At 37.4% G+C, this 72,089-nt stretch overlaps 2 protein-coding genes across 3 annotated transcripts in view; one reads left to right on the top strand and one right to left on the bottom strand.

Moving 5' to 3' along the window:
• PCCA (propionyl-CoA carboxylase subunit alpha) overlaps positions 1-790 on the top strand; it is an 863,696-nt gene extending 862,906 nt beyond the window's left edge. The window contains exon 18 of the mRNA XM_053707812.1: positions 527-790. Within this exon, the coding sequence (XP_053563787.1) occupies positions 527-595 (69 nt within the window). The 3' untranslated portion in view covers positions 596-790. The remainder of the gene's footprint in view (positions 1-526) is intronic.
• Positions 791-24,639: 23,849 nt separating this feature from the next.
• On the bottom strand, positions 24,640-64,012 carry GGACT (gamma-glutamylamine cyclotransferase). 2 transcript variants are annotated; one of them, XM_053704914.1, is made up of 2 exons: positions 63,952-64,012; positions 24,640-25,499 (listed from the first exon to the last, which is right to left on the bottom strand). In XM_053704914.1, the coding sequence occupies exon 2, from the start codon at positions 25,490-25,492 to the stop codon at positions 25,022-25,024; it is 471 nt and encodes a 156-aa protein (XP_053560889.1). In that variant the 5' UTR covers positions 25,493-25,499; positions 63,952-64,012; the 3' UTR covers positions 24,640-25,021. The 2 variants fall into 2 exon arrangements, with proteins under 2 accessions (XP_053560889.1, XP_053560888.1); XM_053704913.1 differs by lacking the exon at positions 63,952-64,012 and adding an exon at positions 47,252-47,428.
• Positions 64,013-72,089: the final 8,077 nt, after the last annotated feature.

Genomic DNA, 72,089 nt, shown 5'->3' with positions numbered 1-72,089 from the left:
GTTAGGGTGTTAGGTGTAGACATAAAATGTGTTTCCCCATAGGAATCAATGGGGTTGCGTTACTGAGTTTTACGCTGCTTTTTTTGCAGGTGTTAGACTTTTTCTCAGCCGGCTCTCCCCGTTGATTCCTATGGGGAAATCATGCACGAGCACGTTACACCAGCTGACTTAAGCAGCGCTGGTATTGGAGTGCGGTAATGAGCAAAATTTTGCTCAACGCTCACTTCTAGTCTTTTAACGACGGGTTTCTGAAAACTCGTAATACCAGCGCTGTAGGTAAGTGAGCAGTGAGTGAAAACTGCTCGTTGGCACCGCACAGCCTCTAACGCATCTCGTAATCTAGGTGAGAGCGATTTGTGTCATCATTATCATTATTTATTTGTATAGCACAGCCAAATGTAGCAGAACTGGCATATAACGTTGGTTGTTTTTCCTCAGCTAAATGGAAGTATTAGATTCACAGAGTAATTTTGCTTGTTTGTATTAGAATGTGATATATGAAGCACTTATCTTTTTCTCTTACTAGGTAAAATCTGTGCACTGCAAGGCTGGAGAGACTGTGGGCGAAGGTGATCTACTGGTGCAACTTGAATAAACTTTATTCACTAATGTTATGTCAATCAGCATTTTTTTTAAATGATTTCATATTCTAAAGGGAGCTATCCTAAAACATTTTTAGATAACATTCCTACAAAAGTGATTGTATACAATTATATTTATTGCAAGCTGCTATGTGATTGATATCTCACAAAATAAGCAACTGAACATTAAACTCTCTTCTAAAGAACAAGTATGTTGATTTTTTTCAAAGTCCATTTGAGGTGTCATGAAATGAATTATATGAGATATTCTTTTTAAATATCATTCACCCCACTTCACTTACATATGTCTGATACAAAAGCATTAGGGGTTTTTGTTTTTGCATGCAGTGTTTTGCTATACTGTTATTGACTACAAAGTACAATGGTTGTTAATCATTTGTTTTAGCATTGGCAGACAAAACAGCAGCACCTCCACAATATATATATTTATAGTATGTATGTATGTGTGTGTATATATATATATATATATATATATATATATATATATATATATATATATATATATATATATATATATATACATAGTACTTTATTTAGTCCCCAAAAACAGCATAAATAAAAACAAGCAATGTTTCTGTCCTCAGACCATAAAAGTGCTGAACATTACTGATTAATGAATTTGTTTTAGCTTGATTTTTGCCCGTTTAGTCAATCACATCTATTTTCCATGACTGCAGCGCCATTTTAGTTTAATATTATATATGTAGTTATACTATTTTAAATATTACTGTTTGAAATATAATGGTGAAAGGAAAAAAATAATTTAAAGTACATTTTAAAAGTGTCAAACTCCTTAACTTTAATTACAAAATAAACATTATTTACAACCTTTGTGACCCAGTATAAAAAGGAAAACAGCAATATGTAGGATAGACCAACTCCATCATAGACAAATAAACTACGAGCCAAGAGTGATTATTGATAACATTTGTAATAAAAGTTAAGCTTTACATTTTATTGTAACATTAAAGTGACATTAAACACTAAATAAATGTTAGATAGAATGATGCATTCAAAGAAAAGATTAGTCTCAGAATAACATGTAGATGTATTTTTTCTTTTAAGTTTCATTAGCTGTTTAAATATTTATAATGTAAGTGTAAAGTTTTAGTGCCTATAAAACAATGGGAGCTGCCATGTTGTAACTTTGGTTACCTTCTCTGCTGTGGCCAATTAGAGACAGTTATAAATAAGTCACTAGAGTGTGCAGCGAATGGCTGTGTGCAATATAACAGTGTTCTGACTTCCATTTCTAACAGGAACTGAAAAGCTCACAATTTCAGAAGGGAATTACAGGAAAAAGGGACAAAATAAATAATGAAAGTATATTGCAGAGTTATTTATATATACGATTTATCGTTTTATATTACCATTTAAAAGCGTTTAATGTCCCTTTAAACACTACATCCCCCCTTTTGTAGGAATTGAGTATTTATTTACAAATGGTTAATGTATCTGTTAATATTTTGCCATCATTTAATTTGCTGTACCAAAACCATCAAGCCGCCAATAAAATTATATATTTTACATATATTTATTTATTCCTTTCATTTCTAAAAGTCTCAACTGGTTTTTGAACCATAGAGATTACTTTCTGGGTTGTTTGTTTTTATCTTTTATTTGTAATGTTTTTCAAAGTGTACTAAAGATAGAAAAGTTATTATTGCAGTGGTGAATAAAATAGCACAACATATAATTTTTTAGTAAAATAATGTGTGGAGAGAAAACCCATAAAGAAGAGTGAGCAGAAGAACAATTTGAAGACATTTCCTTTCTCTCTTTTTATTGATAACATATGATGCTAATTATGTTCATAGTAGAAAACATTAAAAAAAAATACAAGATAGACTAGGATAGAAAGTAGATACATTTAAATCCTGTTATGAAGAAGGTGGTAAGAATAGATCCCATAGTTTGAACAGAAATATGTAGTCTGAGTATCTTTGGATCACAAGCGTAGACGTGGGTATCTACATGAGTATTGTCATATACATAGCTTTCCATATGTATCTGGACCTGCCCACCTGCTAATTACTACCTCGAAAAAATACACCTGATGCTGTTCCAACATTGAGATGCAAGAGGTATAATTCTTCATTATGAGTAGTGTCTCCTGTTAACCCCATGCCGGAAACAACAAACTGATAGCTGACAACTATTTATGGAAAGTTTACAATACAGTTGGCGCCATTTGGCAAGGTATCACTAGAGTGAGCATTGTAGTTTGCTAACATTAACTATATCACTACTGCACATGTGATTAAAGGGACATTAAACACTAAATAAATGCTGGATAGAATGATGCATTCAAAGAAAATATTAGTCTGAGAATAACATGTAGATGTATTTTTTTTAAATTTAATTAGCTGTTTAAATATTGACAAAATAAGTGTAAAGCTTTAGTGTCTATAAAACAATGAGAGCGGCCATGTTGTAACTTAGGTTACCTTCACTGCTGTGTCCAATTAGGGACAGTTATAAATAAGTCACTATAGTGTGCAGCCAATGGCTGTGTGGAATATAACAGTGTTCTGCACTTCCATTTCTAACAGGAACTGAAAAGTTCACAAATTCAGAATGGAATTACAGGAAAAGAGGATAAAATAAATAATGATAGTATCATATAGTTTTTAATTACCCTTTAATATACATCAACGTTACCTATATTTACTAATTCCTTATTTGATCTACAATCTATAAATGAGACCTAAGAACCACCTGTAAAACTGATGTTGCAGAATGACTCAATCACTGATGCTGCAGCCTGGCTGACTGACATTTTATTAGCTACAGTGCAGTTCCCAAGTTATCTCAACCTTATGAACATGTCGGATACCACTCCACAAAATGCTACCCTCAGTCTGAGAGAGAATGAACATATATTGAAGGTATGACTGGTGCCGGGTCCTTTAGGTATGTGTGCGGGTTCTGCACTGCTCTCTATAATGTGAGGACTTCTGCCATTTTGTACTGATCATGTGATAACCATAGGTTTAAAAAAATTAGCTTAGACCCTACACTTAGTATAAATACAGAGGGCAAATAACAGGAAATGTTTAATTATTTGTGTAATAAAATGAAACTGCTATATATTCTCATTATTTATTTTGATGTCTGCAAGTTGTCGGTTCACAGAATTCAAAGTACAAACTGTAGATTTCACAAACCTGCCCTTGCCATATATTTGTCCCTCATTGGCTTCAGCAGAGATAAGGAACTGCTGAACAATATATATTTAGCTTACAAAGTGACTACTCTAATAATGGGGTCTGGATTAACTCTTCCAAAGAAAGTGACGGTGAGAGTTAGCAGCTATAGAAAAAGATCAGCAATAAAGGTGTAAATGTATTACCTAGTTTAAGTTATTGCAAAACTGCAGACACATCTTGAAATCATAATACATTTAGTGTCCCTTTAGACATATATAGGTTACTAATAAGTTATTTACAGTATGTATTATATAGTACCAATTCTGTCAGCTTATTTATAAAGTTTGATTTCTGGTTCTTCAATGGAGAAGAAAAAAAACAAGGGCTGATCATGTTAAATAATTTCAAACCCCTTAAATATACTACTTACAACATTGAAAATAGATGGTTGAAATATTTTTTAGGAATTTTAAAATCTCTTTCAATGGAGGTAGTTTAGTACAAAGCTATTGAATTGTTAGAGAATGATACATAGTCATTTTATTGTAAGAACTGCATCGTCTCACATGCTTGATGCCAGCAATAATTTATAGAAATAAATGTCAAGAAAAAAAAACTAAAAAAGAAAAAATCAGCTCTCAAATAATTTGCAATAATACCAAGCATAAGTGGTTATGCAAAGAATAATAATATGTTCCTGTCACCAGTAACCTGAAAATGGAGATATCCAGCTGAGATTTTGTATTTGTGCACAGTATGATTCACTTTTTACATTAAAGTGGTCATCAAGAAAATGGCATCAATCAAAAAGGAGAGATTGCAATACAAGTTATGCAGTATCATTTGTATCAGCCAAGGAATCTATAATTACTTTATATTTGTTACTCATTTGATTTATACGTGCTATTGCAAAGTTTTTGCAGTGTTTATTAGGGTTTTGTTTTCTTTACTTTTGATAAATTGTGTAAAAAGTCTTGTTGCAGCTTCCATTTCTTATTTTTCTCATTTTTTCTTTATATTGCGACGGAACATGGAGTAAGTCATTACTGGTGGAATATCTAATAGGTGTGACATGTAAGATTTGCTCAGTTGTCTTATCACAATTGATTCTAAGGGAACTATTGTCACAGCTTAAAGTTAGTGTTTCAAAACTTATTCATGCTTTTTATTTTGAAGACACAAAGATGGGCATTTGACACGAGTAAGTCTTGCTAATAGCACTAAATCTTGAATACAGCACAAAACATGATTCAGTCTATGAATGCAACGTGTGACGCTACTTTATGAAAAAGAAATGTCCTTTAAACTGTTACAGAAAAAGGTTTATTGCTGCATTGGTCCAACATAGACCAATTCTTCATCTAAAGACTTGTGTGGTCTTTAACCCCTTCACTGCTAAGCCAGTTTTGAGTTTTTTTGCTACCTACATTTAAACACTATTGTAAGTAAAATTTCAGTGAGTGACCCACACAAATTATATACAGGTGGCCCTCGTTTTACAATGGTTCAATTTACACCGTTTCAGAATAACAACCTTTTTTTCCAATCATGTGAATGCTATTGAAAAGCATTGAGAAGCAGTGCATTTATTAAAATAGCCAGTAGATGGAGCTGTCCACTGGTGTTGCAGCAAAGCCAAGCAAGCTGAAATTAATCAGTTTAACCAAACCTGAACTATCGAGCAGATTTCAAAGGAACAAGATCTTCCTGTCTTTAAAACAGTCCAGATTGGAATGCATAGAAAGAACTGTTTGCAGAAAAATGCAAGTGAAGTCTGTGTTGTGTGATTATTTTGTTAGGTTTATAATGCTGTTTAGCAAATCTTTTTGTTCATTTAAATTAGTTTAATTATATATTCTGTGTTGTGTGATTATTTTATTAGGTTTATAATGTTGTTAAGCATTTAAAGTCTTCATTTCAAAGCTTTAAAAATAATGTATTAGGTGTTACTTATGACAATTTTGAGAGGGGCCTGGTACCTATCTCCCTCACTTCCCATTGACTTACATTATAAACTGGGTTTCAATTTATAACGGTTTTGATTTACAACCATTCCTTCTGGAACCTAAACCCGGCGTAAACTGAGGGCTACCTGTATATTTTTTCCCGCAGGCCCTGCAGATTCAAAATATACCATTTTATCTTTATATTTCATGACAGATGAGATGGCTGTGGCAAAAACTGTAAAATAAATAAATGTATTTTTTCTGTTAAAACTTTAGTAAATAATACTAAAAATGGTACCACTGCTGTTACTGTGATCACCTTACTAAATTGTCATTAGAGTAGCCACATGTGAAATAGGGGCCCATATGGGCTTTGGGGGTCTATAATATAGATTAGAAAAACTGTATGCAGTACAGAAATAAAACCACGAGAGGGACTTGTCTATTAAAAATATATATACTTTATTAGAGGTCTCTAGACAGATTTTTTGTATAGAGCATTCTCAACCAAACCCCCAAGTATTGTGTTTGAACTTTATAAAGATCTGCTTTCTTGTGGCTTTCCAAGACCACCATCATTTGAAAGAGCAAGCAATACTCTTTCGCATGAGGGGTCTTTGAGGTCTGTGGCTAGTAAGGGAGCTGAGAAGAGTTTGAACAGGAACCCTGCCCCACCCAGCTCCCTTGCCTGCCTGTTATTTTGCTGTCCATTCCCGCTCTCTGTGATGTCACCACATACATTTGTGGTGACTTCACTGGCACTCCCATGTAGCTCTGGGAGTGCCGCCCACTTCCACCATCGATCAGGCCTGCAGTGCTGGGGAATTGCTGACCCGGTGCTGTTATCAGCGATTCACCTTCATGACGAGGTCAGGACGTCATGGGCTCACAGGCAACAGTTTACACAAATACCAATTCTCATCATGCCCAAGCAAGAGGTTAAAGCTTATGCAATGCAAACCTTTATTTTTTTATTTCAATGTATATTTCTTTCATGTAATTGGCAAGAGTCCATGAGCTAGTGACGTATGGGATATACAATCCTACCAGGAGGGGCAAAGTTCCCCAAACCTCATAATGCCTATAAATATACCCCTCACCACACCCACAATTCAGTTTTACAAACTTTGCCTCCTATGGAGGTGGTGAAGTAACTTTGTGCTTGTTTTTTTGCTTTCTTCTATGATAAGCGCTTCTAAGCATTCTGAAGCCCAATTCCTCTCAGTGCAGTACAGTGTTTGTCAGAGGGATGTGAAGAGAGTATCGCCTATTGATTTTTTAGAAATCTTTTCAAGGGTTCTCTGTTATCGGTCGTAGGGATTCATCTCTTATCTCCCTTTTCAGATTGACGATATACTCTTATACCATTACCTCTGCTGATAGTTTTCAGTACTGGTTTGGCTATCTGCTATATGTGGATGGGTGTCTTTCGGTAAGTATGTATCATTATTTTAAGACACTTTCAGCTATGGTTGGCGCATTATGTATTTATATAAAGTTCTAAATATATGTATTATATTTGCCATGAGTCAGTTCTATGTATATTTCCCTTTGCAGTCTGGCAGTTTCTATATGGGAATCTTGTTTTAGGAAGTTTTTGTCTTACCTGGGGTATAGTCTTTTTTTCAATTTGACTTGTTTTTCTTTTAAAAACTTGTGGGCAAATTAGGCTCACGAGGGCGCAAAATGTTTGCTATTTATTGCGTCATTCTTGGCACAAGAATTTTTTGGCCCGAATGTGCATCTATGATGACGCAAGTTCGTAATTTCCTGCGTCTTATTTGAAGCCAGGTTGTGTGGCGCGAAGTTGTGTTTGTTAAGACGCGAGTTGTCATTTACGGATATTAGTTGGCACCAAAAAATTAATATACTTCCTTTTGTGTTGAGCGTCATACTTGGCGCCAAAAAAAAAACAGTTTTATTTTACCTCACTTCTTATATGCTCCTTGCCCTTTTTATGCTCAGAGGGCTATGCTATTTGCTTTTTTGTTAATTTTAGCATTTGCATTTTTTTTCCCATTCCTGAAACTTTTATATGTGAAAATAAGATATTTTTGTTTAAATGTTATTTTTTTCTTTTACATTTTACAAGATGTCTCAATCAGATCCTGTCTCAGAAGCTGCTGTAGGGACCATGCTGCCTGAACACAGTTCTACTAAAGCTAAGTGTATCTGTTGTAAGCTAGTGGATATTATATCTCTAGCTGTAGTATGTAACAGTTGTCATGATAAGCTTTTGCATGCAGAAAAAGTTTATATTAGTGCTAGTACAGTATATGTTGTTCCCTCAACATCTAATGTACATGATATCCCTGTTGATAGGAAAAGTTATATTGCTGATGCAATACAGAAGGCTATGGCTGCTCTTCTGCATTCAAATAAACGTAAAAGGTCTTTTAAAACTTCTCATAATACTGATGAAATTTGTAATGACTGACAACATACTGATATATCCACCTCTGATGAGGATCTCTCTGATTCGGAAGATCCTACTTCAGACATTGACACTGATAAATCAACTTATCTTTTTAAGATTGAGTATATTCGTTCTTTGTTAAAAGAAGTGTTGATAACTTTGGATATTGAGGAGTCTGGTCCTCTTGATATTAAATCCAGTAAATGTTTAAATTCTGTCTATAAACCTCCTGTGATTTAATCCTGACGTTTTTCCTGTTCCTGATGCTATTTCTGATGTGATTGCTAAGGAACGGTCTAAGCCTGGTACTACTTTTGTTCCTTCTTCAAGGTTTAAAAAGTTGTATCCTTTGCCAGTGGCTAAGTTAGAGTTTTGGGAAAAAGTCCCTATGGTTGATAGGGCTATTTCTACTCTTGCTAAATGTACTACTATTCTTATGGAAGATAGTACCTCTTTTAAGGATCCTTTAGATAGGAAAAAGCTAATAAGAAAAGCTTATTTACATTCTGGCTATATTGTCAGACCTGCCATTTCTATGGCTGATGTTGCGGCTGCATCAACTTTTTGGTTGGATAGCTTAGAACAACGAGAAAAAGATTCTGATTTGCATAGCATTGTTCGTTTGCTTCAACATGCTAATCATTTTATCTGTTTTATATCAAAATTGATGCTAAATCTATGTCTTTTGATATTTTAGCTAGCTTTATGGCTCAAATCATGGAATGCTGATATGGTATCTAAATCTAGGTTACTATCTCTATCATTCCAGGGTAATAATTTGTTTGGTTCCCAGTTGGATTCTATTATTTCCACTTTTACTAGGGGGAAGGGAGTTTTTTTGCCCCAAGATAAAAAGTCTAAGGGTTCATCTAAAGCTTCTAATCGGTTTTGTTCCTTTCCTCAGAATAGAGAACAGAAAACCACTCCTTCCCCTAAGGACTCTGGCTCCAATCGGAAGCCGTCTTCGAGTTGGAATAAATCCAAACCTTATATGAAACCAAAGCCAGCCCCCAAGACTGCATGAAGGTGCGGCCCTCAATCCAGTTCTACTGATGGGTGGCAGATTGAAATTATTTCAAGACGTTTGGACAGGTTCCCTTCAGAATCATTGGATTCAGAATATTGTCTCTCAAGGGTATCGAATAGGTTTCCTGTGAAAAGGTTTTTTCTTTCTCACGTTCCAACAAATCCTGTGAAAGCTCAGGCTTTTCTAAAATGTGTTTCAGATCTGGAGCTTTCAGGGGTAATTGTACCGGTTCCACTTCTGGAGCAGGGTTTGGGTTTTTATTCAAATTTATTCACTGTCCCTGAGAAGGAAATTTTATTCAGACCAGTTCTGGATCTAAAATTTTTGAATCACTTTGTAAGGGTCCCAACTTTCAAGTTGGTGACTATAAGGACTATTCTCCCTTTTGTTCAGCAAGGTCATTATATGTCTACAATAGACTTAAAGGATGCATATCTTCACATTTCAATTCATCCAGACCACTATCGGTTTCTGAGATTCTCTTTTCTAGACAAGCATTACCAATTTGTCGCTCTTCCATTTGGCCTAGCGACAGCTCCAAGAATCTTTTCCAAGGTTCTAGGTGCCCTTCTATTTGTAATCAGAGAGCAGGGTATTGCAGTGTTTCCTTATTTGGACGATATCTTGGTACTGGCTCAAGCTTTTCATTTAGCAGAATCTCATACAAATCAACTTGTGTTGTTTCTTCAAAGACATTGTTGGAGGATCAATTTTCCAAAGAGTTTCTTGATTCCTAAGACAAGGGTCACCTTTTTAAGTTTCCAGATAGATTCAGTGTCCATGATTCTGTCTTTAACAGACAAGAGACAAATTAAATTGGTTTCTGCCTGTCAAAACCTTCAGTCTCGATCATTCCCTTCAGTGGCTATGTGCATGGAAGTTTTAGGTCTCATGACTGCAGCATCGGACGCGATACCCTTTGCTCGTTTTCATATGAGACCTCTGCAGCTTAGCATGCTAAATCAATGGTGCAGGGATTATATTTAGATATCAGAATTGATATTCTTAAATCGCATCACTCAACTCTCTCTGACTTGGTGGTTAAACCATCACCTTATTGTTCAAGGTGCCTCCTTTCTTCTGGACTGTGATTTCAACAGGTGCAAGTCTCACAGGTTGGGGAGCTGTCTGGGGGTCTCTGAAAGCACAAGGGGTTTGGAATCCTCAAGATGCAAGGTTACCAATCAATATTTTAGAACTCTGTGCTATTTTCAGGGCTCTTCAGGCTTGGCCTCTACTAAAGAGAGAATCATTCTTTCATTTTCAGCCAGACAATATCACAACTGTGGCATATGTCAATCATCAGGGTGGGACTCGCAGTCCTTTAGCGATGAAAGAAGTATCTCAAATACTTTCTTGAGCAGAATTCAACTCCTGTCTAATTTCTGCAATACATATCCCGGGTGTAGACAATTGGGAAGCGGATTATCTCAGCCGTCAGACTTTACATCCAGGGGAGTGGTCTCTCCATCCAGATGTATTTTGTCAGATTGTACAGATGTCTTCCAGAAATAGATCTCATGGCATCCCATCTAAACAAGAAACTTCCCAGGTATCTTTAAAGGTCCAGGGATCCTCAGTCGGAGATGGTAGATGCTTTAGCAGTTCCTTGGCCATACCAACCTGCTTACATCTTTCCGCTTCTAGTTCTTCTTCCAAGGGTGATCTCCAAGATCATAATGGAACAATCGCATGTGTTTCTGATAGCACCAGCATAACCTCACAGATTTTGGTTTGCGGATCTTGTCCGGATGTCAAGTTGTCAACCTTAGCCACTTCCTTTAAGACCAGACCTGTCTCAATTGACGTTTTTCCATCAGGATCTCAAATCACTTAATTTGAAGGTATGGAAATTGAACGCTTAGTGCTTACTCATAGAGGTTTCTCTGACTCTGTGATTAATACTATGCTACAGGCTCGTAAGTCTGTTTCAAGGAAGATTTATTATCGGGTTTGGAAAGCCTATATTTCATGGTGTTCTTCTAGTTTCAAGGCACACAGCTAGTATAAGTCAGGAGAGATATACATTACATAGTTACATGACATAGCATAATCTTAGAATATACATTGTTTGCCGTTTACACTATATACCTACTAAGTTATTCATGAGGCCACTTTTGTTGAAATATACAGCTGGTAATCATAAAGCAGAAGGAGACCACTCTTGGATCTCAGATGAGGAACCTCATTTTACTATTATTTTGATATTTAAACTATCTGTATTTAATTCCAGACACCCTACTCATATAGTTCTGAAATGACAAGGGATATATGTGATATATAATCAGAAACAGTAATACATATACAACTGAACAACTGAATGGAGGAGATAACACAGGTGGTAGGGTTACTAAAGGATCTTAATAAGAAACATGGACTCATAAGTATCTACCCTAACTCCTACTATGAACATCTGGTTGCTCTTAAACCATAGAAAATAGCACTGGCCATACCAATGAAAGTGGAATTAGTTGAAGAAATAGTAACTCAGAGTAAATATATAATGGCTATAAGAATACAAACATATTTAAATCAAGTAGGGGTTAGTCTATAGCTAGTCACATATGTGTAGTCTTCAGAACTAAGGCATTATTATATGGATGTTAAGGACAATACAAGTTATGATTATGGGCCCTATACCCTGTGGCAATAGACTCAAAATTGCAGCACTTGGTTAATTATATTATATAACTAACATACTAAAATGTCTATTATCAGCTAGCTTTATAATATCCACTATCCTGATTAAGAGTTAGCCTAGAAGTGCAGTATAGACAATTCCTGCATCAAGGCCATGAATTATAGCAGTATCACCTTTATACCCTAAACTGGGTCATAAAATAAATATCAGTCCACTCAGTCTGACATAATTCAGATTTTATCTTTGAGACTCTGAAATTGAGGTGTCTTATCAGTATCAACCTAGTTGTTAAGCAGTCTTACTGAATTAGTGTACAATGAAATAGAGCACCCTATGGAAATGAAATAATATAGTTCTAAGTAAACATACTGTCATTCATATCTGCTATATCTATGTCATCAAACTAAAATGTTGTCATAAATGGTATAACATTAAGGAAAGGCAGTTCAATATACTCTAGGACTATATATATAAAAGCACATATACTGACCAAAACAATGTAAAGAATAGAGTAGCAGCCACATAGTGAGATCTCTGCATATTACATATAAGGACAGTCATTCGCGACTACAGTAAGAGAATACAAAGTACTCGCAGGTTTGTAGTTGTGAGTCTACAAAGTATATAACATTTCCCAAAGGTATACTGTTGTATTAGGGGATTCTTCCACACAGACTATGTAGGCTTACCCTACTCCTTGTTTTGGTATCAAACAGACTCCTAACCATAAATATGGACCCTCAGTAAGTCTCTGTATGTACCATGAACTTCCATTTTCTCCCACCAGCAGTGTGAAAATTATAAAGGCCTGATCTTCTTGTTTATGCCAGGTTTCTTGAGTTAACTTCAGCCTTTTGATAAGCAGCTTCAACATAACATTAGAGCAGTAGTCCATGATCTCAAGCTTAAAACAGTTTGGTTGATGCCACAAGACAGTTACCCAAATCACACAAGTAAATATACTAAGGAATAGCTGAAAAAGAAGATTCATGTTTTGGAATGGTCAGGTCCGAGTCCTGACCTTAACCCCTTTCTGCTGGTACTTATTTGTTACATCGGAACAAAGTTCCGATGTAAACAAATACGTACAAAATTGAAATCACGCGTCTGGTGGGGGAGTGCCTATGACGCTAGGCACGCCCTCCAATCCACGATCCCAGTTAGGAAGCTGTAGCTGCTTCAGTAAAGCTTGGAATATCCTAACGGCGTTAAGGTGTTAATCACATTAAGATACCGTAGAATGACCTGAAGAGGGCTGTGCAATCAAGACAACCCAGAAATATTTATGAACTGCATTTGTATGGAGGAACGGTCCCAAATCAGCAAGTCTTATAAGCAGCTACAGGAAAAGGTTGCTGGATAATGTTGATGCTAAAGGAAAATTACAAATGACTAAATTCAAGGGTTCGCTTACTTTTTTCCAGCCTGCACTGTAAAAAGTTGGGACCGCACTCTGGTGCTTTTTTCTCTTCTGGTACGTGAATAGAGACCCTGTCAATCTGCAAACTATTCACTGCTCTCTGGTGTTTTTTACTCTCCTGTAACTCTCTACTGGTACGTGAATAGAGACCCTGTCAATCTGCAAACTATTCACTGCTCTCTGGTGTTTTTTACTATCCTGTAACTCTCTTCTGGTACGTGAATAGAGACCCTGTCAATCTGCAAACTATTCACTGCACTCTGGTGTTTTTTACTCTCCTGTAACTCTCTTCTGGTACATGAATATTTACATAGAGCAAATAATTTTAGTTTGTTAATTTAGTCCTACATCTGTTGTACTGTTATCCAATTTCTTATTTCTAATGTTCTGTTAATTGCCATGTGATGATCAATCCTTATCAATACTTGCTATTATTCTAAAATTTATAGCTGTCTTATTCCATAGTTTTAACCTCCCCCAAATTGTATTGTCTGTTTACTTAAAGGGACACTGTAACCAAAATTTTTCTTTCATGATTCACATTGAGCATGAAATTTTAAGCAACTTTCTAATTTACTCCTATTATCAAATGTTCTTCATTCTCTTGGTATCTTTATTTGAAATGCCAGAATGTAAGTTTAGATGCCGGCCTATTTTTGGTGAACAACCTGGGTTGTCCTTGCTGATTGGTGGATAAATTCATCCACCAATAAAAAAGTGCTGTCCAGAGTACTGAAACCAAAAAAAAGCTTAGATGCCTTCTTTTTCAAATAATGATAGCAAGAGAACCAAGAAAAATTGATAATAGGAGTAAATTAGAAAGTTGCTTAAAATTGCATGCTCTTTCTGAATTACAAAAGAAAAAATTTGGGTACAGTGTCCCTTTAAGATCTCACCCTGACCAGACCAGAATCTAACTTTCCAATTGGCCTTTCCAATTGTCTTTGATTAGCAATCAACTAAATTTAGTGGACTCAGCTGACTGCCCTCCCTGCATATATTTCACACTAGTTTGGGATGTGCATTGCTATAACAACATATGTTAACATTTTCAAAGTGAACATTTTATAAGTGAGGCATTAGCAATAGAATTATACAAGAAATGGATAAGGATTGGGCAAGGGACAAGAAAAAGGCAGGTACTTTTGTAATATTATCGGCTAGATTACGAGTTGTGCGTTTGGGTTAAAAAGCAGCTTTTTAACGCACGCTGGTATTACGAGTCTTGAAATGACAGGTGTACCACTCACTTTTTTTGGTCAGACTCGAAAATACCGCAAATCCACTTACGTCAATTGCGTATCCTATATTTTCTATGGGACTTGCATAACGCCGGTATTACGAGTCTAACCAAAAGTGAGCGGTACAGCCTCTTCTGTCAAGACTGATACCACATTTAAAAGTCATTAGTTAAGAGTTTTATGGGCTAACGCCATAGCATAAAACTCTTAACTAAAGTGCTAAAAAGTACACTAACACCCATAAACTACCTATTAACCCCTAAACCGAGGCCCCCCCACATCGCAAACACTAAATAAAAATGTTTAACCCCTAATCTGCCGCGCCGGACATTGCCGCCACTATAAAAAAATATATTAACCCCTAAACCACCGCTCTCCCGCATCGCAAACACTAGTTTAATTTTATTAACCCCTAAATCTAAGGCTAACCCTAACCCCCCCTAACTTAAATATAATTTAAATAAATCTAAATAAAATTACTACAATTCACTAAATTATTCCTATTTAAAAATAAATACTTACCTATAAAATAAACCCTAAACTAGCTACAATATATCTAATAGTTACATTGTAGCTAGCTTAGGGTTTATTATTATTTTACAGGCAACTTTGTATTTATTTTAACTAGGTACAATAGTTATTAAATAGTTATTAACTATTTAATAACTACCTCGTTAAAATAAAGACAAATTTACCTGTAAAATAAATCCTAACCTAATTTACAATTACACCTAACACTACACTATAATTAAATTAATTACTTAAATTAACTACAATTAAATACAATTTAAAAAAAAAAAGATCTAAAGTACGAAAAAAAAAAAACACTTACTTTTTTAAACTAATTATACCTAATCTAATCCCCCTAATAAAATAAAAAAGCCCCCCCAAAAATAAAAAGCCTTACCCTATACGAAATTACAAATAGCCCTTAAAAGGGCCTTTTGCGGGGCATTGCCCCAAAGTAATCAGCTTTTTTACCTGTAAAAAAAGAAATACAACCCCCCCTAACATTAAAACCCACCACCCACACACCCAACCCTACTCTAAAACCCACCCAATGCCCCCTTAATAAAACCTAAGTTCACCAATAGACCTTACAATCAATAGGTATAGAGTCACCATTTATTAAAATCCAAACATAACAACCAATTATGGTTGTGAGGAATAAATTACTATATCAAATCACAAAAATAGATAATAAACCTATACAAATGAGTCTAAACCATAAAAAAATATTTTTTTTATGGCAATAATGACATTAAACCTAGGGGATTGGACCAATGTGAGTGGTTAAACTTGCATTGTTAAATTAATGGTCCGAAGCGTTATAGTGATCCAATTTTCTAATGTGTAATATTTGTGAACCAATAAAACATTCTGTGGTGATTTAAGTGGAAAAAATATTCATATGTGAAAAATAATAAACTTAAATACAAACTAGTGGAGACAAAAAACAATAATTCAGTCACCATAAAAACCCTACTTGAACGATACGTGTAATCAAACGTGTAATCCAAATAATGAAAAATAAAATCACAGGTGACTAAACTTAAAAATCAGTGCTGACCTAACAAAAACTGAGGTGTTTATTAACCAGACAAGATATAAATTATGGGACAATCTAACTATATGTTAACTGAAGATATTGATTCGGTTAGATTCCTCTAAAATTGACTCGGCGGTCACAGTAGCATTAACAGACTTTACATTCAGAGTTAAAATACATAATAAATGATAAACAAAAAAACAATAAAAAGTCCCAATAAAAGTCAAAGTGGAGTTCCGATTGACAATAATCCTAAATGGATCCTAAAGGAACAAGTGATCCTGGAGAATGCAATGGCGATCCAGTATCCTAATCCGTTTAAGACAAAGACCTGAAAAAGATAAAAAGTGCACTAAACCAATAGCCTACAGGGTATGGATTATTGGTAAAAAAACTCACCCCAATAGGCTATATCCTGGGAGTATAACAAGCCTCACAAATCGTGTATCGATCATCCGTCTACGCGTTTCAGCCCTATAGAGGGCCTTTTTCAAGACGAGATGTCTTGAAAAAGGCCCTCTATAAGGCCGAAACACGTAGACGGACGATTGATACACGATTTGTTAATAATTTTAATATAGCTGGCGGCGGGGTAGGGGGATTAGGGGGTAGGGGGATTAGATTAGGGGTTAATAATTTTAATATAGCTGGCGGCGGTGTAGGAGCTCACATTAGGGGGTAGGTAATGTAGGTGGTGGCGGTGTAAGGAGATCACATTAGGGGGTAGGTAATGTAGGTGACGGCGGTGTAAGGAGATCACATTAGGGGATAGGTAATGTAGGTGGCGGCGGAGTAAGGGGCTCACATTAGGGGGTAGTTAATATAGGTGGCGGCGGTGTAAGGGGCTCACATTAGGGGGTAGGTAATGTAGGTGGCGGCGGAGTAAGGGGCTCACATTAGGGGGTAGGTAATGTAGGTGGCGGCGGGGTCCGGGAGCGGCAGTTTAGGGGTTAAATATTTATTAGGGATTGCGGCAGGGGATCCCGGTTAACAGGTAGATAGACATTGCGCATGCGTTAGGTGTTAGGTTTTATTTTGCAGTTTGCGGTTGACAGGTAGACAGACATTGCGCATGCGTTAGGTGTTATTTTGCAGGTAGTTTAGGGAGTTACGGGGCTCCAATACACAGCGTAAGGCTTACTACGCCTGCAATTATTTTATTATTTTCTGTAATTTAGTGTTTGTTTTCGAACTTTAGATAAAAAATTTTTTATTGTATTTAATTGTAGTTAATTTAGGTAATTAATTTAATTATAGTGTAGTGTTAGGTGTAATTGTAACTTAGGTTAGGATTTATTTTACAGGTAAATTTGTCTTTATTTTAACTAGGTAGTTATTAAATAGATAATAACTATTTAATAACTATTGTACCTAGTTAAAATAAATACAAAGTTGCCTGTAAAATAAAAACAAACCCTAAGCTAGCTACAATGTAACTATTAGTTATATTGTAGCTAGCTTATGGTTTATTTTATAGGTAAGTATTTAGTTTTAAATAGGAATAATTTAGTTAATTGTAGTAATTTTATTAAGATTTATTTTAATTATATTTAAGTTAGGGGGTGTTAGGGTTAGACTTAGGTTTAGGGGTTAATAACTTTATTATAGTGGCAGCGACGTTGGGGGCGGCAGATTAGGGGTTAATAAATGTAGATAGGTTGCGGCGACATTGGGGGCGGCAGAGTAGGGGTTAATAAATAAAATGTAGGTGTTGACAATGTTGGGGGCGGCAGATTAGGGGTTCATAAGTATAATGTAGGTGGCGGCGGTGTCTGGAGCGGAAGATTAGGGGTTAATATTATAATGTAGGTTGCGGCGATGTCGGGAGCGACAGATTAGGGGTTAATAAGTGTAAGATTAGGGGTGTTTAGACTCGGGGTTCATGTTAGGGTGTTAGGTGTAGACATTAAAAGTATTTCCCCATAGGAATCAATGGGGCTGCGTTAGGAGCTTTACGCTGCTTTTTTGCAGGGTTTTTTTCAGACGGCTCTGCCCCATTGATTCCTATGGGGAAATCGTGCATGAGCACGTTTTGCCAGCTCACCGCTACCGTAAACAGCGCTGGTAGATGTGGAGCTAAATGTTGCTCTACGCTCACTTTTCTGCGGCTAACGCCGGGTTTCTAAAAACCCGTAATACCAGCGTTGTCTGTAGGTGAGCGGTGAGGGAAAACTGCTCGTTAGCACCGCACAGCATTTCCGACAAAACTCGTAATCTAGGTGTATGTTTGATATACCTTACTGTTTTCTTTTGCAATTGCTACTGTGGCTTATGTGTTTAACTGGTTCCCTCTTTTGTATAAATGCCTAATATCTTATTCCTTTTTGCTGCCTTTTGTCTCTATAACAAACTACATTATTCAATTGCTCCTTCTCCCTCTCCACCTGCACTGTTCATTAGCCCATCTCTTTTAAACTCACCTTACTTTTGTACTCACGAACTCTACCTATTCCTAAACACTCTCTCTCCCCCCCCTGCACCTTGTCTCAAAAGCAGTCTCATTACTGCAAATCTGTATCTCATGTCACTCTCCCTCTTGCTTTTACTAACTGCTGGTGACATCTCCCCTAATCCTGGTCCCCAACAACTGCCTAGCCGTGCACATCCATGTATACCATCCCACAGACTCAAAAAACAGTAACAACCTTACTCACAATCCTCTTGCATCAAAAGCCACTACCCCTTTCACTTGTGCGCTCTGGAACTCTCGCTCTGTTTGCAACAAACTCACTTCTATACATGACCTCTTTATCTCCCACTCCCTCAACCTTCTGGCCCTAACAGAAACCTGGCTCTCTCCCCTAGACACAGCATCCACTGCTGCTCTGTCACATGGGGGTCTCCACTTCAGCCACACTCCTAGGTCTGGTAATAGACAAGGAGGTGGTGTAGGTATTTTACTTTCCTCTCGTTGCACCTTTCAACAAATACATCCCATCTCTTCCCTCACATTTTCCTCATTCATGATTCACTTATTCTCTCCTCTTTCTATATGTGTTGCAGTCATATACCGTCCTCCTGGCTCCTCAACTCAATTTCTAGATCACTTGGCTGCCTGGCTATCTTATTTCCTTTCCTCAGACACCCCTTCCCTCATTCTTGGTGACTTCAACATCCCTCTTGACAATCCCACTGCCTCCTCTGCAAAACAACTTCTACAACTCACTTCCTCTTTCGGTTTGTCACAATGGACTGATTCTCCCACTCACAAAGATGGTCACTCCCTTGACCTGATCTTTAGCTATCAATGCACTCTCTCAAACTTCACAAACTCCCCCTTTCCTCTTTCTGACCACCATCTCCTTACTTGCAACATATCATCCCTCCCTACAACTCTCCCTCCTTCTGCTCCTCACACCAAACTTCACAGAAGCATTATGTCATTAGATCAAGAACAGCTTTCTAATTCCCTCAAACCTCTCCTCTCATCCTTCTCCTCCTTTTCCTGCCCTGACCAATCTATCTGCCATTATAATTCCACCCTTACATCCGTCCTTGACAATCTCGCCCCTCTTGCCATAGCTCAGAAATCAAACACTCATCCTCAGCCCTGGCATACTCCTCTGACACGATACCTACGCAGATGTTCCGGTACTGCTGAGCGGCACTGGAGAAAATCTAGGAGTTCAGCTGATTTTCAACATTACAAATTTATCTTGAACTCCTACTACTCTGCCCTTAATTTCCATAAGCAACACTACTTCTGTACTCTTATCTCTAATCTTTCTTCAAACCCAAAACGTTTGTTCTCCACTTTCAATACTCTTCTCCGACCTCCCCCACCTCCAAATACAACTTCTCTGTCAGCTCAAGACTTTGCCAACCACTTCAATAACAAAATCGACTCCATCAGAAATTAAATCAGCTCTCAACATAATTCCATTCTCTCACCCCCTCAAATGCTCTCAATCAACCACAACCCACATAACCTTAAACTTAGCTTATTCTCCCCTGTTACTGAGGAAGAAGTTTCGGCACTTATACTGCGCTCTCACCTCACTACCTGACCTTTGACCCTATCCCCTCACAGCTACTCCCCTCCCTCTCTGCCACCCTTACCCTTATACTCACACACACTTTCAACCTCTCCCTCAGCACCGGTACATTTCCCTCATTGCTGAAACATGCACTGGTCACACCTATCCTCAAAAAAACCTTCCCTTGATCCTACCTCCCCATCCAACAACCGCCCTATTTCCCTCCTCCCTCTTGCATCAAAGCTTCTTGAAAAACTAGCTTATGCACGCCTATCCCATTTCCTTACAATAAACTCCCTTCTTGACCCATTGCAATCTGGATTTCGTCCCCATCACTCCACAGAGACAGCAATTGTTAAGGTTACCAATGATCTACTTACAGCAAAATCAAAAGGCCACTTCTCTCTGCGTATCCTCCTTGATCTGTCCGCAGCCTTTGACACTGTTGACCACCCTCTTTTGCTCCAAACCCTCCAATCCTTCGGCATCTGTGACACAGCCCTCTCATGGCTCTCTTCCTACCTGTCAAACCGTACCTTTAGTGTAGGTTTCTCTGGGGCCTCCTCTGCCCCGTCACCACTTTCTGTCAGAGTACCGCAAGGCTCTGTCCTCGGTCCCCTTCTCTTCTCAATCTACACGTCATTACTAGGTTCCCTAATAAAGTCCCACGGTTTACAATATCATTTGTATGCCAACGACACCCAAATCTACTTCTCTGCACCAGACCTATCTCCTTCCTTGCTAACCCGTGTCACTAACTGTCTCTCTCACATCTCTAACTGGATGTCCTCTCACTACCTCAAGCTAAATCTCTCCAAAACTGAGCTCCTTATTTTCCCCCCTTCTTCTAAACTCTCCACCCCAAATCTCTCTATAACTGTCAACAACTCCATCATTACCCTTACCCCACATGCCCGATGTCTCTGGGTCACATTTGACTCAGATCTTTCTTTCACTCCTCACATTCAGTCATTGGCTAAAGCCTGTCGCTTCCACCTTAAAAACATCTCTAAAATTAGACACTTCCTTACACAAGACACAACTAAGATTTTAATCCACTCTCTCATTCTTTCCCGCCTCGATTACTGCAACGCTGTCCTCTCTGGTCTCCCCACCTGCCGCCTAGCTCCTTTACAATCCATAATTAATGCCTCTGCCAGACTCATCTTCCTTACACGTCGCTCTTCATCTGCTGCACCTCTCTGCCAATCCCTTCACTGGCTTCCTCTTGACTCTAGGATCAAACTCAAAATTCTCATTCTAACATACAAAGCCCTCAACTGCACTGCTCCCCCCTATATCTCAGACCTTTTCTCCAGATACTCTCTCTCCCGTCCCCTTCGCTCTGCTCACAACCTCCTACTCTCCTCCTCTCTTGTCACCTTATCACACTCCCATTTACAGGACTTCTCCAGACTGGCTCCCATCTTGTGGAACTCTCTGCCTCGCTCCACAAGACTCTCTTCTAGTTTTAAAAGCTTCAAGTGCTCCCTAAAGACTCTACTGTTCAGGGATGCATACAACCTACGCTAACCTTTCTTTATACCAGTTCCTCTCCTCCATTGCTATCCCCTGAACCCCCTTAGCATGTAAGCCTAAGAGTCCAGCTGGTTGTAGATCACCTTCTTAAGAGCTGACTACAACAGTTCAACTCTTGGCAGGGCCCTCTATCCATTTGATCCCTATAATTGTTTTGTTGTACTCCGCCTTTGTTTATAGCGCTGCGGAATCTGTTGGCGCTCTACAAATAACCAATAATAATGTGTGTTTATGAACTTCGGGCTGATCGAATGCCAAAGATGGAGACTGCAAGCCGCATTCAGCAATTTTCGGAGTCTGATTTATTCTTGTGTAAGTGCAACACACGAAGGTCTATGCAAATCCATTTTACAAAGAGCAAGTGCTCTGTGAGCAGTTATTTATCAGCCGATCAGCTTCATCAATGCTGATGTCACACTTTGCTTTTCCGTAATCTCATGAGATTTCATTGAGATCACATGGTATTTCAAAGTAAACTTCCTTATACTGAGGAAGGAAATAACATAACTGGGCCTGCACGTGCATGCATGCTTCCTTGCAAGTCCCTCTAGAATGAGATGCAGCTACTGAGGAAATTTTGAGGTAAAATATATTTCTCTTTTACATAGAGATGTTCAAATGATATTTTCTAGTCAGCGTTTTACAGGTATGCTGCATCACTTTCAGGGCTTCAACATTTGGGTATCATGTCCCTTAAATTGTAACTTGGATGATCAGAACACATTTTATGAGAAATCAATGCAGAAATCTTGGTAATTCCAGAGAGTTCACAAACTTTTTCTTGCAACTTTGCAACTGTATATGGTTCTTCACGCCATTTACCACTAACATGTCAAAAGCTTTTGCAATGCATTAAAAAAACAGTTCTAGTTAGCCGAGCTAAACTATCCCACATACCCAGTTTAAGCCCACTTATGTAAATATTTCCCTAAAAGTGAACCCTTTAAGGAATATAAAATCTGATCAAAGGTAGGAACTGTCTTAAAACAAACTAACAAATTAATATGTGAGAATACCCTGAGTCTCCAGAAAACATAGATACCAAAATGTGTTTTTTTTCATCAAAACTGAAAAATTCTATGCATTATTTTATGCATTACTATCAATACATTTCATTTACCTATATATACACTATTGAAATATAACCCATTTGCTACACATGCTTAACCCCTTAAGGACCGGGCATTTCAGACAAAAACTTCCCCAAAAAACTATTTTTTTTTTAGAAGAAGAAAACCCAAAGTATTGATCTAGGCCCATTTTAGAATATTTCATGCCACCATTTCACCGCCAAATGCGATCAAATAAAAAAAAACGTTTACTTTTTCACAATTTTAGGATTCTAACTGAAATTAGCTACAAACAGCTTGTGCAATTATGGCACAAATTGTTGTAAATACTTCTCTGGGATCCCATTTGTTCAGAAATAGCAGACATATATGGCTTTGGCATTGCTTTTTGGTAATTAGAAGGCTGCTAAATGCCGCTGCTCACCACACTTGTATCATGCCCAGCAGTGAAGGGGTTAATTAGATAGCTTGTAGGGTTTATTTTAGCTTTAGTGTAGAGATCAGCCTCCCGCCTGATACATCCCACCCCCTGATCCTTCCCTGACCCCTCTCAAACAGCTATGTTCCCTCTCCCCACCCCCAAAGGTCACCCCCATCTTGAGTACTGGCAGAAAGTCTGCCAGTACTAAAATAAAAGGCTGTTTTTTTTTTTATAAAAAATGTTTTTAGGTTTTCTGCAGTGTATTATCCCCCCAACCTCCCTGATCCCCCCCAAAACAGCTCTCTAACCCTCCCCCCTCTACCTATTTTCTGCCATCTTAGGTACTGGCAGCTGTCTGCCTGTACCCAGTTTGCAGCAAATTAGGCAATTAAAAAAAAAAAAAAAAAAATACCCGTTTTTTCTGTAGTGTAGCTGCCCCACCTCATTACCCTCCCCTCCTCCCCCTCCCAGATCCCTTTCCCTCAATGGATGCCACATAGGATCCCCCTCATTGCCCTTCCTCCCTCCTTCCCCCTCACTTCCAAGCTCTTTTTGGGCATGCAGAAATAGCTCAATCTCGCTATTTTGAGTGAGATTGCGGCAGAGAGAAGTCCAGGACTGCAGCAACGTACAGGGTACATCGCTGGTCAGGGTACTGCACTGGTTGTTAAGGGGTTAATTACCTATTAAGGGACAGATTACAAGTGGAGCTCTAAATATAGGTGTTACAAGTTGTCAGCAACGCGAAGATTGCTGGAAAGCATTGCGCTCATGAGAGCGCACTTCCATAGGCTCCAATGTGACAGCATCAGAACCTAAGCGCAGTGAAGGGGGTAAGTAGTTCAGCGATGGCAGCAAATATAAATATATATGCTTATGTACATATATATTTATGTGTTTATACACATATTAACACATAAATATTTATGTATATAAAGATATACATATATATTTACTGGGAACACACAGTTCCCATAGACTACAATGTTAAGGCACTTTTCAGTGCGTGTTTTTTTTTTTCTTACATCCCACTCCCGCCAACTTTACCCCCAAAATACTGAATTAGTGCAGTTATTTTATTAAAAAATAAAGATGCTGCTATCTTTATGTTTTAATAAAATACACTACACTGTATTCTGGGGGCATTTGGGGCACATTTATAAAATTAACCAGAGATTTGATCTCTGGTTAATTTTATAAGCGCTAATTGCTACCGCAGGTGTGCGATAATTTAGCGCTCCACTTGTAATCTAGCCCTAAGTGGGGAGCTGCTTTTTCCACAACAAACCACTTGTGTCTGTTTTCTGCTCAGTAGTGCTGAGGGACACAGAAATACCCTTGGAGGGCCAGCTGAGGCAGCAAACTGTAATATAGACTGTCCAGGCTTAAATTAATACACAAGTAATGTTAAATTGAATTCTATAACCAACCTGGTTCTGGTCAACTTGTGCTACATGGGTTTGTGTAAAAGAATAATGACAATAGCTTTCATTATATCACTTAAATATTTAAATGTTGTTAGTATAGTATTGTCATCATACAACTGATAAGACAGTTTGTAGAACATATATTTATATATTTACTGAATTTAATAAACTTATAGCTATACAATTGGTATGTAATAAAATCTGCTGTTAACGATTATGTTCGGTCAGGTATAATTTAATTTGTTACAGCAAAATCAGAGCAGCAGAATATACACAATACCAATATCAATATATTAAGGTACAAAAAAAGCCAAATATTTCAAACTATGTTTGCATTTTTCTGAGCCTCAATTTTTTAAACTTGACAAATGACTCTTTATACATTTTAACCTTGTGATGTTCACATTTTCATCTATAATAAATTTGATAAATTAAAACCTGTTACATAAATGAATGAAGAGCTTAACTACATATTTTATTGTGTATCATTAAATATTGCCTTTTTGGGATGAGTGAGACTGCAAAGTATATGACTTAATATTATTATAGTACATTATTAGATGATGACTGTATATTATGCTGGTGTACACTTGTTATTATCTATCCAGGTGATTAATAAAGCGCAGGCCGTGCTTTCCAAAAGAATCATAACAGTCATGATAAGGTAGACTAAGCCACTCAGGCTGATAGCTTGTTGTGCTGTAGACAAAACACTCTAGGACGCTGTTAACAGCTGCTTCCTCTATAGGTGAGCCATCTTTATCTTCCCACTCTAGTATTTGAATCCCCTTGAGAGTACGTTGGTACATGTTTGGGCAGCTTTCAAATTTATCCAAGAACTGAAGCAGGTGCTCATCAACAGAATATATCTCTCCAATAATATGGTGTCCTGTTCCTGGGACATTCAGCAAAAATGGAACGTTGCCTTTCTCTGCAATTACCAAGGGATACTTGTCTCCGGTTTTGCCTATTCCTTTATATACAGCTTTTCCGTGCTCACCATTTGTCATAATGTGGTAGTTAGGTTGCCCCTTCTTAAGGGTACCGTATACAAAGATATTTATCATTTTTTTTCTGTGGAGAGAAAAAAAAATACTTAAGGTCTTAGAACTTAGTGCTTTGAAAAATACTCATTTACCACATACATTTACAAATACAAAAATGACAAATTTAGACAAATAATACGTGAAAACTTTGCTCAAAACTGTTTAAAAAAAGGTTTTATAAAGTATTGTGCAAAAAGGACAAACCACATCAGAGATACCTCTGTTTATTTGACAAGAACTTAAATGACAAGTTGATTGCCAACCTTATAAACTGCACTGAAGGTGGGAATCTGAAGGTAATTTAATGCATGCTGCATGAATCTTACAAAAAATCATTTCTGTATTTCTGTATAGGGGCATGAAACCTAAATTAGTTTGTTCAAGATTTAGACAGAGCATACAATTGTAGCCAACTTTCCAATTTGCTTCTATTATAGAATGTACTTCATCTTCTTGGTATCATTTGTTAAAGGAGCAGCAATGCACTACTGGGAGTCAGCTGAAGATATTGTATAAGCCAATGACAAGGGGTAATTAAAGTGATTGTAAATTTGTGAAACGCTAGGATTTACCATTGCAACAAATAAAGGGGACTTTCAGTCAGGGAGTATAAAATACTTCATGCTGTAAGTTCCTTTATTTGTCTGCAGCGTTCACCGTGCTAAGCGCCTCAGGCCTCCCACGGCAGAACACTATTTTGCACTGAGATGACCTCCTCACCTCTTAGCCAATAGCCATGTGGGCCTGCTGGCATCAAGCCGGATAGCTAGCACACTATTGGCTAAGAGTACCTCAGTGCAAAATAGCATTCTGCTGTGGGTGGCCTGAGGCTGCAGATAAATAAAGGAACTTTCAGCATGAAGTATTTTATACTTCATGACTGAAAGTCCCCTTTATTTGTTGCGTTGGTAAATCCCAGTGTTTCCCAAACGCTAATATTTACTATCACCTTAAGTGCAGCCACCAATCTGCAGCTAGATCCCAGTAGTGCATTGCTGCTGCTGAGCCTACCTAGGTATGTTTTTTAACAAAGGATACCAAGAGAACAAAGCAAATGAGATAAAACAAGTACATTAAAGCTGTTTCAAATTACACACTCTATCTGAATCATGAAAGTTTAATTTTGACTTAACTATCCCTTTAATGAACCTAGGATAACCGAAAATTACCACTTGAGGTATCTCTTTGGAGACTGTTGTTGGTTTATTTTAAAGCTAACATCAGATGTGGATTGGGAACATTATGTTTAAACAGACACAGACTTTATTGCAAGAAGTCTAGTTACCTGCTTCACATTACAATATTATTATTATTGCTTACTTTATGTTGATCAGATACCACATTCATGAATTTTGTTTATCTACATAAACATTGTTTGCATTTATTTCCTACCCTATCCTGAGCTGTACAGCTGCCATTTTCCTTCTTACTCTGGGAGTGGTTGCATGCTTGGTAGTTAAGTCTATGATTATTAATAAATATGACAACAGATTTTAATGCAACAGTCTAAATATATATCCTCTAACTTTCCGCATATACTTTTTTTTATTAATATTATTAATTGTTTTAGATACCTCTTTTTGTTGGCTAGCTGCAAGTATACTAACAAAGTACAGCAAGGTTTCATATTCAGTTTTGTATAAAAGGATGGGTAAAAAAAATTCTTATATGACATTCACCATACATATAAATTCTAATCACTTTCTCAACTAGAAATAAAGTGCATATTTCTGTGTTTATGAAGATAAAAAAGAAGAAATATGTTTGATATTCAAAATTAGGAATTAGATTTGTTTCTTTTAAGCAGTTTATCTTCTGTTTTGTTGATAGTAAACTTCTTCAGTTATAGACTTCTTAAATGTTGAAACTCAAATTACAGCTGACAAAGGATACATTAATTTGAAATTACAGACCTATATACAACAATAGGACATTCTGCTTCCTCAGTTTCATTAGAAGAATCATTACCTTTACAGTTATGTTTTAACTAACCAACAAAGGTCCTTCAGGCAGAAGCTGGTCCCAAAAGGGATTGAAAAGGGTCAAAGGTGAGCTTGAAACCATGCAATTAATTCTCATAAGGGGATTAAGGCACTCGTGTTCACTTTGAATCACAAAAATGAATAGTGAATAAAATTGTTCAAATCCAAGAGTTTAGTGTCAAAACGAATAAATCTGGATGTCAGGAAGCAAGAACACATAAAACAATTAAGCACTAAATAGAAGAATAAAAGCTCAATGGATATTTATCAGTTTTCCAGCTGCAATATGATGAATGTACTGTAGTAAAAGGTCTCATCAGCATAGATTCTAAGTATGATGGCTCCAACTGTAATCAGCAAAGGTCATCTCATGAAGATGTATTCCCCACAAAGGGTCTCCGCTGTCACCATATTCACTAATATCACCAATGACAGCAACATTAGAGAGACTGTTCAATCTCTATTTAAGAATATAGAAGTGGTACATTAATTACATTAAGGACATTATACATCTGTTGCTTTTCTGTAAACCTGTGCTTGTAACCTGTAAATGCTGTAATGGCTACTTTGGGCAATTGCAGCATTTGCATGTTATAGACAGTGCTTGCTGGCCCCTTAGGGAGCGTGTAGCAGAAAAGGTTGTCTAAAAGCCAGAAATAGGGCTTTCATTAGAATTATTAAAAAATGTAGTATGTGTATGTTAAATGGCACCCTTATAATGCAGTACTCAAATGGATCCGGAAGTAATGCATCAATTCCATGTCCCTTCTTAAACTGTAGTGTTTCACACCTTTAACTACAAACCACTTCTCTCAACTATAATTTCAGGCCTTTCCGCATGGTTGGGAAAACAGATCATGCAGGCCAAAAATTGATTGCTAGGACGGCTAGTAACAAAAAATCCTTTATTAGACTCCAATAAAAAATGACAAGGTTTCACCAATGAGGGCTAAATACAACACATGTAAAAAAATAAAAAGAGAGAGGTTAAAAATAATACAATGTAACACACATCCTCTCGAGCAGTAGGACGCGTTTCGGGTTGCCCCGTATTCACATATGGCTGAGACGAGTGTTCTACTCTCTCATATACTCAATTCATAACAGAATTCACCTGTCTCTAATCAACTGACTTTAATTCGTAACACTATTGAGTTCACATATACAAATGCTGGAGACCTCCTAGAACCTACAGATGGACAGTTATTGATTAAAACTCACTGTCAACATATACACGAGTATATATACAATTTTCCATTTTAACACAAAGGGTACTGCAAATGAAGAGGAGACGTTATCTACTAATATTATTTTTGTGTCTATATCGTGTGCCTAAAGGGTGAACAATACTACACCAATTAATGGACACTGACTATATTATCATACTAGAGGCAGTTCAAAAAACAAGAGAGAGTTAAATACTAACAATAGTTATATAAACATACTCATATGGAGGACATTGTAATACTTGCGATAGGCAGAAAGAGCCTGCACTATTTGACTATCTAGCGTTATGTTACTTATTTTGTTGAAATAAGAGGTCCTGTCTCAAATTTGTAAAGCATTCTTAGCAAATGGCGACTAAATGCTAGATTAATTTACACTCTTTAGCATGGAGAATGATGAATTAGAGGTAGATGATAGCGGGTACTGTACTTTTAGGCCATATAATGGAATAATCTTCAAGATAAAGGAAACTATAACTCATCCCTGGTAAGTGACAATATAATATTGTCATTATTGTGCTTTTATCTTTTATAGGCAGCAGCAATTGAACTTTTAGGTTCATAATTAAACAAACCTAATGGGAATATAGGAGCATTAGTTAGAACAAGAGGTTCTGCTTAATGATGTTATTGCATAAATAAGTATCAAAGCAATTATTAGGACAAGAGGTTCAACTCAACGTAATTAGTGCAAAGGTAAAAACATATTTAAATACGAATAAAGAGTCTTGTTTTATATAAGGTCAATAGAAACTGTCTCCCATAGTCACAATATTATAATTACCTCTGCAGTTGGAAGATTATACATTACAAGGATAAAGGGGTACTAGTTTAAACATATTTTAAATGGAAAGGATGCAGTAACTATATTTATAATTCTACTGTTAAAATTACCTTTCCCATTTGCTTTAGTTTTGATTATGTCAACCATTAGCAGGGGCTTAATCTATATTAGTACTAATGAACTGTCATTTCACCTTTTCTTTAGTTACTCCCCTTAAGTAAGATACCTAGCAGACCTAAATAGATAACTCTCTCCCAGTGATTCATGATATCATACGTTGAGTTAAATCCCCCAGGATATCTAGTCTCAAGTTTAAATATACAGAATGCTTCTCTGCGATACAATTCTTTATCTCTGTCACCTCCTCTCCTAGGGTTTTTTACCAATTCTATGGCTTGCCATCTAAATGTATTTACTGATTGGCCATGTTTGAATATAAAATGTGTTGCTAATGCTGAACATTCTTTTTTGCAATTAATATTGCTCAAGTGTTCGCGAAAGCGAGACCTCACCTCCCTTGTGGTGAGGCCTACGTACTGCAATTTGCATTCTACACAAGATATAAGATAGAGTCTAGACAATATAGCACATGCTACAATTTATACACTGAGAAGTATCAAAGGTTTTGCCCGTCCTGTATGATGTAAATTGAGAACTAACTAAGATGTAATCACACGCTTTACATCTTATGTTACCACATTTGAAAGTTCCTTTATGTGTAAGCCAACTACTACCTCTATTCCTTTAGGGGAGCACTGTAGGGGAAAGAATATTACCCAAGGTGATGCTTTTTCGGTAGGAAAATCTACACCCTATGTCTACAATTCCTTTAAGCTTGGTATCCGCCAAAAGAATTGGCATATGTTTTCTGACAATTTTACAGATATCTTGATACTGATCACTATAACTAGTGACAAAGGTGACTTGACTATTACTTCTATACTTCTCATCAGAAACACTTACTTTTTCCTTTAGTAGTGCTTGCCTTGGAATGTCATCAACTTCCTTTCATGTTTTCAAAATGGTTCTGGTGCTATAGCCCCTCTGTACTAAGTCATTACTTAATCTCTTACATTCCTCCCAGTAATCTCCCTCCTTGGAGCAGTAACGCTTCATTCAGGTAAATTGCCCTTTAGCAATTGCTCTAGCCAAATTCTTTGGGTGATTGCTGGAACTGTGTAGGAGATTATTTTTTGCTATGGGCTTACAATATGTACGTGTTTCAACCTTCTTTTCTACTCTGTCAGCCGACAGGGTCACATCTAAGTAGTTGATTGTTGTACTGTGTAACTCCATAGTGAATCTAATGCCCATTTTATTGGTATTTAAGTAATCCAAAAACAAAAAGGCTTCTTCCTGCGTGCCATTCCACACCATGATCAAATCATCAATAAACCTCCTGTAGAGGGAGATGGATGAACGAAACTTATTTCTATCTCCAAAGATGTGGGACGCCTCCCACCAGCCAAGAAATAAGTTAGCGTAGGACGGCGCAAAATTTGCACCCATGGCTGTCCCACACCTCTGGAGATAGAACGAGGTCTCAAACTCAAAATAATTGTTCTCCAATAGATAACGCACAATTTCAACAAAGAAATCAACTTGATCAGAGTCAAAATTGGTTGCCGTGGTAAGAAAATACTTTATCGCTTCCAATCCCCAAACATGTGGGATAGAAGAATAGAGTGAGACAGCGTCTATGGTGATCCAGCTGTGGACATCTTTCTACTTGAAATCAGAGAGTAAATTCAAAAGATGTTTTGTATCTCTGAGATAACTCCACAGCTGGACCACCATTGGTTGAAGGATGCTGTCCACCCATTCAGAAAGGGGTTCAAGTGCTGACCCTATCCCTGAGACAATGGGTCTACCCTTAATGTCATCTAGGGACTTATGCACTTTAGGGAACATATGGAAGACTGGTGTCTTGGGATGAGGGACACATAGAAATGATGCTGTCTTGCTATCTATGTACCTTTTTTCTACTCCCTCGTCTACCAAGGACCAAATCTGTTCCTGGATCTGATTTTTGAGATTACCTTGTATTTTTAGGTAAGTATCCCTGTCATTTAATTGACGTAGTGCTTCCATAATGTAGTCCTCTTTCTTTAAGATGACTGTGGTGCCCCCCTTATCTGACTTTCTGATCACAATCTGTTCATTGTTTTTAAGTTCATCCAAAGCTTTTCTCTGGATTATGGTTAAATTCTGTTTGTTAGTTCCCTGTTGTGCGTGTAGTGTGGTTAGTTCTTTTTCTATACTTCTGTGGAACAATTCCAGTACATCTCCTCTGCTCTGTATGGGATAAAACGCTACACATCTCATCAAAATCAAGTATGGTAATGTTTGTTCTTGGTCAATAGGGGATGCCATGTTATCCAAACTTTCCAAGAAATGTCTCTTTAATGTTAAATTTCGGACTAGGCCATTTAAATCTATAAGTGTGTTAAATAGCTTAAACTTGCAAGACGGTGCTAAACCCATGTTTAACACTCTATATTGGTTCTCTGTAAGCTCTATTCCTGAGGCATTAATGACATTACCCACTATCTCTAATACCCTATCTTGTGAGTTTACATAGGTTTCTCTGTTTAATTTTTGTATGTTCTTAGTAAATACCGATTTTTGCCTGTCAATCCTCTTCCTGATCCCCCCACTCCGGGTCTTTCTTGGGGGAGGTAAAAAACCTGTTCCATACTTTCAGTATTTTCCCTATCTTCTGGGTCACTCCTGTTGCTAATGTTAGAATATTTTTTAGCTGGATCTATTACTAGGACCTCCTCTACCTTTTCCCCAAGTAAGTACATTTTTATTGGAACCTCTACCTCTGTAGGTTTTGCTATGTTGATTGCTAGCTTGATGATTATTTTTAATGGTATTACTATTACTTGTTTTTAGAATAGAAGGTCTATCATTAGGTCTACTGTGATCCTTATTAGATCTTATAGAGTTCAAATCTTCTTCTTCACTGTAGACTTGCTCGCCTGTGTCCCCATGGGTATATGCTTCTTCTTCTCCCGATTCAGCCTCTGTATCCGAGAAGTTCACTTTTTTAGGCTGTGAGTGGTTCTCCTTGTTCTTTTCTTCTGTATCAGTGTTATTTCACTGCCTGGAACGTGATCTTGAGCGCCATCTCCTGGTTCTTCTGTTACCTTGTCTGTTGCTGGAATCTCTGGGAAAACAGATCTCCTGGCTTGGAAGAATTAATATTCTTAAAATGAACATTCTCCCAAGAATATTATACCTATTCCAAACACTTCCTATCCATCTCCCAATTACTTTTATTACCTCCTTACAAAAAATATTTAAATTTATTTGGTATAAACATAAAGCGAGGATTAGTAAGAAAATCATTCATCTTCTACATCTTCTTGCAGGCGGTTTGGGCGTCCCAGACCTATACAAGAACAGACAGGCAATTTATCTCCAATTAATTATTGACTGGTTTTCTAACTTTCATAATAAAATTTGGATTCAACTAGAACACAGTATTGCACAGCTCCCTCACTTGGACACCTAGAGAGAGAGACAACATTTTTAAAGGAGCTTCGCAAATCATGAGTGAAACCTAGAATGTCTGGGCTAAAATACTAGTGGACTATCCACATACTGTATGTCCTCCAAAATATCACCCCTGACTCCATTAGTATATAATATGGAATTCATCCCAGGACAGACACGTTAACAAAATACTAGGCCCACCCTATAGAATCTTAATGATATGCCACTTAGAGGATGATCAAAAGCTAACCACTGCAACTGACTTATGGGAATCTGGCTTCATAGCCTTAAAAAAACTGGCTATTTTACAGTCAATGTCATTCTTACATCATGAACCTCAGAACAAGAACATCCTTCGATCCCTTAATGACTTTTGAATCTCTTTGCGGAAAATCCTCTCCCACCAAATATACCCTCTACCTTTCATGTCATTTTACAACATTCTTCCCCTGGCGATATCCCATACTACATAGATTGATGGAATACGGAACTAGAGATAAGTATATTGTACACTGAATTACAACACATTTACACTATTGTTAAGGAATCCTCTATATCATTTACATTTTTAGAACTTAACTCAAAAAATTTACAGAGGTGGTACTTAACGCCAGTACCTTGTAAAAAAAAAAAGTAAAAAAACGCTGCACAGTGTTGGAGATGAAGTGCGCCTAATGGACATATGGCTCATATCTGGTGGCAATGCCCTAGCTTGTCGTCTATTTGGACAGACATCTCAAATGAAACAAGTAAGATATTAGAGTTCCCTTAGACCCATGCTTGTGGATTTTCAATAAAACTCCTAAAAAATTTACAATGTCAAAGAAAAAATTATTTAATGTACTAGCCTTAAAATTCTTATTGCAAGAAACTGTAAGTCAGATAAGATTCCATCCCTGACACAATGGAAACAGGAATTTAATTGTACCTTACTACTAGAAGAATATTATTTTATGAAGATTAAAGGGACAATCTACACCAGAATTGTTATTGTTTAATAACAATTCCTTTATTACCCATTCCCCAGTTTTGCATAACCAACGCAGTTATATAAATATACTTTTTACTTCTGTGATTACCTTGTATCTAAGCCTCTGCAAACTGCCCCCTTATTTCAGTTCTTTTGACAGACATCCATTTGAGACAATCAGAGCTGGCTCTGTGGATCTCCACGTGCGTGAGCAAAGTGTTATCTATATGACACACATGAACTAACACCCTCTAGAGATGAAAACGTTCCAAAATGCCCTGAGAGAAGAGGCGGCCTTCAAGGGCTTAGAAATTAGCATATGAACCTCCTAGGTTTAGCTTTCAACTAAGAATACAAAGAGAACAAAGCAAAATTGGTGATAAAAGTAAAATGGAAAGTTGTTCAAAATTACATTCTCTATATGAATCATGAAAGTTTATTTTGGACTAGACTGCAGGGGCGGTTCTACACAGGGGCTCACAGGGGCCAGGCCCCATTAAAAATGTCCCTGGCCCCCCCTGTGGCCCCCCTGAGCTGGCCACTGAGCTGACTGAAAAATACCGGACAAGATCAAGGCTATTTATCTGCTTCCCTGTCCCTGAAACGCTGTCTAGTCAAAGTGTGGGGTTAACAAAGTGAAGTGGGGTTAACAAAGTGAAGTAAATATATACTGTATATATATATATATATATATATATATATATATATATATATATATATGTGTGTGTGTATGTATGTATGTATCTATGTGTGTGTGTATGTATGTATGTGTGTGTATATGTGTTTGTGTATGTATGTGTGTGTGTGTGTGTGTGTATATATATGTGAGTATGTATGTGTGTATATATGTGTGTGTATGTGTGTATATATGTGTGTGTATGTGTGTATATATGTGTATGGATGTGTGTGTATATGTGTGTGTATATATATATATATATATATATATATATATGTGTGTGTGTGTGTGTGAATGGATGTGTGTATGTATATATATATATATATATATATATATACACAAATTATAAATATATATACATTTATACACACACATATATATATATATATTATATATATAAAATCATTTGTTTCTGTTTTTTTAATGTGCCCCCCTGATTAAACACTGGCCCCACCTTGGCCCCCCCAGTAAAATTTGTCTAGAACCGCCACTGCTAGACTGTCACTTTAAATTACGCCTATTCCTAAATGGAATCCTTATGGAAAACATATCTCACAAACAATTTCATACACCACACACCTAGTCACCATCTAAACAATTTGATTCAGTACTTACTCTACGCGCCACCCTAAAAGAAGCTTTAGGTTTACGGAGGCTTTTTATACCTAATGGCCTTCTTTTCTTCCTCTCCTATTTCAGGACCGCTGTTAATATTACGATTTAGACTCTAAGTAGTGCACTGACCTATTTTGAACTCAACTATATCTATTAGACTAAGTTACTGTTATCTTGAGTGTGTGCGCTCGCATGTGCATGAGCTATTTATTTGTGTGTCTCACATTTTTAGTGCTGTAACAGGTAGTGGTAGAAAGATAGCGGTGTTGTGCGTGTCCTAGAAAAAAAAACGTTATGTTTTTTCCCAGCTGCATAATCTTTTGTCTATAATTACCCTGTTTTAATGAAGCCTCTTGCCGTTAAGGGACATTGTACATTGGATTTTTCTTTGCATAAATGTTTTGTAGATGGCCATTTATATAGCCCGTCTGGTAGTGGTTTTATAAAAAAATTATAGTTTTGCTTATTTTTTAAGAACATTGTGCTGATTTTCAGACCCACAGTGTCAGATGTATACACACGTTTACAGACTCCTGCTGGCTCCTATTTATGTTATCTGTCTTTTCATATGAAGAGAGGGGGGAAGGTGCGTAGTGTCTGCTCTTTTTGTTTACCCAGCCCCTTTCAGTGGGTATCCCAGACCACCTCATCAACAGTGCTAAACTGGGAACTTCTAAGTACTTTTTAAAAATGTTTTATACTGGATTTTTAGATCAGCATCTGTGCATATTCTTCTTTATAGTAGTGTCTATTACATGCAGTTATATGAAAATTGGTGTATACTGTCCCTTAACCCCTTAATGACTCATGTCGTATAGGGTACGTCTTGCACAAACTGGTCTTTAAAGACCAGCGATGTACCCTGTACGACATTAGGGGTTTAAAGCGGCTGGAAGTGATCCTGATCACTTCCAGCCTCTTTCCGGTTATTGCAGTGATGCCTCAATATCGAGGCATCCTGCAATAACACCCCTTGGCCATCCGATGCAGAGAGAGACACTCTGTGGCCCTCTCTGCACCGGACATCGATGGCCGGTATCGTTGGTGGGTGGGAGCTGATGTGGGAAGCGGGTGGGCGGCCATCGATGGGCCCTATGATGTCGAGGGGGGTGGGATCGTGGCCGGGATAGCCGGGGGCGCGCGCGTGTACAGGGTGGAAGCGGGTGGGAATGGCTACACTACAGAAATCTTTTTGAATAAAAGTGGGATAGAGTGGGGTCCCAAATTTAATTAAAAAAAACATCTAAGGGATCTGGGAGGGGTGGGGGTTTGGTCTTTTGGGGGGGAAGCTACACTACAGAAAAAATAGAGCATTTTGTTTAGTAAACTGGGTACTGGCAGACAGCTGCCAGTACCCAAGATGGCTACCAATAAGGTAGAGGGGGAGGGTTAGAGAGCTGTTTGGGGGGGGGGGGGGGGATCAGGGAGGTTGTGGGTTAAGGGGGGATCCTACACATCAGCATATGTAAATATGCTAAAAAAATTTTTTTTAAAAAGATACCTTTTATTTTAGTACTGGCAGACTTTCTGCCAGTACTTAAGATGGCGGAGACAATTGTGGGGTGCAGGAAGGAAGAGAGCTGTTTGGGAGGGATCAGGGGGTGTGATGCGTCAGGTGGGAGGCTGATCTCTACACTAAAGCTAAAATTAACCCTGCAAGCTCCCTACAAGCTACCTAATTAACCCCTTCACTGCTGGGCATAATACAAATGTGGTGCGCAGCGGCATTTAGCGGCCTTCTAATTACCAAGAAGCAACGCCAAAGCCATATATGTCTGCTATTTATGAACAAAGGGGATCCCAGAGAAGCTTTACAACCATTTGTGCCATAATTGCACAAGCTGTTTGCAAATAATTTCAGTGAGAAACCTAAAATTGTGAAAAATGTAACTTTTTTTTCATTTGATCGCATTTGGCGGTGAAATGGTGGCATGAAATATACCAAGATGGGCCTAGATCAATACTTGGGGATATCTACTACACTAACGCTAAAATTAACCCTAGAAGCTCCCTACATGCTCCCTAATTAACCCCTTCACTGCTGGGCATAATACACGTGTGGTGCGTAGTGGCATTTAGAGACCTTCTAATTATCAAAAAGCAACGCCAAAGCCATATATGTCTGCTATTTCTGAACAAAGGGGATCCCAGAGAAGCGTTTACAACCATTTATGCCATAATTGCACAAGTTGTTTGTAAATAATTTCAGTGAGAAACCTAAAGTTTGTGAAAAAAAATTGTGAAAAAGTGAACATTTTTTTTTATTTGATCTCATTTGGCGGTGAAATGGTGGCATGAAATATACCAAAATGGGCCTAGATAAATACTTTGGGATGTCTTCTAAAAAAAAAATATATACATGTCAAGGGATATTCAGGGATTCCTGAAAGATATCAGTGTTCCTATGTAACTAGCGCTAATTTTGAAAAAAAGTGGTTTGGAAATAGCAAAGTGCTACTTGTACTTATTGCCCTATAACTTGCAAAAAAAGCAAAGAACATGTAAACATTGGGCATTTCTAAACTCAGGACAAAATTTAGAAATTATTTAGCATGGGTGTTTTTTGGTGGTTGTAGATGTGTAACAGATTTTGGGGGTCAAAGATAGAAAAAGTGTGTTTTTTTCAATTTTTTCCTCATATTTTATAATTTTTTTATAGTAAATTATAAGATATTATGAAAATAATGGTATCTTTAGAAAGTCCATTTAATGTCGAGAAAAACGGTATATAATATGTGTGGGTACAGTAAATGAGTAAGAGGAAAATTACAGCTAAACACAAACACTGCAAAAATGTAAAAATAGCCCTTGTCCTTAATGGTAAGAAATTGAAAAATGGCCTTGTCCTTAAGTGGTTAAACAATATAAAGCTGTGAGCTGTCAAATTTACTGAGCGAAACGGAGTTGAGTGGTTTTGCGGGACATCCCAAAATGTACATTTGCAGACGATGCATTCACAAGGAGCATTCATGTTCGTATATCAATACGATACAGCGCATTGGCCAAGGCTCTGGTTTTTAAACCTGTCCTCAGGCCTCCCCAACAGGCCAGGTTTTCTAGATAACCTTGGATGAGAGCAGGTAAAATAACCAGGTTTATTAATCAATACAAAAAAACAGAAATACTTCAGCGCTTAGTCTGCACTCTAAATATGATTCAGATAAAAGTTCTTATATATCTATATATGCAAAAAATACACCATTTAAATATACATAAAACAATTTAGCAAATAAAAGATAATATGAACAACAGGATAAACATTGCTCCCACAAATGCACTGTCTTTGAATGAATGTATAATCCAAGAATGTCCTTGCTGGAAGCAAAGTAACAAACACAGTAACTTGATTACAGATTGACAATGTTTACTAATCCGCTTATTATTTCACCTATGTTCTAGTTCAGATATCCTCAAAATGTGGCCTGTTATGGAGAGGCCTGAGGAAAGGTTTGAAAACCAGTGGGCTAAGAAAATTTAAAAAAACAAAGGGTAGTGAAAAAAAGTTATTTTAAAAACTATGGGCGCAATTACATATGCGGCGCAAGCTTCAGTGTAACTGCTGCAACCCACGTTGCCCGTAATTTCCCCTTGCACATTAGGGAATCACATAAACCCCGCAGGAAGTTCATAAACTGCCGTAAGTCAAATAAACTAGCAATGTCCAGAAATGTGTCTAAATATACACATTCCTGGAGTCGCCAGTGACTTAAGTTCATAAACTGCTGGCGCAAAAAAAAACAAAAAAAAGTTAAATATCCCTTAAAAGTCTAACACTCCTTCCAAAAAAAAAAAAGCTGACACGTCAAAACCCCTGTATCTGCAAATCCCCCACATCGCAACTAATAATAAACGTATTAACCCCTAAACCGCCAACCTCCACAATGCAATATACCTAATTAAACTATTGTTAAAAATAATAAGCAATATTTGTCTGTTTTTTGCAGTGCTTTTTGAGGTCTGAATGGGTTAATTTGTATGCTGGCATTATTAGTCAAGAGAGGACAGTCTTGTTTAATGGGGCTGACCCCCCAGAGAAAACTTTGTATTGTTTCTCTCCATACTGCAGTGTGTAATCAATAAACAAACTCTTTTTAACCTGTCTTGGTCTGAAGAAGTTATTCAGTCCAGGGTGAGTATATCACCAACACATGGCGTAGTCGGCCGGATGGCAAAATCTCAGACAGCAGTCCAAGTGGCAAAGACTTTCTGCTCCAGGGACATTCAATTAAGACCGGTCTTCTGAATGGTAAGAACATTTTTTTTTTTTTAGTTTAACAGTAATTGAGTGTCTCTGAGTAAGGGGTCAGAGCTGTTTGGCGTTCTGGGTGACGCTATCCTAAGAGGCTTTGTTTATTGATTTATTATTGTTATGTGTTGTATTGTGTAAATTGTTTTTGTAAAAAATTTAAAACTTGTGACCTAGGAGGGTGTCTATTTAAAGGCAACTGGGATTAGGAGACTGGGTTTACAGTTCTAGCCACCCCAACCTGACTGCAAGTCCCACCGGACGTTAACCAATCAGTTTTTGAATGCAAGGGGAACTGTGACAAACCTATATCCGAAACTGTGACCTGGCAGACAGCCTAAGAGGGAACATAGTTACCTGTTATCTGATTATTTGTTTAGGAAAACCTCCTGGATAAGCCCTGATTAGACAGCTTTATTTCTTGTATGAGCACTGATAGTATTCCCAGTGAAGATAATATTGTTAATCTTAGGAAGGGGCTATCCTGGGTAGACGTAAGACTGCAGCAGTCATTTAAGGGGACAGTGTACACTCATTTTCATATAACTGCATGTAATAGACACTACTATAAAGAATAAGAAGCACAGATACTGATATAAAAATCCAGTGTAGGGGGGGCGGAGCTAGCCATGAACTGACATGGATTTTTTCTGCTGAAGCTTCACATTTGACCTAGCATTGAGGGAGATTATCGCTGGTCCAGACATGTTTGGACTGACAGAACCAAGTGAGAAGTGAGGGGAGAGAATGGGGAACACAATTGCATATTTTGTATGCAGAAAGGAGCTGTTTTGACTGAGTTAGAGCCTTCTATCATGATGCGCCCCTGCTGTTTTGCCTGGAAACCCCATACCAGCTATTCTTAACATCACAACTAACTGGACTATCTAATGATCAGAGCGGCCATCAGAGGGGCAGAAGAGCCAGCAGAGGTCATCAACAGGTGCCTTTCAACCTCGTTAGGTTGAACTAATTCCCCTATGAACCCCAATATTACTTGGGAAGGTTTTAAAGGGAATATTTGTTATGACATTTTTTTTGTTTTCAGGTTTATTGTTTGGTTGTATTATTTATTGTTTTGTTGTTTATGCCGAAATAATGATACTTTTGTATTGCTTACTTCTGATCCAGGACTAAGAGATGTTTTTGTATACACGTATAAAAGAGTTACTCCCATCCACTATCTAACCACAGGCAGGGGTGGGCCGGACCAACACTTCAATGGTGCCGTTTTCTTTGACACTGCGATGGCTGAGTATAGACGCTACATGACTGGGCAACTCATCCGACGTAAGGTAATGAGCTTTATCCCACAACACCGACGCAGGTACACAAATTAAGGAAATTAAACTAATCTCTCAAAACTGTAAGGGCCTAAATTCCCCAACTAAAAGATCCATAGCGCTTAATTGGGGGAGAAAAGAAAAAGCTAACATTATTTTTGTTCAAGAAACCCATTTTGTCACCAACAAAGAACCTACATTCAAATCTAGAGATTTCCCCACTTCGTACCTTCACTCTAACACAGAGAAAAAGAATGGGGCGGGAATATTATTCAATAAAAATACACACTTCCAGCTGTTGGAGAAATTGGTGGATAGAGAAGGTCGCTATATAATACTAGTGGGTATGTTGTTTAATAGACCAATTACCCTGGCTAACGTATACACACCCAACACAGGACAAGCCCACTTTTTGACGACAGTCAGTAACAAACTCCTAGAGATCCAAAAAGGCATACTCCTGTTAGGGGGAGATCTAAATGTAGCATTGTTCCCGACTTTAGATTGTTCACAAGGCCGCAGTATCACTACGTCTAAAACTAGAAATCTAATTCTTAACACATTAAGGGGCCTCACCCTTTTGGATACCTGGCGCACACTTCACCCCACCGCACGCAACTATTCATTTTATTCTAATCCAGCCAAATCATACTCGCATAGACTATTGGTTTATTAACCATAGTAATATGCCATTAGTTACAGACGCTGATATTTCTCCAATAACATGGTCTGACCACTCCTCAATATCGTTGACTCTGACCTGGCCCTTGGTACCAATACACCCGTTTCACTGGAGACTGGATGAGGCTATGCTACATGACCCACTAGTCATACAACAAACCCAGGAAGCTTTGACAGAGTACTTTCAGCTAAACTGCAACTCCATGATGTACACTCCAATGACTTGGTTCGCACATAAGGCTGTTCTCAGGGGGTTGTTGCTGAAACAGAAAGCTATTAAAAAGCGTTCTTCGCTAGCACAATACAAAACACTACTACAGAAAGTACAAACTGACGAAAATTCACATAAAAGTGATCCCCAGAGACAGGATCTTTTGCATGTGCTAGCCACATCACGATCCCAGCTACAAAACTACTTACATAAGGAGGCATGCGTAAAGGCTCTATATCTTAGGAAGATATACTTCCATGGAGGTAACAAATCTGGTACCCTGCTCGCTAAGGCCTTAAAGCGTAAAACATTACACAACTACATTCTCAATATAACAGCAGACGACGGCACGGAAACGTCGGACTCAAATCTGATAGCTAAATCATTCATGACCTACTATGGGAATCTTTACAATCTCCCCTGTAGTGAACGGTTAACGCAAGCAGAATTATTAGACACATATTCAAAGTGCAGATTTGAGTAAGATTCAAAGAGAGGACAAAGAGAGCTTAGACGAACCGATCAAACTACATGAAATACTGAAAGTTATTAATGACCTTCCATCACATAAAAGTCCTGGACCAGACGGGTTTTCAAACAAATATTACAAAACATATAAGGATATCTTAGCGCCACATCTATTAGAGTTATATAGGTATATAGATAAGGAAGGACATCTCCCCCCGGAATACTTAGAAGCCCAGATTTCAGTGATTCCCAAACCAGGTAAATCCCCCACGCATCCCGGTAATTACAGGCCCATCTCTTTATTGAACACTGATTTAAAAATCTTTACAAAAATACTGGCTAATAGGTTGAACCGAATACTCCCACAGATTATCCACTCTGATCAGGCTGGCTTTGTGCCTGGTCGAGAGGCCAGGGATAACACCATCAGATCACTTCAATTAATAGATCACGCTAAACATACAAACACGGATATGGTGGTTATTTCCACAGACGCTGAGGAAGCGTTTGATCGCCTAAACTGGGATTTTTTATTTGCTACTCTTAGGGAGGTGGGTCTGGGTGAGGGTATGCTTCGTAGAATTCAGAGCCTTTATCATGCACCATCAGCAAGGGTTAGAGTAAATAATATGATTTCCGATCCCTTCTTTATCCACAATGGCACAAGGCAGGGTTGTCCGCTTTCCCCTATCTTATTCATAATCAGCAACACAGAAAGTCAGCGCACCCAGCACAAAAGGGAGACTCAGGCTTCAGGAACATGTAGAAAGGTGATTTATTGCAATGTTGACAAAATCACATTACAAAGCTTATCAACGTGTAATGGCTGGCAGCACCAGTCAGGGAAAAAACAGGTCAGACGCGTTTCCTATTGCATGAAGCACAAAATCCTCAGTGACCCTACACAACACCCACAACTTTGGTCATTTTATGTGTGCAGGAAATCCTCCCACTTAATTGATGGTCCAATTAAAACAGATCCTTCCATGGCCAAAATAGTGGGGGGGGGGTGTAGAGGCTTGTTTTGCAAAACTTTCAACTACTTAAAAGCAACAGTTAATGTAATACAAAGAAAGATAACTATCATATAATACATATTATAACCATTCACAATTATTTCATAAACAAAGTAAATCTTTGTAATTTAATTACTATATATGTGAAAAATGAAAAAATATATAATAAATAAATAGAATTTGCAATGTAAGTTTTAAGTGACAGCTGTATATAAACCTATAATCAACCTATACTAAAATAAATGTTAATTGCTAATGCCTTATTGATCTACATACAATTTCACGTCCCACTCTGAGTTCAATCCCTTAGGAAGACGTGTGTCTAAATGAAAAATCCAAAAGACCTCCTTTTTACTCAAAATTACTCCTCTGTTACCACCCCTTGGGTGCCTGGATATGAGTTGGATGGCCTGAAACGTCAAAAGGGAACTATCAGAGTTGTGACATTTTTTGAAATGCATGGATACTGGAGTAGTAGACTCCGGGTCCTCTATAGAACGTAAATGTTCCAGAAAACGATCTTTCAAAGCAAGGGTCGTTTGACCTACATACTGCCTCAAACAGCCCTTGCATGTAAGAAGATAAATGACATAGCAAGAACTGCAAGTCATATGCTCCCGAATTTCAAAAGCTTTATTGTTGGTAGTGGACACAAAACTTGCTCCAAAAGAAGCATAGGAGCAAGACTTGCACCTCTTACTACCACATTTGAAAAAACCTGGTTTGATAGAAAGCCAATTTTTTCTTTGTTGGGATCTTGGCAACATGGATGGTGACAATAAATTCCCTAATGTTTGGGCTTTTCTTGATACAAAGCAAGTACCTTCTTCAAGTATGGTTTTAAGACTGTCATCAGTAACCAAAATAGGAAGTGCCTTACGTATGATGTCACATATTTTTCCATACTCAACACTGTATGCAGTAATAAATTTAAGTTTATTAAATCTACTCTGTCTTTGAGTACTATCAGATTGAAAGAGATCTTGTCTTTCTACCTGATCCACCTCTTTCTTTACCTCGGCAAGGGCTGTCTCAGAATACCCTTTTAGTATAGGTTGATTATAGGTTTATATACAGCTGTCACTTAAAACTTATATTGCAAATTCTATTTATTTATTTATTATATATTTTTTCATTTTTCACATATATAGTAATTAAATTACAAAGATTTACTTTGTTTATGAAATAATTGTGAATGGTTATAATATGTATTATATGATAGTTATCTTTCTTTGTATTACATTAACTGTTGCTTTTAAGTAGTTGAAAGTTTTGCAAAACAAGCCTCTACACACACACACCCACTATTTTGGCCATGGAAGGATCAGTTTTAATTGGACCATCAATTAAGTGGGAGGATTTCCTGCACACATAAAATGACCAAAGTTGTGGGTGTTGTGTAGGGTCACTGAGGATTTTGTGCTTCATGCAATAGGAAACGCGTCTGACCTGTTTTTTCCCTGACTGGTGCTGCCAGCCATTACACGTTGATAAGCTTTGTAATGTGATTTTGTCAACATTGCAATAAATCACCTTTCTACATGTTCCTGAAGCCTGAGTCTCCCTTTTGTGCTGGGTGCGCTGACTTTCTGTGTTGCTATTTCATATTTGGAGCGGAGGTGGAACGCTCCCGTCCTCGCACCAGCTGAAGAGTGAGTACTACGTCAGCACGTTACTACGTGCCATTGGAGGAAGGATTCACTACGTGAAGGCCACTGCAGTTGTTTGGATTAATCGGCAGCCGTGTCTGAGCGCTCCCTTACACAAGTTTGGATTAATCATAATCAGCATGGAAGTCTTAGCACAAAAAATAAGAAATAATCCGCTGGTTAACGGCATTAAAGTAGGCCCTTTCGATTGTAAACTCTTGCTATACGCAGACGATGTCCTGTTCACGTTATCATCACCCCAGACATCTGTCCCTGAGGTCCTGAAAGTTCTCAAACAATTTGGTGACTTTTCCAATTTCAGGATTAATGAACAAAAGTCAGAAATCTTAAATATCTCCCTCCCACCTCAAGAATTTCAGACCCTGTTACAGTCCTGCACTCTTAAACACCAACCACAAGCGATCAAATATTTGGGGATGTATCTTGCGCCAAACACGAAAGCCCTCCTAGAGCTTAACTTCACTAATCTACTTAATACTATATCAACATATATAAAGACTTGGAAGGACCGTCCCTTTTCATGGTGGGGTAGACTCCAAATTTTGAAAATAAATGTACTTCCTAGATTGCTGTACGCGATTCAAGCTGTCCCTATAACCCTACCACAGGGCCTCCTTACTCAGATACAACACGTTTTAGATTCCTTCGTTTGGGCTAGCATAAAACCCAGAGTTAAGAAGGCAACTATGTACAGGTCAGCCAGAGAGGGAGGGTTGGGTCTGCCTAAGATAGAAACCTATTATCAGGCCACGGGCTTACAGAGAATCATAGAGTGGCACAGAAATAGGGACTCTAAGGCTTGGATTCCAATAGATTCACATATACTTCACTCCCCCTCTCCGGGAGCTTTAATCGGCAGCCGGGAGCTTTATATTGGATAGCAGGGCAGAATCGACCCCCATGGTTGTAGGCATACCCACTTTTACACCATGTGTTCGAATTATGGGACACTTTGATAAAGAGATTCCCAGGAATATCAACACTCAGATCACCCATGTCCCCAATTTCCCCGAATGCTGAGCTATTAGGGGGGGTAATGTTTGACAGGAATAACCTGAATAATTGGGAGATGGGTTACACGGTTCCCCTATTTAATTTACTCAGTGAGGGCAAACTCAAAAACAGGTCAGACCTTACAGACATCCTAGGTGGAGTTTTTGTTAGGTGGCTAAAATATAACCAAGTTCACCATTTTCTCCATACCCACCCTCTCAAACAGTCACTTACAAGAAATCTCACTCCCTTCGAACAGACAGCACATCACACCTTATCGTGGGCTAAGAGACTCCTAGTTAATGCACATAGCTCGAAACTTCCTGATTATATAGAACGCTGGCATAGGGAATTGAATAAGACTATCACAGAAGCAGAGTGGGTTAAAATTTTTAATAACACAAGAAAATCTTCATCCTAAGCTAGATTTTTAGAGACAAATTACAAACTCCTAACTAGGTGGTACTTGACACCTACCAGACTTAAATGCATTTTCCCTGCCTCGTCGGACCTTTGTTGGAGGGGTTGTGGGGAAAAGGGGGACAATGACACAGATATGGTGGGCATGTCCTAAATTGTCACCTTTTTGGGAGGGCATACAGAATATCCTACAAGTCATAATGGGGCGGGGGGATTCCTATCAGCTAGACCCGACAATGGCCCTACTGAACCTGTTACCTAAATGTAAATGTAAATTAAGAATACGACTAATTCAGTTGGTATTGAATTCTGCTAGATCCTTAGTCGCTAGGCTCTGGAAATCTCAAATCTGCCTGACCCTAAAGGACTGGCACTCACACATGACAGATACCTTGAGAATGGATGAATACGGTTTCTTTAAATCGAATAGGTTATGATTCTTCCATGATTTAAAATTCATCTGGGATGAAATCCAAAATGATCTGAGGATAGAAGGGGGGAGCTTTACACAAGTTACAGGAGTGACCTAGGAGGAATGACAGGCCTAGTGATATCTTAGAGGGGTATGGCTGACGTGGTCCCACCCCTGCCTGATACTCTAATAATGACCTATTTAGCTTAGCACTTCTCTCAAAGGTTGATAGTTAAATACAAAGTCGAGGGATACCACTAGATGTGTAGAATATATACAAAGTGGTCTTAAATTAAGAAATTTCGGCATAGTTTTGTTGTTGTTTGAGTTATGTTTTGTACATTGGTGTCATTGTCAATCACCATGCATTTATATGGAGTGGGGCTACTGTTTTCAAATGGACTTATCATGGACAGTCTAGCTCTACTATTTCATTTTACTATACGGGGAGTTCGTTCTCCTTTCTTTTGGAGACTGATGGTTTCTCCCTCTTTTTTTTCTGTTTAAACTTTTGTATCAACAATGACATCCTTTTGTACCATGCTGCTAAATAATGATAATAAAAATAAATAAAAAAATTAAACTTTTTTTTAAAAAATCCAGTATAAAACTATTTAAAAACTTACTTAGAAGCTCTCAGTTTGCTCTGTTGAAAAGGTAGCTGGAAAGCCCACTGCAAGTGGGAAATAAGACACCCCCTCATCCCCCTTCTTTTGCATATGAAAAGACCCTTTACACAAACAGGAGCAAGCTGGAGTAGGTAGCTGACGGTATTCTCATAAAACTTTGGGGCTTGGTTAGGAGTCTGAAAATCAGAGCAATGTTATTTAAAAATAAGCAAAACTATACATTTAAAAAAACAACAACAAAAAAAACAACAACTTTATGGGCTATATAAATAGATCATCTACAAAACATTTATGCAAAGAAAAAATGAGTGTATAATGTCCCTTTGAGGGCAAACACGTGGTGTAGTGTTGCCAGGTTGGGGTGAAGATTCCCCTGATACAATACAATTCTCTTTTGTTCTGTTTTGTTGGTTTTGTTGTTTTAGTTTTTTAGAATTTGTGTTAATCAGAAGTAAAAAAACCCAAGTAACATTTAAAAAAAAAAAAAAAAAATAGTAAAAAAGTAAAAAGTCAATTTAAAATGGGACATAGTTCCTCTAAAGGCTGTTCCACTAAAACTAAATGGCTAAAAGGTTCCCCAGCAGAATATATGAATCAACACCATGGCCCTTTTTGTAATAAGTATCATACTAAATGGTCCAGACTAACTCAAAACAAAGGGTCCAATATATGGCCAGAGGGTGGCTCTTGGAACCTAGATAAAATAAATACCCTAAGTAATGTTTTAACAGAGGTTTCAAAAAAGAACAACCCTACATCAGAAGAGTGGAAAGCATATTTTAAATGGAATACTGAGGCAGTAAAAGGACAGTGTGAGTCGTTAAAGGCATCGCTAGAGGATAATTATCAAAAAGAAATTAAAAACTTAGAATTAAATCTCCCACTAAGGGAAGAAAAAAAGCAAAAAAAAGAAAAAATAAGAAAAAGAGTGCAAGGGGTAAAAGAATAAAATATTTCAAATGTGGAAAGGTGGGACACATAAGCAAAGATTGTTGGTCACTCCAGCAGCACACAAACACAGACACAAGAGCTGCATGTAAGAGGGAGGGGTATAGGAATACTGATAGATGGACTGGTAAAAGTATGTGGTAGAAAAGTGTTTTGTGTTTTAATGATTAAAAGTAATAAATTAAAACTGTGCTTTATATTCCTTTAGTGACATTTTTAGTAGGGTAAATCATGTTTTAGTGTTCGTTATCAGGGAGTACCCATGGACAAAGTAATTGTATATTATACAATTTTGTAAAAATAGGAATAATTTGTTAGATGGTTCAGAATGTAATGCTCATGAAAATGTGTATAAATATTGAAGAGGTGCTGGAGGTATGTAAGGAGGAGATATTAGAAGTTTGTATGGTAGGTTTTCTACCTTAGGAGTGAATATTTTTGAAGTTTTAATTAGTGGTTGATTGTCAGTGTTTAATGTGTCTCTGTTGTATGTTTTTTTTTCAGAGCAATAGTGCACAATGTGTAGTTGAAGGTAAATGTTGTATTTTGAACTTTTTGTGTATAAGGTTTATTGTGTTCTCCACTGAAATTACACAGAATTATTGATGGTAAATTATTTGCCGCAAATTTTCATATATATACATATTGTCTTGTATTGATTTGCAGAACTGGCCAGCTGCAATAATTATGCAAAGACAATATTTAGTTCAAATAATGTTTAGTGGATGAATACAGTTAAACCAGGTATAATCTTAATGAAGATGTTTGTATATGGTTGTTTAACTTCTTTAACTTAATTTTTCAAGTGGAATAAAATGTTTTAACTATAGAAAAAATGTAACACAGATAAGACTTTAAGCAGTCAGACAGTAAAAACATAGGAGCTGCAATGCTATAAGAAAAGGGAGGAGGGGGAGAGGGGACTGTTTAACCCTAAGAAGAATGCAGACTCTGACTGACTGTCAGTTCTTGTTAGACAAAGCACCATAGCCCTTTGTAAATATAGCCAAAAGCTTTAATGATTATTGGAGTTGGGAATAAGCACATATCAGAAGCTTTGAGTGTAATTGTAGGTCCTGAAACAGAATGACATGTTCCAAAACTGTTCAATAATGTTATCAGGAAAGACTTACTGTGTAAACTAGGGAAAGTTTTCCTTAATGTGTCTGGAGGGGAACAAGGAAGTGTATACCTGCCTTGGAGGGATAATTGCAGAATCTATGTGTTAAAGATTAGTGACTAATAAAATCGCCAGGGGGAAAGTTTTATTGAAATTAAAGGGTTAGTGTACTTGACATTTTTATTGTTTTTAAAAAAAAAAAATATATATATATATATATATATATATATATATATATATATAGTCACTTTGTTACACATTCCCCAGTTTTACATGATCAACACGGTTGTATTGATAAACTTCTTTTGCCGCAGTGATTGCTTAGTATCCAAATTTCTACAGATTGCCCACTTATCTCAGTGCTTTTTTATAAACTTGCAATTTGACAAATTAGTGCTGCAGCCTATGAGCCTGCCTAATTTTAGCCTTTAACAAAGAATACCAAGCGAACCAAGCAGATTTGATTATAAAAGTAAATTTTAAAGTTGTTTGAATTACATGCCCTATCAAAATCATTAAGGTTCAATTTTATTGATCCTTTAAAGAGAAACAGAAATTATCCTAAAAGAGAATTCGGTCCAGTTAACTTTAAAACAATAATTTCTTTAATTTCAAATAGCAATATTCATCAAAATAGGAGATAAATTCACACACACTTCCAAAAGGTGTAAGCAGGGTCGGTCTTACACGTTTCGGCAGTAAAGATATGCCTTAATCATAGACCATGATGTATCTTTACTGCCGAAATGCATAAGACCGACCCTGCTTACACCTTTTGGAAGTGTGTGTGAATTTATCTCCTATTTTGATGAATATTGCTATTTGAAAATAAAGAAGTTACTGTTTTAAAGTTATCTGGACTGAATTCTCTATTTGGATTTACTATATTTGTGAACTGGGAGGAGTTTGCTATCTGGTTCCAGCTTACCTGAGCGGCGGGGCAAGGAGGTGTGTGAAGTGCTTACAGGAAGAACCTATCTAAACAGCTGAGTTCTAATTGGATTGGACAGCGTCCGCGAGTGTGGAAGTGGATGGGAGCAGAATAGGGATCGGTTCGCTACACTGGGTAAGACCTCTGGTCTGTGTGACCGAAGCTCGCAAGCAGAAAGAAGGCGGGCATAAGAGGCTATCGCTCGGAGAAGCGTGGTGAGTGAATCTGTGTATACCTTTGCCCTCTATATACATCCACTGAAGCTGCAATTATATCCTACTTTGATTTATCGTATATTGCTGTGTGAAGTGGTTCTATACCTCATAAGCGGATCTATCAACCTCCACTATTGCTGCATTTTAGGAACAGTCGGAGTTTAACTACTGCTTTGAGTTCTACATAAATTACCCTGTATTTTACAATACCCCCTGTGTAAAATGCTGATGACTATTAGTTTAACATTGCTCAGAAACAGGCTGTAAATACAATATCTGTGATGTTGATTTTAGAGACTATGACATACAACTAACATCAATGCTTAAGTCTTTTCATATCCAGGTACTTGCTGCACAGTTAAAGAATGATAATCGTGTAGTGCATGCCATCTCACCTGGTGATCTTATAATGGTTGAAAGTTTTTCCAGAAAAAAAAACTGTATTATTTATCACAAATACAGCTACTGAAGTCGCAGAAGTTAAATCAGGGATCTCACTACAAATTGATGCCACCACAGACTGATCCTATCACTGGCAAGGAAATCCATAAAGACTGAGCCTTTGGGAAGTATCATTCTCTGATAGTGCTTGATTATTTCCTGAATGTTTAAAGCTAATGAACTCATTTTTTATTTTTCCTTATAATTTCTGTATGCTGCATTTACACCCTAGTGATGCTCTTACTGGTGTGTAAAGAAATTCTCTGTTTTATAAAGTTTTTAGTAATCACTCAAATGTTAGCAATTACTTTTTTTATGGTTTATTTATTCTATTACTGTGTAATTGTTATATGTATATCAAACTCACCATGTATCCTTTTATATTTTTGGGCATTCTCATTGTTCCCAGTTATGTCTGCCATACCACCTCATAGGAACAAGACAATGCTTTTATTGTTACTGCCACACTGATGGTACAGGTGCCTGTTGGATCTGTGGTTTCATACCACATAGCCATGAGTCTGGTACCTCTGTATTAATGTTCTTTTAGTTAAAATACTATTAAATTAGGCATTTCAACAATGTATACAATGTTTCACTATTGACAATGAAACATTACTATACATTCATTTTTATTTTGCTTTGATTTTCTGTAAGTACATATAAATATTATACTTGTTAAATTTTCTCCCAGCGATGATTGGGTTAATTATTTTGGCTAATGTATCTGGGAGGTTTTGTATATTGCTCCTTCCCCACATTCTCTATTTGTTTTTTGTTTATTTTCAGATGGATTATTAGTTTTGCATTCATTTTAATAGCAGTGAGCATTCAAGGTAGTTTAGGTGTTAATATAATTGTGCATAAATAAGTATGCACTTATGTTTAGCTATTAGATAGAGATTACAAAGCAATATATTGTATGTCTGTGGCAACCCCAGTCTCTTAAAGGGACAGTACACTGAAAAATTGTTTTTATATTAATCTATTTTAGACTTTGATATACCAGCTGCAGAGTATAAAATTTATGAGCAGGGGGGCGGAGTCTAGCCGCGCAAGAAGATGGCTGCTTCTTAAGAGGGCTCCCATCTCACACTCCGACTATATGCACTAAGTTGTAGGCATATCCCAACTTTTCCCTTTCCCATTCCCAGCAAAGCACTTGCGATATCAGCCCCAGCAGTTACATTCAACTCCGGCTAATAGAACTCCACCGGCTGAGGAAATATTGATTACGGCCTTACCGCTGCGCAACCCACGCAGCAATACAAGATCAGGACAGCCCAGCATCATTAGGAAGGCCGCTGCTGGAGCGTTGTGTTAACGCGGCCAAAGAGACAGTGAGAAGCGAAAACTTATCACGGAGATCTGCTTTAGGCCCCTGCGCTGCAGAGGACGCAGCAACAGTGAGGAACCGGCAGCAGCTAAGTCAGATAAGCAAACCACCGGCCTCCTCACAATAATATCCCACACACACAGCGTCTGGAAAACAGCTTACCGGAGACAGCCACAGCTATACAGGTACAGTCTAATGTACACAAGGTTTAAACAGCACACCTAATAGACTGTCATTTTGCCTGATCTACTGACATAGTTGTGACCACGGGGCTACTTGCACACTACTAATAAGTGCACATTACTACTTATACATCCAAAAGACCCAGATCTGGCAGCACATGGGAAATTTTAATATTCATGTTCTATAAATAAGCAAGTATTCCACTGCCTATAAGAAACAGACACGCTGCAGACCCCTGTTGTCATACATCATCTATAAAGTCTGCACCTTTCTATCCCTTTTCTACTAGCTAATCCCTGCTCACCAGGGGTCAACAGACTCTTTATATTTTTACCCTGCAACAAAGGGGGAAAGTTTTTGTATCTCCATTCCTCCATTTCACAAATATTCAGTTATATCATTGATCTGAGAAGGGGATGCCTTGCAAAAAAAATGTAAAAAGTGACAAAACTCCAGCAACAAAATCCTTAAGTCACTTCCTAAAACCTAAGGAATCTACCCCTCCCCCAGACATTGAAGAAACAGACGAAATGCAATCACCTATAACTCCCTCTCTCCCAGCAGGGGCCCCAGACTCTAGCTCATTTATCACAAAGAAAGACATTGTAAACCTATCCTCTAAAGATGATATCAAAGTTGTCCTCCATGAAATGAGAACCCTATTTGGAGACCTACGGAAAGATCTGGGAGCTATGGAAAAAAGAGTAGTCACTTTGGAAAAACATCAGGAGACCATCGCTGAAGAGGTTCGCTCTAATTCCTCTGATATTCAAGATCACGACACCAAACTGCATTTTCTCTCAGAAAAATTAGAGGATTTGGAGAATAGGACACGGCGCAATAATCTGCGTGTAAGGGGCGTATCCGAATCCATTTTCCCTCCAGCAATTGAGGGTTATCTACAGGCCCTGTTCAGAGTCATTAAAGGTGATCCAAATGCTGAGGAAATTCAAATAGAGCGAGCTCATAGAGCTCTACGCCCTAAACCTCCTCCTAAAGCTCCCCCGAGGGACATAATCATCAAATTCCTTAAATTCAAGGATAAAGAAGACCTTCTTAAATGTGCAAGAGGAAAACATCCGATCCTACATGCAGGAGAAGAAATTCAATTATTCACGGATCTTTCTCCTACTACACTCCAGAAAAGAAGAGAACTTTCCCACATCACCTCTATCCTGAAAAGACACGGGGTACCTTACAGATGGGGGTTTCCTGTCTCTTTAATTTCTACTGCCAATAATAGAACCGCCATTTTTAGGCCAGGCTCAGATCCGAATATCTTTCTCAAGGAACTCTCACTGCCCATAATTCAAGAAGATGATGGGACCATGGGGCCCTCCCGAGTCAGCCAGGGAGACAGAGCTCCTGTAAATTCCAGCTCTATTCCACACTGAACAGAGGTCAAATTTCCCTTTATAACATACTGAACACTCTCCCTATGATGCTAAAACCAAGTAAGTGTTCCGCGCTGGTGTCATATGAAGAAAGGAGGGTGAGTGACATCCGCTTACGTTTATTCTATAAAAATTGTAGAGACTCCCTTTAACATAGACTTTTGAGGAATGCCCCAAATGTTTCACCCTATAAAGACTTCGTACTCACGGTGAATGTTCACAATTTCCTATGAAAATGAATAGTGCATGATCTGTCTTTTTTTTTTTTTTTTTTTTTTTTTTTGACTACAGTCCATTTAATTACTGTTATGCATAATAGGCTATACGCAGGTCTTTCTATTCCTTATTTTTAGATAAGTTAGATAGTTATAAGTAATTCATCATAAATGTCAATCAAAGATAATCAAACCTGCAATTGTTAGTACTTTTTAAGATTGTTGTATCTTGTTTTATTATCTCCCAGGGACAATAAGATAATGTGAAGGGAGAATGTTTTAAATATAAGTTACTGCCTGTGTTATAGGGATTTTACCCTATCATTAGTTTAATTAATGTTAGAACTGTTGATGGCTGTTGGTTATGTTAATGTTCATAAGGGCCTTGCCACTTCCTAACGGCCCGACTCACTATCTAGATTGCGGCCTAAACTCTGTGGTCATCCTGATCTGCATGTTTCCTAATCATTATCTTATCACCACCTTTCACCATTCATCCAACTCCCCCCCTTTCCCCCCCTCCCTTACCAATGTCTCCCCTATTTCCTTAATCACCTCTCCCGGTATCATCTCCCATCCCTTCCTTTCTTCAAACCCTTATGCCTGCATCCAATCAAAGTTTCTGATACTTATCCCACCGAGTCGGAGGTGGAGATACTTCCCCAACACTGTTAAGTACTTGAAGGTTTTCCGGGTCGCTGCAGGTGTGCTGATATCTTGTGAGTTACCCCCTTTAGGGGCTTACTTGCGGGTTATCTATATAACTCGGGTTGCCTGGGGGCACCTTCTAAGTCTCTCTTACTTTTTCTGACTTTTATTTCTGCTATTTCCCCTCTACTTTTTTCTCCTATCCAACCTCTCTAAGCCCCTCCCCCTTCCCTTCCCTTTTTTTTTTTTTTTCCCATCATGCCAATACATCACAGTAAATTTAAAGACCATTCCTTCCAAATAACATCTATAAATGCTAAAGGTTTAAATAATCCAGGTAAAAGGTCCATCGCCCTTAGAGAGCTAAACAAATTGAATTCTCAAATTATCCTACTACAAGAGACCCACTTTCAGAAATGGAGGGAACCACGCTGGACTCATCCCCATTTTCCTATAACACACTTTGCCTCTGGACCAGACAAAAAGGGGGGTGTGGGCATTCTCATACATAAATCCCTTCCGGTACAGGTAAATCACATTGTGAAAGACACTGAGGGGAGGTACATTCTCCTAGTGGGCTCCCTCTATGGCCAACAACTAACTATTTTAAACATATATGCTCCTAACCAGGCCCAAGCCAAATTTTTTAAAACAATCTCGAATCTACTGCTGGATCACGCTAAAGGTGTGGTATTCCTGGCGGGTGATTTTAATATTATCTTCGACCCAAAGTTAGACTCATCGAGAGGAGATTACACAATCCCAAAATCCACTCTTAAATCAGTGAAGAATTCCCTTATTAATTTGGACCTGCACGATCTATGGAGATCCATACACATAAACGAGAAAGACTATACCTTTTACTCTGCCCCACACAATTGCTACACAAGAATTGACCACATCATGATAGACTCACATGGCCTCTCTCTTGCTACACATTGCAACATTGGAAACATCACATGGTCTGACCATGCCCCTATCACCTGCTCCATTGTCTGGCCAGATCTACCGATCACCAACAGAACATGGAAGCTAGATGACACGTTATTGGAAAATCCCTTATTCCTAGGAGAAGTAGAGAAATCTCTTACAGAATATTTCACACAGCGAAAACACGACTTCGTCTCCTATGATGGAATGGGAGGCTCATAAATCAGTCATTCGTGGTCTCTTTATCAAACAGAGCTCAAAGCTAGCTAAAGAGTCAAGGGTTCTTCATGCTTCTTTACTAGAAAGAATTAACACTCTAGAGAAGGATCATAAGCAAAACCCCTCTATAGAATCTGTCCTACAAGACTTAATTACGGCCAGAACAGAACTTAAAGAACTTCTAACCAAAATTAACCAACGTAAAGCATTACAGTTAAAACAATATTATTATGAAGGGGGGAATAAACCGGGAAAAATCCTAGCAAGATCTCTTCGTAGGAAACAACTATCCTCTTACATTCACTCTATCAAATCAAAAGATGGCTCCTCAATTACAAGCAGTAAACATATTGCCTCTACCTTCAGAGATTATTATAGATCATTATATAACATAGATGACATCACAACTGCCCCACAAACACAATCAGATTCAGACACCCTAGATGAGCTAACGGACAAATACTTTGGGGACATCACTCTCCCTTCTCTTACAGAGGAAGAAAAACTTGATCTAGCTTCCCCCTTCTCTGAAGAAGAATTACACTTAGCAATCAAAGATATGCCGACAGGCAAAAGCCCGGGCCCGGACGGCTATACCTCTAGATATTACAAACTGCTCAGCAAAACATTATCTCCTCACTTATTAAAACTCTTTAACTCCCTGAGGGACAAGCCCACCCTATCTAAATCTCTATTGGAAGCACACATCACAGTTATTCCCAAACCAGGGAAGCCAGCCAACTGTCCCGAGAACTTTAGACCCATTTCCCTCATAAATACGGATATGAAACTTCTAGCCAAGGTCCTTGCTAATAGATTGAATAAATATCTACCAAAACTGATTTCCTCAGACCAATCTGGCTTCATCCCAGGCCGAGAGGCCCGTGACAACACTATTAAAATACTACAATTGATTAATCATGCTAAACTGTCACAAACTCCTATGGTCCTCTTTGCGACCGACGCGGAGAAGGCCTTCGATAGGGTCCGTTGGCCTTTTCTGCGTCGGTCAATGACATTAATGGGAATCCCAGAACCCTTCCTTAATTCGGCTATGGCCCTGTACTCCTCCCCAAACGCAAAGGTTAGAATAAATGGTACTCTCTCTGAGTCTTTTGGAATCAATAACGGCACTAGACAGGGCTGTCCCTTATCCCCCCTTCTATTTGCTATCTCTATTGAGATACTTGCCCAGAAAGTAAGGGAAAACAAAGAGATTACAGGAATAATGGTGGGAGAGAAAGAGTATAAGCAGGCCCTCTACGCTGATGACGCACTATTTTCACTAACAAGAGCGGAGACATCTATTCCAGCATTGTTAATGGAGATTCATAATTATAGCAAGATATCCAATTTTCTCCTAAACATTTCCAAATCGGAAATTCTCAACATTAACACCAACCCCATTCAAGTACAACAATTAAGTAGTTTTTATAACATCCCCATCGCCCAGCATAAAATGAAATACTTAGGGATTAATCTTAGCCACACCAATCAGGATTTATACAAACTAAATTATAACAAATTAAAAACGGAAATAATCAGAGACCTATCAGTTTGGAAAAATAAAAAACTTTCATGGCTTGGGAGGATCGGAGTTCTGAAAATGAACGTCCTCCCCCGTATTTTATATCTCTTCCAAACCCTTCCAATACAGCTTCCTGTAGGATATATCAGTCAACTACAAAAAGCATTTGAACAGTTCATATGGAATGGCGCCAGACCTAGGGTACCCAGGAAAACCATGTATCTTTCTAGGGATAATGGAGGTTTGGGGGTTCCATGTTTACAAACATATAAATATGCCATCTCTCTCCAACATATAGTAGAATGGGGACATAACTCGCAAGATAGGGACTGGATAAATATAGACAGACAACTCTTTAAAGTTAATAATGTAGCAGTGTTGGCTTGGTTGCCTAGACAACAAAGACCTAAGGTAATTGAAAAATATCATGTTACAATAGGAATCTTATCAGACTGGGATAAACTTATCTCTACTAGTACTCACATCTCCTCAATAGAAGGCCCATTAACACCGACTCTTGAACATACTGATCTCCCATACCACCGCTTAGGCTTTACCAAAACACAACCATACAGTCTTAGATTAGGATCGGTTTATTATCTCTCAGAAAATGGTAAAATCAAAACACAATCCGAACTGGAGGGGGCCCACGGGGAGATTTTCTCCTCATGGCTTCATTACCACCAACTAATCCACTTTGTTTCTCACCATAAAAACAGAGAACTGCTAGGCAGGAGGCTCACACCATTTGAGACACTATGCACTTCCATGTTAGCCCCGACGCATTTAATCTCTAAACTTTACAAAATAATATCCAACTCTGAAGCGGCAGACCCGCCCTCCTACACATACTCTTGGAATAAAGACCTAGACTGTGAAATAGACATAGATACCTGGCGCAAGGCCTTTAAATTAATCAAAAAGTCTTCGGTTTCGGCATTAACTCAGGAAATCCACCTAAAATTTTTGTGCAGATGGTACTTAACCCCGATACGCCTCCACAGGATTTTCCCAAGCCTAAACAATACATGTTGGCGGAGCTGCGGAGAAGAAGGTTCTATTCTCCACATTTGGTGGTCATGTGCCCGACTACTTGACTTCTGGCCGGGTATATTTACAGAGATGTCAGAGATTCTTGGAGTCGTGATCCCCCTTGACCCTAAAGTTATTCTGTTCCTTGACCTCCCTGATACAGAGGGAATAGGTAAGCGACCGTTACTCCTAGTTATGATCTCTGCCGCTAAAAAACTAATTCCAAAATATTGGAAATCCCAGACAGTGCCCACTCGGGAAATGTGGAGAACTGCGGTATCCGATCTTCTCTCTTTAGAGAGATATCACTTCCTAAAAACGCATGATTTGGAAACTCATGAAATGATGGTGGCGAGATGGCAAGGGAAAATATAATTTTTTTTTATTTTTTTTTTATTTATTTTTTTTTTTTTTCCTCTCCCTTCCCTCTACTTTAACTTCCTGCCCTCCTTCAACAATCCCGTATTTCTGTCCCTCTTCCCTCTTCCTGTTCACACTACTTCTCTTTCTCTCTTTTTGTTCCTTAAAAAGGCGAGACTTTGGACAGCTGTCGCTGTCAAAGTTCTGAAAAATTTAAAAACTGAATAAACACCATGAGAAAAGTTCGCATATTTCCTTTCTACTATAATTATTTATACGTATTCTCATGCCTGTATATTATATGACGAATTGGACAATAATGATTTGGAAAAATGTAAACATGGTTATGTTGATTTTCTAGATTTGTAAACCTTGTATGACTATCGATCCATGTTCTGTATTAAGCTGATTTTGATGTAATACCTTATTGTCTTTTTCAATATAACAATAAAAATTTAAAAAGAAAAAAAAAAAAATTTATGAGCAATTGCAATTTCGGGTTTATTTGTGTATATGAAGTAGCTGGTTTTGTGCTTTTAAACCACAGCCTATCTTCAGGTAATATCATATCCCATTATGCTATCACTTTGTTTACACAGACTTACATCCTTAGCTTTTATTTATGTGGAAAACCAAAGCTCAATACTTATAGAGAATAATGGAAAATTATCATTTTATTACTCACCCATACTGCATGATACTTAGTTTAGTGTTTTGGTTTCTGATTTGACTTTTGGCCTGTCAGGATAAACTAGGTGTAAAGATACTGCAAGGCTTGCTAATCTTTGTCGTACTAATTATTTTTCTTTCTCTCGTAGTAATCTGTCTCAAATTAATGCTACACAAGCTTTGTAACCTTGTCAGCCCAGCAACCAGCAGACTGAAGCCCTCCTGTGAAGCTCCAGCCCCACTTGTGTCCCATTGCTAAGACCACGGCAACTCTGCACTGCAGTTTGAGAAGAAGTTCACCCGACTAAATCATATGGCTGTTTTGATGCTATTGTCACAGAGTTTAACAGCATCAGAGGAGGGACTGTTGAAAATAATAAGCAATATCTGTCTCTGTTTTTTGCAGTGCCTTGTGAGGTCTGAATGGGTTAATTTGTATGCTGGCATTATTAGTCAGGAGAGACCAGTCTTGTTTAATGGGGCTATAAAATGTAGCTAGTTCTGAGTGTATGTCTATTTATTTATTTCTAAATCTAATCTTTTCCTATCCTTGTTTAAATTCTTGCATTCCAGCTAGTATCAGTAAACACTTAAGTTCCTTGTTATCTTGATAGGCCAAATATATGTGTGTATATGAATGTATGTACACAACTCTTTGTAAACATAAGGGTTGTCTCATAAAAAGTAGACACTAGTTTATCCATGACCTTTGCCCTTTTTCTTGATATATGGTCAAACACAGTAAAACCTACAATTCTGTAAACTGTTATTTACTTATGTTGTAACCATATTTGTTAAAACCCTTGCATTTTTTAGCTAGCCAATCATAAACTGTAATAGCCTAGATGTGTAGTGTATAAAAACCTGGGATGGGGACTGACCCCCCCAGAGAAAACTTTGTATTGTTTCTCTCCATACTGCAGTGTGTAATCAATAAACAAACTCTTTTTAACCTGTCTTGGTCTGAAGAAGTTATTCAGTCCAGGGTGAGTATATCACCAACACTATTAACCCCTAATCCACCATTCACCCACATCCCAATAAACCTAATTAAGCTATTAACCCCTAAACCGCTAACCCCCCACAACGCAATAAAGCTAATTACACTATTAACCCATAAACTGCCAACCCCCCACATCGCAATAAACCTAATTAAGCTATTAACTCCTAAACCGCCAACCCCCCCCCACAAATAACTAATTTAATTACTAAGCCCCCTAACCTAACACCCCTTAAATTAACCCCAATTACATCAATTTAAATACTAACTTACAATTAAAATAATAAACATAACATTACTTACAAAATAAAAAAAAATAAGATTAAATTTATCTAAAATTACAAAAAATAAAAAGTCTAACATTACAGAAATAATAAACCAAACTATCAAAAATAAAAAAAATTAAACCTAATCCCTATGAAAATGAAAAAGCCCCCTAAAATAAAAACACCCCCTAATCTAAACTAAACTACCAATAGCCCTTAAAAGGGCCTTTTGTAGGACATTGCCCTAAGTTAAACAGCTCTTTTACATTTAAAAACTACTAAGTCCTCCCCCCCAACAGTAAAACCACCCACACACCAAACCCTCTATCACTAAAAAAACTAAACTACCCATTGCCCCTAGAGGGGCATTTGTATGGGCATTGCCCTTAAAAGAGCATTCAGCTCTTTTACTGCTCTTAAAAGGGCATTCAGCTCTTTTACAACCCAAAAGAACCCTAATCTAAAAAAAAAAAAAGAGACCCCAATAAATAAAAAAAAAGCCTAAATATAACCCCTAAATAGGTACTCACCGTTCCTAAAGTCCGGTGGAGAAGTTCCTCTTCCAAGTTGTGAAGTCTTCTTGGAGACGGCGACATCTTCTTCTAGCTTTATCCAGGACTAAGGCGACTTGGAGCGGAGGTGACAGCGGAGCAAGACCGTCGACCGTGAAGCCATCCAGTGAAGAGATCCTCTTCATATGATCACCGCCGTATTATTTTTTAAATGTAAAAGAGCTGTTTAACTTAAGACAATGCCCTACAAAAGGCCCTTTTAAGGGTTATTGGTAGTTTAGTTTAGATTACGGGGTGTTTTTATTTTAGGGGGGCTTTTTTAATTTCATAGGGATTAGGTTTAATTTTTTTATTTTTTATAATTTGGTTTATTTTTTGTAATTTTAGATTAATTTAATCTTAGTTTTTTATTTTTAAAGTAATGTTATGTTTTTTATTTTAATTGTAAGTTAGTATTTAAATGCATGTAATTGGGGATCATTTAGGGGGTGTTAGGTTAAGGGGCTTAGTAATTAAATTAGTTATTTGGGTTGTGGGGCGTTGGCAGTTTAGGGGTTAATAGCTTAATTAGGTTTATTGCAATGTGGGGGGTTGGAGGTTTAGGGGTTAATAGTGTAATTAACTTTATTGCGTTATGGGGTTGGCGATTTAGGGGTTAATAGTGTAATTAGCTTTATTGCGTTGTGGGGGGTTGGCGGTTTATGGGGTTAATAGTGTAATTAGCTTTATTGCATTGTGGGGAGTTGGCAGATTAGGGTTTAATATGTAGATAGCAATGTGGGGAGTTGGCGGATTAGGGGTTAAAGGGACAGTAAAGTCAAAACTAAACTTTCATGATTCAGATAGGGCATGCAATTTTAAACAACTTTCCAATTTACTTTTATCATCAAATTTGCTTTGTTCCCTTGGTGGTATTTTTAAAAGCTAAACCTAGCTAGGCTCAAACTGATTTCTAAACAGTTGAAAACCGCCTCCTAGCTCAGAGCATTTTGAAAGTTTTTTTAACAGTTAGACTTTGCTAGTTCACATGTGTCATATAGATAACATTGTGAAGTTATTTAGGAGTCTTCACTGATTGACTACACTGCATCATGTCTGTCAAAGGCACTTAGATAAGGAGGCTGTCTGCAAAGGCTTAGATACAAGGTAATCACAGAGGTAAAAAGTATATTAATATAACTGTGTTGGTTATGCAAAAACGGGGATTGGGTAATAAAGGGATTATCTATATTTTTAAATAAGAAAAATTTTCGTGTAGACTGTCCCTTTAATATGTAGATTGCAATGTGGGAGTTGGTGGATTAGGGGTTAATTCATTTTCAGAGCAAGGCTTGCTTTGCCTGCCTATGTGTGGCGAGGTGAAAATGGAGTATAAGTCCTTGTGCTGAATATGTAATACAGATTTGCGACGCGGTTCTACGTTAGTTTATGGGAGTAAAATTAGCGGTCGACAGGTGAAATATACGCGCCTCATTTATATGCGGCGCCGTTTATGTTATAGCAATACCCAACTAAAAATCAGCAATGCCGGCTTTTGCGGGCGACGCCGCATATGTAATCGCGCCCTACAAATCTAAACAAAGAAGCATTATTTTTAAATACAATATATTACAAAGTGGAATGTTTTTAAGAAATATTTGCATTAAAAACACTGTAATGTCCCTTTAAATAAGCAATTAAAGGGACATTAACTTCTTAAAAGGACATTTGCTTTGTGCAAAAAAAAAAAAAAAAAAAGTGCTTGTCCGAAGCTCCCAACAGAAGCCAAAAAGCAAATTCCTGTAAATTATGCAAATCAAATGGCTGGTTTTATAATTTGCTTTAACTGCCATCTGTACGTGGATATACCTCACACAATCCTGGGCTTTAAAGGGACATAAAACACTTTGAAATGGTAATATAAAATGATAAATTATATATATATATATATATATATATATATATATATATATATATATATATATATATATATATATATATATATACATTTGCAAAATACTTTCATTATTTATTTTGTTCCCCTTTTCTGTAATTTTATTCTGACAACCATGTGCTTTTCAGTTCCCGTTAGAAGTGGAAGTGCAAAACACTGTTATCTTCCACATAGTCATTGGCTGCACACTCTAGTGACTTATCTATAACTGTCTGTAATTGGCCACAGCAGAGAAAGAGACCTAAGTTACAACATGGCAGCTCACATTGCTTTATAGACACTAAAACTTTACATTTATTTTTTCAATATTTAAACTTTAAAAAAATAATAATTCATCTACATGTTATTGTCAGACTAATCTTTTCTTTGAATGCTTCATTTTATCCAGCATTTGTTGATCCATAAACACATTCAAATGGTTTAAAACTCTCAGCTTACAGATCTTTAGAAGATAATGCTTTATAGCAACATTGTATGTAGCAGTTATAAATTGTTTCAATCACTGCTACTATAGTACTAAAATCATGCACTATCATGAGCTCCTATGAGCCTACCTAGACTTATTAACAAAGGACACCAAGGGAACAAAGCAAATCTTATAATAGAAGTAAATGGTTTAAACCTACATATACATATTTAATGTTGCATTTACTGTCTCTTTAAGTATAAAAAAAATGTTCAGCATTTAAAGAGTAGCAGCTGTTGGTAAAGACTTTATACCTAGTTTTAGATGACACATAACACTGACAGGATCTAGATGCTGTAGCTGCTTACAGCTCCCCTACAAATACAGGATTCCCACATCTGTCTATCTTACCTCTCCTCACTCACAGCCCAATGCCAGCTGCCCTCTCACTGGGTGAGGATTTGTATAGACACTTCCTCCTCTCAAAGCTGGAAGTCACATGACTAATCAGCAGACTAAGGCACTTAAAGGGACATTTCAGTAATCACTTCTTTATGCACCAGAAATTAAACCCTCTGCATTACAAATGATCTACATACAAATTTTGTGTTTAAAATAGTTTAATAATGTCATTTTGTTAGCAACATTTTGGAATGTTTTGCATTACAGGGAAACCCCATCTCTTAAAGCCTATTTACTGTTGTTTACCTTATCTCTTTGCTGTGGACAGCTACTAATATAAATGACCTCCTGCACTAATCAAACAGTCACTGTGCAGCAAGTAGTTGTGATATAATTTCTTTAAAAAAGTAAAGAAATCTAACACTTTACACAGTAAAGATTTAGAGAGATAGATAGATGATAGATATAGATGATAGATAGACAGATAAATAGATAGATGATAGATGATAGACAGATAGATAGATAAAAAGATGATAGATAGACAGACAGATAAATCGATATGTAGATACATATAAAGATAGATAGATCACACAGATACATCGATCCTCATTTCTATAGATTTGCACAATATCTCTAAAAGTCTTACTCAAACGCTCTCAGTTCTTTTCCATATCAGTTTATAAAGAAAGTCTCTATGTTTTAAAACAAGGTGCTAAAGTCATGGCATAATACAGCTCCTTCATCATTGCACAAATTCTTTACACAAATTATTAAATCAAATTCAGTCTTTTATAGTTGTAACAATAATTGTATTGACTACATTCAGCTTTGGATACGTGGATATGCTAGAGAGAATAGTGACAACAACATATTGTGATAGTAACACTGCATGAGGTGCTGGCTGGGGGCAGTGGTACGTCAGCTAATTGCAGGGTAGGTGTTAGAAAGTGCACATTTCTATAAAGAATGTGCCATATACTGATTTCTGAAACAACATAATAATATATAGACATAAAACTGAAAACTAAAGTTTCAAGATTCAGATACAACATGAAATTAAAATATTTTTTTTTCCATGAGAGCATACTTAAGTAGTCTCAAGAGCATGCATGTGTATTGAGCATTATGCATAACAGTGTTACAAACAGTACAGTAAACACTGCCATATAGTGGCTCAAAACTTTGAGAATAGGAAAATGGGAACTGTATGCTCTGTCTGAACCATGAAAGAAATATTTTGGTTTTCAACTCCCTTTAAGGATTGTGGCTCATTCCACCCAGTAACTTTTATGGTAGGTTCAGAGTGCACCACATGGAGACCCCACACAGCTGGTCTTTCCCTTAGACATTCTCACTCCTATGCTTTAGAAATGAACACTAGGGAGAACAGATGAACTACAGACAATGTCACCAGAAAGTTTCTACCACTTTAGATTAATAAGAGAATACAACTCATAGTTTAGGTTGTCTGCATTAAAGGGATAGTACAGCCAAAATTAATTGTGCATGATTCAGAGAGAGCAGTGATGGTTAACCTTGGAATGTCATTTTAAACAATTTTCCAGTTAACTTCTATTATCAACTTTGCTTTGTTTTCTTGGTATACTTTGTTGAAGAGTAAACCTAGATAGGCTGATGGGAGCATTGTAGCGTGCAACAAGTCTTTGCAACAATGGATATAGCAATGGTGTAAACACTTGTGCAATAGATTGCTAAACACTGGTGCCAGATTGCTAAAGCCACATGCATGCTCCTGAGCTCACTCTTTAACAAAGGATATCAAGAGAAATAAGAAAAATCGATAATATACTTAAACTGGAAAGTTGTTTTAAATCAAATGCTCTATCCAATCCATGTCCCTACATCAAGAAAGAGATTTACTGGCAACTATAATAATTCTGGATTTCATGTATGTGTATATTAAAGGGACAGTAAACCCCAAAATTTTCTTTAATTATTTAGATAGAGAATAGAATTTTTTAAAAGTTTCCAATTTACTTCTATTATCAAATTTGTTTTAGTTCTCATGTTATTCTTTGTTGAATATATACCTAGGTAGGTAGCATGCACATGCCTTAAAGGGACATAAATGCATAAATGTTTTGTAGATGATCTATTTATATAGCCCATAAAGTTTTTTTTTTAAATAAATGTATAGTTTTGCTTATTTTTAAATAACATTGCTCTGATTTTCAGACTCCTAACCAAGCCCCAAAGTTTTATGTGAATACTGTCAGCTACCTTCTCCAGCTTGCTCCTGTTTGTTTAAAGAGTCTTTTCATATGCAAAAGAAGGGGGAGGGGGGGAGTGTCTTATTTCCCACTTGCAGTGGGCTTTCCAGCTACCTTTTCAACAGAGCTAAACTGACAGCTTCTAAGTAAGTTTTTAAACAGTTTTATACTGGATTTTTATATCAGTATCTGTGCATCTTATTCTTTATAGTAGTGTCTATTACATGCAGTTATATGAAAATTTGTGTATACTGTCCCTTTAAGCACTACATGACAGGAAATAGTGCTGCCATCTAGTGCTCCTGCTAATGTATAACATTGTTGCAAAACTGCTGCTATATAGTGTTGTGGACACGTGCACACTCATTAGCTTAAATCCCAGCTTTTCAACAAAGAACAACAAGAAAACGAAGTAAATTGGAAAGTTGTTTAAAATTGTATGTTCTATCTGAATCAAGAAAGAAAAAATGTAGGTTTTATGTCCCTTTAATCTTTATCCCTCTCATTTGCTTGATGACTCCCAAATCCTACAACTCAAGTTCCAGTTACTACGGTTTTAGATTCCTTTCTCAAGCTGTTTAAAAAAAAACATATACATAGAATACAAAATCAATTAAGCCCAGCATTGGAAAATATTTGGATACAAAACATGATTGAAACAATATAAAGGGCTCCATGTACTAAGCAGCTGCTCTGGAGTCCTTGCGGGGAAGGTTTGCACATGCAAGCCTGCTTCCCGCAATGATGCCGCCTCTGAGGTGGCGAGAAGAAATAACAGAGAGCTTGCGCACTCTCAGCGACAGTCCCTTCTCTCACGTGATTGGGCGCAATAGAGAAGGGGCAGGCTTTACACGCTCATTTGATCGTGTAATTATACATACGGCAGTGGATCCTATTCATCCGCTGCCCGTATGTAGCAAAGGCGAGCGGATAACTTCTTAAATTGAGAAACTTGTCTGATCACCTTTTTTTTGTTTTGTTTTGTGGTACAAGACTTAGGAAAACTGAGTCTGAGGAAACGGTGTTGCACGCCGAGAAACGCGTCACTGTCTGAGATGTTTTAAAGTATTTTAATTAAAGCACTTGTTTTATATATCACTGCTGTCCTGTTGACTTATTGAAGTCAATTTACCTTGCACCAAACATTGGTACCTGCATGTTGAACCTCTATGGGATGGTACAGTGAGTGAATCACTACGAAGAGAACACGTCACTACAGCCTGCTGTGTAACCATTGTCATAGAGTCAGCCGAGTGGCTCAGAAGCCTCGGTCCGTTCCATTTGCACTATAGATCTTCACTGCTGATTTGAATTTGTGTTGTTGTTGCTGCACTTAGAGGTGCCTCTGTACTCTGTATTTTGTTCCCACCTCCAGGGGAATTTCCATGATTACAAGACTTACCCTAACATTTCTTAAGTATGTTTATCTTACTTCCTCTGCTATGGCGAGTTAGGGACAGATCTATGTAAACTAATTCCCTAACTGATCAAGCAATTGTGTAGCATGTTGTAGGGTCAGTCAAACTTCAGCCTCTCTGAGGGTGGTGTAAAAAAAAAAATCCCAAATTTAAATTACAGGATAGATTTACTAAGTATAATTAAAGCTTTTACGGGGGGGGGGGGGGGGGGGGGATAACATTTTAAGTTTAATGTTCCTTTAAAATCAAGGACATTTTTTTCTACACTGTGAGCTTCTAGCTGCTCAGATACCTATAACACTGGCCCAGATTAAATCAGAATGAAAAGGCCTCTCCTGTTCCTATGCTTTTCTATTTAGCAAATTAATTAATATAATCAGTATTTCTTGTTCCACCTTCACCATATTTTTTGAATCAAGTCCTTTAGCCTCCTTTTGTCTAAACAGATGTCTATATGATTATCTGACAACTGCTTGTTTTTAAAATAAGCTACTATGGCATCAACTGCATCAGGTCTGAGAGGTTCCTCGCCAAATAAGTTAGAATTTCACTACATCTTAGCTTAGTTCTGAACTTTTATTCAATTTCTCAATAAAAAGATTACAAAATTATAATACAATATATATCTACAACCATGAAAATTCTATTAATTTTACATTAAAAAAAACAATATTTAATAACAACAATGTAAATTTAAAAATATGTTGTTTAAATGAGTATTTCTAGAGACACTACTATACAAAATAGTCTGACATTTAAATGGACAGTCAAGTCCAAAAAAATAGGGCATGCAATTTTAAACAACTTTATTTACTTTTATCACAAATGTTGCTTTGTTCTCTTGGTATTGTTAGTTGAAAGCTAAACCTAGAAAGGCTCATATGATAATTTCTAAGCCCTTGAAAGCCACCTCTAATCACTTGCTTTTTTATTTGTTTTTCACAACAGGGGAGAGCTAGTTCATGTAAGCCATATAGATAACATTGTGATCACGCCCGTGGCTTGTGGCAGACACTGCACTAATTGGCTAAAATGCAAATCAATAGATAATAAATAAAATGTCATGTGATCAGGAGGCTGTCAGAAGATGCTTAGATAAAAGTATATTAATATAACAGTGCTGGTTATGCAAAACTGTAGAATGGATACTAAAGGGATTATCTAAAGCTTTCTGGGATTGTGAGATTCTCTAAAAAAACTCAGCAGTACTATGAAGCCCCTGTACTAATTCTATAAAGGCAGATTTTACCTTGAGCTCCATTTTAGAGGAAGAAACACAGTATTCTGGGAGTTACATAGCATTCTGGAATTTATAGTTCTCAGTATTGTGCCACTGCAGCTGTGTACCAGCATGCATTGTACAGTAGTTGGGAGTGAGCTTCCAGGAAGGCAGAAAGTCCACTCCCACCACTTTTTTAACAGCAGCAAAGAATAAGGTATCTCATTAATGGCAACCTGCTCTTAAAGGGACAGTCAACACCAGAACTTTTGTTGTTTTAAAAGATAGATAATCCCTTAATTACCCATTCCCCAGTTTTGCATAACCAACACATTTATAATAATACATGTTTTACGTTTGTAATTACCTTGTATTTAAGCCTCTGCAGACTGCCCCCTTATTTCAGTTCATTTGACAGACTTTGACGTTTTAGCTAATAAGTGCTCACTCCTCGGTAAATTCACGTGCATGAGCTTAATGTTATCTATATGAAACACATGAACTAACACCCTCTAGTGGTGAAAAACTGTCAAAATGCATTTAGATTAGAGGCGGCCTTCAAGGTCTAAGAAATTAGCATATAAACCTCCTAGGTTTAGCTTTCAACTAAGAATTCCAAGAGAACAAAGCAAAATTAGTGATAAAAGTAAATTGGAAAGTTGTTTAAAATTACATGCACTATTTGAATCATGCAAGTTTTTTTTGGACTTGACTGTCCCTTTAATTAACAATTTTTATGCAGAGTCCTCCTACTCACATACTGGAATAATTTGTGAAAAGTGTGGTCAATTGCAGAAATAGAGGAATGTTTATTTTGCATATTTTAGGTAATGTACCGTTAGCAGTGTTAGGCTTTTTCATGTATTGGTTCTTTTGTTTTTAAGTTTGATTATGTTTTTCTTCTTTCTAACTGTATAATGCAAGAAATCAAATAAATAAAACATTAAATAATAAATAAAACTATATCTTTATTTATAAGTTAGGAGTCTGGATAAGGAACAGCAGCTCTCGCTTTTACTTTACAGCCGAGGCTGCTGTAGCTTCCTGATGCAGTTATGTTATCTAAATATACGTTATGCGGTAAGATGGGCTTCGTACCGCATTAAGTATATATACGTCGTATTGGGCCAAAGCGTTAAAGGGACATGAAACCCAAAACTTTTCTTTCATGATTCAGATAGAGCATACAATTTTTTTTCCATTTTTTTTTTTCAGAGCATACAATTTTAAACAACTCAACAGGTTACTTCTATTACCATTTTTGCTTCATTCTCTTGGTTTCCTTTATTGAAGGGACAACTATGTATGTGCAGTCACAAATCAGCAGCTAGCTCCCAGCTCTTGAGCCTACCTAGGTATGCTTTTCAACAAAGGATACCAAACAAATTAAGCAAATTGGATAACAGAAGTCAATTGTAAAATTGGTTAAAACTGTATGCTCTATGTGATTTGTGAAAAAGAAAACTGGGGTTTTATGTCTTTTTAAAGCTATGGAAAATTATCCCATGTTTATTTTTGTATTTTGTTGAGTTGTATGTCCCTTTAAAGGTACACAATAAAAATGTAAAAAATAAAAAACTACACTGCACATGCAAAAAAACACTGTGGATTTTGTATTAATAATACACAATTCAAAATGTGTTTTCTTTCTTCTAAAATAAGTTTCCCTGAATCTGTTAGTGGGCTGAATGAGTGATGCTGAAATTTCTCCTCCAGCTCTGGCATATTCTATAAACATTTTCCCCCAACAGATTTTTCTTTGCAAACTTGAAGGTGGCAAAATTCTTTCAAAATGCGCAAAATGCTTATTACCCTCTAAGAAAAGCACATTCATAAGAAAACAGGCAATTATAAAATACTAATCACTAAAAAAAGAATAATTTTATTTGTATTGACTGCAGGATTAGATTTTTAAAGTGCGTCCCCTGCACCCTGCTAACTTCACTCTTCCCAGCAAAGTCTCCCTTTCCAACGAGCTAGATTCTTTTTATGGGAGACAACTAACAGGAACAGCCTGAGGACATCCCCTGTGAGTAGGGTTGCCACCCAGCCGGTTTTTACCGACACGACCAGTATTTTTAAGGTTCATGTCAATGTAGAAAATAATGAATAAATATTGAAAGAAAGCCCCTTTCCAAATGAAACTTCTTCTGAGTGTGATGAATACAAGTTATAAACAAATGAGCATTTAAAATCACTCCTATCAGCTGTTTAATTATTTATGCAAATTTATGTTAATTAGCATGGCCGGTATTTTCTTCCAAGAAAGGTGGCAACCCTACCTGTGAGTGTTGCTGAGGTTTTTCACATCTAGCCTGGAGAAAATGTGATCATCGACCCCTTAGTCACTTTAGACTAAATATTATGTAATCCTTGTTAACTTCACTAGTTTGAAATTTAATTCATATTCTTTGCTACTTAAAGGGATATAAAAGTACAGAAATAAAATATCTTAGTGTGTTAGAACATTTTATTGCACAGTTGCTTGTACTTAACTACGTTTAACCTCTATAAAGAGATTACACATGTTTCTAAACACATCTAGTGAACCGATGACAATAGGCTTATGTGTGCAACCACCACCAATCACCAGCTAGCTCTCAATAGTGCTGAGCCTACCTACATATGCTTTTCAACAGAGGACACCAAAATAATAAATTAAATTAAATCATAGAAGTAAATTGAAAATGCATGCGCTATCTGAATCCCATCTTTCATTTCCCTTTAAATCGATATTGCAATGTTAGAGATTGTGCTGAAAATCATTCCTTGAGGGTCTGAAGTTTTCTTGCAAGTCTGAGGAAAATACAGCAAAGCTTGCACCCTTTTCAGGCTGAAAAAAAGTGGTTTCAGCATGTACATTAAAAAGCTGCCACAACTACATATTCCTCGTTTTAACAAATTATATTAACAAATTATTCAAAAGTATTCATAAAGTGCCCTGAAAAAAATAATATCAGTGACAATTTGCAGAGCTGGAGGGTGTCTTATAAATCACATGAGCAGTATCTAATTTAACAAATGGTTGCTCAGTTGTGTCAAAAGGATAACTCAAGTGGTGCTTATGTAACATTCCAGGGGGCATTTCTCCCCCCAACTGGATACCCCAATGTGTTGTTAATTGCAAACAGTCCCCATTTGTATGAGTCTCAGATTAATGGGGAGTTACAAGCTCAGGAGACCTGTGAGCTTTATTCTTGCTGCCCCTACAAATTTCATAGCCTCTCACTCTAGGTTTTTATATAACTTCTCCCTGTACCATTTTCAGTTCCCTTCACT

The sequence above is a fragment of the Bombina bombina genome, chromosome 3 (assembly GCF_027579735.1).
Source record: "Bombina bombina isolate aBomBom1 chromosome 3, aBomBom1.pri, whole genome shotgun sequence".
In the NCBI taxonomy this organism is placed as follows: domain Eukaryota; kingdom Metazoa; phylum Chordata; class Amphibia; order Anura; family Bombinatoridae; genus Bombina; species Bombina bombina.
The sequence above is the reverse complement of the archived record's forward strand: the minus strand, read 5'-3'. Positions and strand labels throughout refer to the sequence as shown.

Coding starts and splice junctions, on each gene's coding strand:
- GGACT (XM_053704913.1), bottom strand. CDS start 47,328: ATGAGGGGGTGTCTTATTTCCCACTTGCAGTGGGCTTTCCAGCTACCT. Junction 25,500..47,251: donor AGCAAACTGAGAGCTTCTAA/GTAAGTTTTTAA, acceptor TTCTCTCCACAG/AAAAAAAATGATAAATATCT.